Source organism: Oncorhynchus tshawytscha, linkage group LG13, assembly GCF_018296145.1.
Source record: "Oncorhynchus tshawytscha isolate Ot180627B linkage group LG13, Otsh_v2.0, whole genome shotgun sequence".
Taxonomy (NCBI): Eukaryota; Metazoa; Chordata; class Actinopteri; order Salmoniformes; family Salmonidae; genus Oncorhynchus; species Oncorhynchus tshawytscha.
Window position 1 is genome coordinate 32,814,423 of NC_056441.1, and position 66,758 is coordinate 32,881,180.

The following is a 66,758-nucleotide window of genomic DNA, read 5'->3' on the forward strand; positions in this document are numbered from 1 at the left end:
GATTGAAAGAAGACACATCATCACCCACCGCCTACTACATGATGGGACTAACGTGCTGACCACACCACTCGCATCGCGTGCGCGAGCGTTGCAAAATAAATTTAAACGTACATGTTATTCAATTGTTGCACCCGCACTGCTCGCGTGCGCCAACAAGTGTCTACATTGCCAAGCTCTAAAAGAGAAGTCAGTTCTATTTGTGGCGCTGAACGCAGTGCAAGTCCTGCCTCTCCCATCTTCTCATTGGTTTATAGAAGCAGATACCCACGTGCTATCTACTCATTGGTTATACCCACGTGGGTGATTGAAAGATAAACTGAGTTGGGTCTGTCGTTGTGGTAGCTATGAAAGTTGCCAATCACCATATAAAGACCAAAGAAGAAAACCCCAGGAAGGAGGAGAGATGACTAGAAACGATTTAGTTGACCGTTTTATGTATGGATTAATTGGAGGAGTAGAGGACCTTGTGCATTTCAGGTAAAACAACAACTCAATGTTTATATCCCTGGACAAATTAGCTAGCAAGCTAGCTAAATAGGACAAATTAGCTAGCAACTGCAAGCTAGCTAGCTAAATTGCCATAAATGGTTAATGCTATTCGACCTGTCCCCCAAATTAATATAATTTGTTCACAGTTTGTTTTGATATTTCAACCTGTGTGTCGTGATTGCGTTTGGTGTGGGGGGGGGGGACAAAATCAATTTGCGCACGATGGCACACAAAGGCACGCGCTCCAGCAGGTATATTTCACTGGTCACCCCCGAAGCCAATTCCTCCTTTGGCCACCTTTCCTTCCAGTTCTCTGCTGCCAATGACTGGAACGAATTGCAAAAATCACTGAAGCTGGAGACTCATATCTCCCTCACTAGCTTTAAGCACCAGCTGTCAGAGCAGCTCACAGATCACTGCACCTGTACATAGCTCATCTTACCAACAACGACGAGACGGCCTACAGGGAGGAGGTGAGGGCCCTCGGAGTGTGGTGTCAGGAAAATAACCTCACACTCAACGTCAACAAAACTAAGGAGATGATTGTGGACTTCAGGAAACAGCAGAGGGAACACCCCCCCATCCACATCGATGGAACAGTAGTGGAGAGGGTAGCAAGTTTTAAGTTCCTCGGCATACACATCACAGACAAACTGAATTGGTCCACTCACACAGACAGCATCGTGAGGAAGGCGCAGCAGCGCCTCTTCAACCTCAGGAGGCTGAAGAAATTCGGCTTGTCACCAAAAGCACTCACAAACTTCTACAGATGCACAATCGAGAGCATCCTGGCGGGCTGTATCACCGCCTGGTATGGCAACTGCACCGCCCTCAACCGTAAGGCTCTCCAGAGGGTAGTGAGGTCTGCACAACGCATCACCGGGGGCAAACTACCTGCCCTCCAGGACACCTACACCACCCGATGCTACAGGAAGGCCATAAAGATCATCAAGGACATCAACCACCCGAGCCACTGCCTGTTCACCCCGCTGTCATCCAGAAGGCGAGGTCAGTACAGGTGCATCAAAGCTGGGACCGAGAGACTGAAAAACAGCTTCTATCTCAAGGCCATCAGACTGTTAAACAGCCACCACTAACATTGAGTGGCTACTGCCAACACACTGTCAATGACACTGACTCTACTCCAGCCACTTTAATCATGGGAATTGATGGGAAATGATGTAAATATATCACTAGCCACTTTAAACAATGCTACCTTATATAATGTTACTTACCCTACATTGTTCATCTCATATGCATACGTTGATACTGTACTCTATATCATCGACTGCATCCTTATGTAATACATGTATCACTAGCCACTTTAACTATGCCACTTGGTTTACATACTTATCTCATATGTATATACTGTACTCGATATCATCTACTGTATCTTGCCTATGCTGCTCTGTACCATCACTCATTCATATATCCTTATGTACATATTTTTATCCCCTTACACTGTGTATAAGACAGTAGTTTTTTTTGGAATTGTTAGTTAGATTACTTGCTCGTTATTACTGCATTGTCGGAACTAGAAGCACAAGCATTTCGCTACACTCGCATTAACATCTGCTAACCATGTGTATGTGACAAATAAAATTTGATTTGATTTGATTTGTAAATAGCCCATCCAACTCCTCATCTCCATACTGTTATTTATTTATTTTTGCTCCTTTGCACCCCAGTATCTCTACTTGCACATTCTTCTTCTGAACATCTATCACTCCAGTGTTTAATTGCTAAATTGTAATTATTTCATCACTATGGCCTATTTTTTGCCTTACCTCCCTTATCTTACCTCGTTCACACACACTGTACATAGACTTTTTCTATTGTGTCATTGACTGTATGTTTGTTTATTCCATGTGTAACTCTGTGTTGTTGTTTGTGTCGCACTGCTTTGCTTAATCTTGACCAGGTCGCAGTTGTAAATGAGAACTTGTTCTCAACTAGCCTACCTGGTTAAATAAAGGAGAAATAAAAATTTTAAAAATACCATGGTAATTGTCTCTGTAACACACAAATAGAGCTCAGCTGCTTGGATAACAAGCAAGAGATCTCTCCAAAATAAATGTCAATATAATCATCATGAAACCACATGTACTGTAGGCCTAAACTTAGTCAATAGGTAACCCCTGGACGTCAAGTGTTAATCTGTCATTATGCCTACCTTGGCTACCTGGGATCACTAAATTCTTCCCCACACATAGCCCTAACTGGGGCAGGATTTCCACACCACTCTGAGGAGACAGCCTGATCTGGGGTACGTAGCAGCCTGATCTGGGGTACGTAGCTGCCTGATCTGGGGTACGTAGCAGCCTGATCTGGGGTACGTAGCAGCCTGATCTGGGGTACGTAGCTGCCTGATCTGGGGTACGTAGCTGCCTGATCTGGGGTACGTAGCTGCCTGATCTGGGGTACGTAGCAGCCTGATCTGGGGTACGTAGCAGCCTGATCTGGGGTACGTAGCAGCCTGATCTGGGGTACGTAGCTGCCTGATCTGGGGTACGTAGCTGCCTGATCTGGGGTACGTAGCAGCCTGATCTGGGGTACGTAGCAGCCTGATCTGGGGTACGTAGCTGCCTGATCTGGGGTACGTAGCTGCCTGATCTGGGGTACGTAGCTGCCGGATTTTCTCTTATTTAGAAAATAGAAAATACTCAAATGCCAGAGGATGTTTTGGCTGGCATTCAGTCCCCTCCGGGTCTGGCCTCTCAGATGCAGAATGCCCTCCACTTCTCCATAATTGTACATACCATCCTGATCTTGCAACTATCATGCAGTCACATTGTCAGCAGTGCTTGTTTTCTCAGATTCAATACACTCATTTTACTCTGAAGGGAATTAAGGCAGTGAAAACAAGGGATGATAGTATCAATGAAAAGAGAGGGACACAAAACATCAGGGAATCCTGTGGAGCATGTATGCCAGCTTGGCTCGATTGGAAGACTGCCGCTGAGACGACTGAGGTAGTTATTAAGGCGTTCCACTCTCAGCCCTGTCCCCAGAGATCTGGTCGCTGTGGTTACAGGCTTATCGGTGACGTGAATGGTCCCATGGGAGGACATGGTGGCTCAGCGACAGCTTGGTGACAGCTTCAGGTCAAACCTGGCCTGTCCTGAGCCTTATGTAACCCAAATGGCTCATTTGCACAATTACACAAACCGTTATTTCACTCTCACTCTCAGCCAGTCATCTTCCCTGTCACTTAAAGAGGAGGTGCCAATCCGCAAAATGTGTTGCCTGGAAGGCTCCCATTCAGGGCCAGGTTGAGTCAGTCGCATGTTGTAAAACGTGTCGCCATGGATACATTGTCCCTGGCCTGTAGTTTTCCTTTAACAGCTCCGCAGGTCATCTTCGGCTGTCAATCCAATGGGAGAGTGAGCATACACTGTGAGGAAGATCGATAGAGAAAGGGAAATGATAAATGCAGATGAACTGATGGAATGAAACTACCTCCACATAATGTGACATTATACTTGTAAACCTTGCTTGAAGATGGCACACACACACATACAGACACACACAATCCACACACACACGCACGCACGCACACACGCACACACACACACACACACACATACACACACACACACACACACACACATGCACAATTCATACACGTACACCCCTCTCTCTTTGTGTGCCACCCCCAAGCAAGTACATCGACCAGGTACAAGTAGGGGTATGGTTCGCGCAAACCCGAGCGCAGGGGACAAAAAACCCCATTCTTTCCACTGTTGATCTCTGTCGCCACAGCGATTAGATAGCGATGTTTGCCTGGGAAGATAAGAAGCAGCAGGATCCCAGCGCTGGAACACTTTCATTCAGGATCGGTGATAAGAAAGCGGGTCCCCTTGGGAGGAAGTCCAACCACAACATAATGGCGTTGAGTGTGCAGCCACCTGCAGAACAGGTGACTCACATCTGCCCAGTGAGATGGGAGTTCTAGGAAGACGTCATTCAGACATGCAAGACCGTGGATGGTGATTTATATGGTGCACTGAGGGTTGTGCATCAACAGTACGCATCATGTTACCATCTCGCTCGTCTGGGACTGCCGGTGACGTTTTGAAGATCAGATTGCCTGTGAAAGGGTTGAAATTGAAACAGTGCCTGATGAATGGTATTCGCTGTACTCACAGATCTTCCCTCTCCTGTAACGAAGATCTGCATTTATCAAATACATTTGTCCAAGGTAGTCATAATCTATAAAAAAAAAATATTTATATATTTTTTGACACACATTTAACCCGTTTTGTTAGGCACTAAACTACTTCCATATACTGTATATTTGCATACATTTTTTAAACTGGTACCGGGATACCTTTTTGCCGTCCTACATGTACGTGGCTGTGAGAGTCATATTAGTTTGTAGCCCAAACTGCTAAGACGCTACAGACAGAAGTTGGCAAATCGGTGGTACCGACTCCAGACGTGTCCCTTGATGCTTCTGGGGGTCGTAGAGCAAATTGGAGAACACCCTGGTGTTCGTGAGGGTCACATCTTACCATAGAGGGGGCCAATAGTTTGTTGGTCAAACCGTTCGGACGCTACAGACGTTTCCGTGAGAAGACCGATTTTCGGGACGTCTCATGGTCTGACCAACACCGTGTAGAAAGGTGTAGCTCTGCCACCTTTCACTGCAGATGTGGATGACGTAGAAACAACGTTGATTCAACCAATGTGTGCCCCGTGGGAAGGCACTAACCTTGAATAGGAAGAAAGAAAGACTTCCTTTCTGAAACCTGGAAGTACTGTCACCGATCCAAAAAACACCTTTACTTTTCCGGGTCAGTGGTATGGACAGTGCTTCTTGACTACGGTGCACAAGGTTGTGAGTTCACGCCTCGGTCAGGTAGGATTCCCACTCTGTCCGCACACATCTAAACACAGCAACTGGACAATAATGTGCTAATGTAAGAAGAAAACAAACGTCGGCTTACAGTGTACTGACCTCAATCAGAAGAGGCACTGTACTAATTCGTCCTTTGCTAGTGCTTGGTTGTATAAAACAGGTCTTAATTACACTAACTGCTAAATAGAGGGACAGCGACTAGGGAGGTTTGAGTCTGAAGATAGGAGAAGTAGAATACTTTATTGTCCATTATGTCCTTGCAGAGAACAGAAATGTGAGATCGTGTAGCCTCTATGTAAGTGTACTAGAGCCACTGCTAAGACATCTGGTTCTTTATGGCTCAGGATGTAACTACAAGGATGCTGGTTCAAGCCCTGCATAGCATTGCATTTGGTATGGTACAGGAAAATGACTACCATGGTGCTAATTGGATCCATGGGAAACCTATTGTGGAATATAAACACAGCTTGACTTGGGGACACTTCTAAGGAATGGAAACCATTTACATTTTTTTGGTGAACTGTCGTTGTCCTCGTGCCACATGTCTGATTGTCGCTGAGATTCAATTCATTTCAGCTAAAAGCGTCCCATTGAGAAATAAGTCAATTAGGCCCTGAAACACTTACAGCAGTGGGGAAGGGATGCTGCTTGAATGAGAGGAAAAACAAACCTGCTTATTTTGAATGAACGGAATTGAATTGAAATCCATAACAAAGACACTGGCAGGTGGCATGAGGATATGGGCTTACGCATACAGTACCAGTCAAACCTACTCATTCAAGGGTTTTTCTTTATTTGTACAATTTTCTACATTGTAGAATACTAGTGAAGACATCAACACTATGAAAAAACACATATGGAATCATGTAGTAACCAAAAAAGTATTAAACAAATCAAAATACATGTTATATTTTATATTCTTCAAAGTAGCCACCTTTGCCTTGATGACACCTTTGCACACTATTGGCATTCTCTCAACCAGCTTCATGAGGTAGTCACATGGAATGCATTTCAGTTAACAGGTGTGCCTTGTTAAAAGTTAAATAGGGGAATTTCTTTCCTTCTTAATGCATTTGAGCCAAATAGTTGTGTTGTGACAAGGTAGGGTTGGTATACAGAAGATCACCCTATTTGGTAAAAGACCAAGTCCATATTATGGCATGAATAGTTCAAATAATCAAAGAGAAATGACAGTCCATCATTACTTTAAGACATGAAGGTCAGTCAATATGGAAAATGTAAGTTCAGTCGTAATAACCATCAAGCGCTATGATGAAACTGGCTCTCATGAGGACCGCCACAGATAATCAAGACCTAGAGTTACCTCTGCTGCAGGGATACGTTCATTAGAGTTAACTGCACCTCAGAAATTGCAGCCCAAATAAATGCTTCACAGAGTTCAAGTAACAGACATCTCAACATCAACTGTTCAGAGACTACGTGAATCAAGCCTTAATGGTAAAATTGCTGCAAAGAAACCAGTACTAAAGGACACCAATAAGAAGAAGAGACTTGCTTGGGCCAAGAAAGACGAGCAATGGACATTAGACCGGTGGAAATCTGTCCTTTGGTCTGATGAGTACAAATTTGAGATTTTTGGTTCCAACCGTGTGTGTCTTTGTGAGACACAGAGTAGGTGAACGGATGATCTCTGCATGTGTGGTTCCCACCATGAAGCATGGAGGAGGAGTGATGGTGTGGGGGTGCTTTGCTGGTGACACTGTCTGTAATTTATTTAGAATTCAAGGCACACTTAACCAGCTGGGCTACCACAGCATTCTGCAGCGATATCCCATCCCATCTGGTTTGCGCTTAGTGGGACTATCATTTGTTTTTCAACAGGACAATGACCCAACACACCCCCAGGCTGTGTAAGGGCTATTTGACCAAGAAAGAGAGTGATGGAGTGCTGCATCAGATGACATGGCCTCCACAATCACCCGACCTCAAACCAATTGAGATGATTTGGGATGAGTTGGACCGCAGAGTATAGGAAAAGCAGCCAACAAGTGCTGAGCATATGTGGGAACTCCTTCAAGACTGTTGGAAAAGTATTCAAGGTGAAGCTGGTTGACAGATTGCCACGAGCGTGCAAAGCTGTCATCGAGGCAAAGGGTGGCTACTATGAAGAATCTAAAATATATTTGGATTTGTTTACCACTATTTTGGTTACTACATGAGTCCATATGTGTTATTTCATAGTTTTGATGTCTTCACTATTATTCTACAATGTAGAAAATAGTAAAAAAATAAAGCAAACCCTTGAATGAGTAGGTGTTTACAAACTTTTGACTGGTACAGTATTTACACACACACAAATATACAAGTGAAATGTGTGTTTGGACACAATAAACACAGAGAGAGAGAGAGAGAGAGCGAGAGAGAGAGAGAAGCGTGGGAGGAAAGAAGGTCAAAAGAAAATGTTTTCCGGCAGCATACTTGTTGAGTCTGTTCTTAATGGCATAGTACCCCCTCCGTTCTGTCGTCATGCACTCTACGTGAGTGTAACATACGCACCAGTAATAGAGAGGGGGCGAGAGGAGGCGGGAGGAGGCGAGAGGAAGAACCTGAGAGAAAGAGAGTGAAAAATATGAATGAGCGTAGGAGCAATCAACAGCTGCTGATTCAGACTGATATAAACAAGTAAGAGAGCAGAAGGGGGAATGACACACACACACACACACACACAGCAGCAGCAGCTCCTTATTCATACAAGCGCAAACACTCAAACACAGCCAGTCAAACTGTATGCAACCATGAGAGTAAATGGGCACTTCATAGAAACAGTAAGGATCTCCATCTATATCACCTATACTACAGTGGAGGCTGGTGAGGGGAGGATGGTTCGTATTAATGGCTGGAACAGAGTGAATGGAATGGCATCAAACACATGGAAACCATTTGATACCATTCCACTGATTCCGCTCCAGGCACTACTACGAGCCATCCTCCCCAATGGTGCCACCAACCTCCTGTGCTATACTATAATTCACAGAATTTCCCACTCTCATGCATGGCCACATGCAAAACTCAACAGATGCTAGTTGATAGCTACACAAAGATGCTTGTCACGCACATGCATACAAATACACAAATAGACATGACCCCCCCCACACACACACACACACACACACACACACACACACAATGCACAGAACCACAGACACAGGCATAGGGACAAAAACACAAAAAGGCAAACACAAAACCTTTTAGCCAGCCATCAACTGTCCTTACAGTGCCTTGCGAAAGTATTCGGCCTCCTTGAACTTTGCGACCTTTTGCCACATTTCAGGATTCAAACATAAAGATATAAAACTGTATTTTTTTGTGAAGAATCAACAACAAGTGGGACACAATCATGAAGTGGAACGACATTTATTGGATATTTTAAACTTTTTTAACAAATCAAAAACTGAAAAATTGGGCGTGCAAAATTATTCATCCCCCTTAAGTTAATACTTTGTAGCGCCACCTTTTGCTGCGATTACAGCTGTAAGTCGCTTGGGGTATGTCTCTATCAGTTTTGCACATCGAGAGACTGACATTTTTTCCCATTCCTCCTTGCAAAACAGCTCGAGCTCAGTGAGGTTGGATGGAGAGCATTTGTGAACAGCAGTTTTCAGTTCTTTCCACAGATTCTCGATTGGATTCAGGTCTGGACTTTGACTTGGCCATTCTAACACCTGGATATGTTTATTTGTGAACCATTCCATTGTAGATTTTGCTTTATGTTTTGGATCATTGTCTTGTTGGAAGACAAATCTCCGTCCCAGTCTCAGGTCTTTTGCAGACTCCATCAGGTTTTCTTCCAGAATGATCCTGTATTTGGCTCCATCCATCTTCCCATCAATTTTAACCATCTTCCCTGTCCCTGCTGAAGAAAAGCAGGCCCAAACCATGATGCTGCCACCACCATGTTTGACAGTGGGGATGGTGTGTTCAGGGTGATGGGCTGTGTTGCTTTTACATCAAACATAACGTTTTACATTGTTGAAAAAAAGTTCAATTTTGGTTTCATCTGACCAGAGCACCTTCTTCCACATGTTTGGTGTGTCTCCCAGGTGGCTCGTGGCAAACTTTAAAAGACACTTTGGATATCTTTAAGAAATGGCTTTCTTCTTGCCACTCTTCCATAAAGGCCAGATTTGTGCAATATACGACTGATTGTTGTCCTATGGACAGAGTCTCCCACCTCAGCTGTAGATCTCTGCAGTTCATCCAGAGTGATCATGGGCCTCTTGGCTGCATCTCTGATCAGTCTTCTCCTTGTATGAGCTGAAAGTTTAGAGGGACGGCCAGGTCTTGGTAGATTTGCAGTGGTCTGATACTCCTTACATTTCAATATTATCGCTTGCACAGTGCTCCGTGGGATGTTTAAAGCTTGGAAAATCTTTTTGTATCCAAATCCGGCTTTAAACTTCTTCACAACAGTATCTCGGACCTGCCTGGTGTGTTCCTTGTTCTTCATGATGCTCTCTGCGATTTTAACAGACCTCTGAGATTATCACAGTGCAGGTGCATTTATACGGAGACTTGATTACACACAGGTGGATTGTATTTATCATCATTAGTCATTTAGGTCAACATTGGATCATTCAGAGATCCTCACTGAACTTCTGGAGAGAGTTTGCTGCACTGAAAGTAAAGGGGCTGAATAATTTTGCACGCCCAATTTTTCAGTTTTTGATTTGTTAAAAAAGTTTGAAATATCCAATAAATGTCGTTCCACTTCATGATTGTGTCCCACTTGTTGTTGATTCTTCACAAAAAAATACAGTTTTATATCTTTATGTTTGAAGCCTGAAATGTGGCAAAAGGTCGCAAAGTTCAAGGGGGCCGAATACTTTCGCAAGGCACTGTTTGTTGCTCAAGGTCCCCCAGAACATCACATATTGTACCCATACAAAAACATGAACTACTCTCATGGTTGCAGTGTGTTGTCCTGCAGTGTGTTGTTTGGTCTTCCTCCAAACACATTGAACAGGAATTTATACAGTACATCAATGCTCTGCTAACATGTGACCAAAGACATAAAGAATTGTCCGCTATTTGGTTCCTTCAAGTTGTCAAGGCATTCAGTTCTAGCATCACAAAAGTTCATGCAAACTGTACACACTTGACAAAACACGCACAAATGCATGCACGCACACACACACGCATGCACGCACACACACACAGTAAAGTATACTGACAGTGATTTCACAAAAAGATCTTCAGCCCTATTTCTGGCACACAGATACACTTACATAACTAACGGCTAAGTTCCTGTCTGTTACCTTTAACCTGTTATCTACAGACATCCTTGACTTCCTGACTGCTGGGCGGGTTAGGGTTAAGAGGTTAAATACAGTTCAATGCAGTGCTTATCACCGTCTATTGACAGCTACCTTTCACCTATTGATACCTTTCACCTATTCCTGGGCGGAACTCACGCACACACGTCCACATGCATGCGCGCACACACGCGCCGTGCACGCTTGCTTTGATATGTTATTCTTTAAATCCGACACTTCTCGTCGTCAAGCATTGCTTGGACTATGACCGAACCACTATTTGACTATGACCGCATACTATTCTGATGAGTTGGAAGTCACGCCATTCTTGACATTCCTTATCTGATTCTCATAAATGTCAAATAACAGTAGATATGCAACCGTGTACAATAACCAATTGTATAATTTGTTCTTCATGCATTAACTGAACAGGGGCGTCCTCTTGTGTTGATAAGAGGGACTGCATGAAGTAGACAAATGTTTTCAGTAGAGTATACACTACAGTTAAAAAGTTTGGGGTCCCTTGTTTTTTAAAGAAAAGCTTCTTTTTTTGTCCATTAAATAACATCAAATTGATCAGAAATACAGTGTAGACATTGTTAATGTTGTAAATAACTATTGTAGCTGGAAACAGATGATTTTTAATGGAATATCTACATAGGTGTACAGAGGCCCATTATCAGCAACCATCACTCCTGTGTTGTATTAGCTAATCCAAGTTGATCATTTTAAAAGGGTAATTGATCTTTAGAAAACCCCTTTGCAATTATGTTAGCACAGCTGAAAACTGTTGTCCTGATTAAAGAAGCAATACAACTGGCCTTCTTTAGACTAGCTGAGTATCTGGAGCATCAGCATTTGTGGGTTTGAGTACAGGCTCAAAATGGGCAGAAACAGAGAACTATCTTCTGAAACTCGTCAGTCTAGTCTTGTTCTGAGAAATGATGGCTATTCCATGCGAGAAATTGCCAAGAAACTGAAGATCTCGTACAACGCTGTGTACTACTCCCTTCACAGAACAGCGGAAACTGTCTCTAACCAGAATAGAAAGAGGACAAGAACATTAGAGTGTCTAGTTTGAGAAACAGACACCTCACAAATCCTCAACTGGCAGCTTCATTAAATAGTACCCGCAAAACACCAACATCAACATTGAAGAGGTGACTCCAGGATGCTGGGCTTCTAGACAGAGTTGCTTAGGAAACAAATCTCGGACTGGCCAATAAAAAGAAAATATTAAGATGGGCAAAAGAACAGACACTGGACAGAAGAAGATTGGGAAAAAAGTGTTATAGACAGACAAATCTAAGTTTGCGGTGTTCGGATCACAAAGAAGAACATTCGTGAGATGTAGAAAAAAATGAAAAGATGCTGGAGGAGTGCTTCACGTCGTCTGTCAAGCATGGTGGATACAATGTGATGATCTGGGGGTGCTTTGGTGGTGATAAAGTGGGAGATTTGTACAGGGTAAAAGGGATCTTGAAGAAGGAAGGCTATCACTCCATTTTACAACGCCATGCCATACCCTGTGGATGGCACTTAATTGGAGCCAATTTCCTCCTACAACAGGACAATGACCCAAAGCACAGCTCCAATATATGCAAGAACTACTTCAGGAAGAAGCAGTCAGCTGGTATTCTGTTTATAATGGAGTGGCCAGCACAGTCACCGGATCTCAACCCTATTGAGCTGTTGTGGGAGCAGCTTGACCGTATGGTACGTAAGAAGTGCCCACCAAGCCAATCCAACTTGTGGGAGGTGCTTCAGGAAGCATGGGGTGAAATCTCTTCAGATTGTCTCAACAAATTGACAACTAGAATGCCAAAGGTCTGCAAGGCTGTAATTTCTGCAAATGGAGGATTCTTTGACAAAAGCTAAGTTTGAAGGACACAATTATTTCAATTAAAAATCATTATTTATAACCTTGTCAACATCTTGACTATATTTCCTATTCATTTTGTAATTCATTTCATGTATGTTTTCATGGAAAACCAGGACATTTCTAAGTGACCCCAAACTTTTGAACGGTAGTGTACATGTATATTCAGCATCAGTTGAGTGTAAAAAAAATCATTCTCTGCTCGTTATCATACTATTTCCCTGGTTAGTTTGGGCAAATAGCAGAAGCTCGAAGCTTCTTAGCAGAGTTGTGGGTCTATTAAAAATCTCACTTGTCAACAAAAGACTGGAGCACAGGCTATATTTATTGTAGCATGTGTGCCACCAACACATGAATCTCAACTATACAGTGCTGCAGGCCTATTTTTTATTATTTTTTAAAACCTCCCTAGTCCTTGCCGATGACAAGCATACCCATAACATGGTGCAGCCACCACCAAGCTTGAAAATATGAAGAGTGGTATTCAGTGATGTATTGTGTTTGCCCCGAACATAACACTTTGTATTCAGGACATAAAGTTAATTTTTGAGCCACATTTGTTGCAGTTTTACTTTAGTGCCTTATTGAAAATAGGATGCATGTTTTGGAATATTTTTATTCTGTACAGGCTTCTGTCACTCTGTCATGTAGGTTAGTCCTGTATTGTGGAGTAACTACAATGTTGTTGATCCATCCTCAGTTTTCTCCTATCACAGCCATTAAGCTCTGTAACTGTTTTAAAGTCACCATTGGCCTCATGCTTAAATCCCTGAGCGGTTTCCTTCCTCTCCAGCAACTGAGTTAGGAAGAACGCCTGCACTTTTGTAATAACTGGGTTTATTGCTACACCACCCAAAGTGTATTTAATAACTAATTAATAAATAATGCTCAAAGGGCTATTCAATGTCTGTTGTTTTTTTACCCATCTACCAATAGGTGCCCTTCTTTGTGAGGCATTGGAAAACCTCCCTGGTCTTTGTGGTTGAATCTGTGTTTAAAATTCCCTGCTCGACTTGGGGACTTTACAGATAATTGCACGTCTGGGGTACAAAGATGAGGTAGTCATTACAAATTCATGTTAAACACTGTTATTTGCAGTCCATGCAACTTATGCGACTTGTTAAGCACATGTTTACTCCTGAATGTATTTAGGCTTGCCATAGAAAAGGGTTTGAAAACATAGACTTTTTATATTATTGTAAAAATTCCTAAAAACAATTCCACTTTGACATGGTGGGGTATTGTGTGTAGGCCAGTGACACAAAATCTCAATTTAATCCATTTCAAATTCAGGCTGGAACACAACAAAATGTGGATAAAGTCAAGGAGTGTGACTACTTTCTGAAAGCACTGTTTATCACTTGTGGTGCTGAGGGACCAGTCACAACATGTTCCGTTCAAGGCTACAAGGATTAAATGTTCAGTACTGTATTAGATCAGGGCCTCTCATTTACACACAAAGAATGGCCTTCCCACACACCTCCACCACCGGGGGCAGGTTAATATTAAAATGCCGTGCTTTCATCATCTCTTTTTCTTAATCTGCAGACTGCACTGATTTGAAATTATTTGGACAGGTGATCTGTGAATCATTGCTTAACATCCACGATGTTGCTCTTGTTTCATCTTCTAATCAAAGATCAGTCAAATGAAGGATGATCTCACTACTGGTGTCCCTCAGGGCACAGTAAAGTCCTCACTGATTATAAATGACTCTGGATAATAGCGTCTGTTCAATTTCTAAAGCCTGAAATGTAAAAATGCTTGAGTCACAGCAGTCAACGGCATTAGAATAACCCTCAACACTTACACAATAGAGCCGACAGAGTTTAAATTAAAAGGCATTTATTTTGGGAAAACATTTTCTCCACACAGCGGCCAAGCCTCAGCACTTGTGGTACATTAATATAAAGACAAGATTTCAAACATCCTCACTCACTGAGGAAAATAGTTGTAACAACCCGCTCCAATTCTCATCAAAACTGTTCAAATGTTATTTACAAAACCATACATCATTATACAGTCTGCCATTTGAGCATGAATCATCGACAGTCACACCTCTACAGTTTGATTCAGGGCTCTCAAAGTAGTGTAAAATGAGATTAAACCAGAAATCATGTCCACAATTAGTGTGTCAAGGAGAATGAGTACGACAAGACCAAACAGCACACTGACTAATTCTCTGGTTGCCCTGTAACAGAAAGTTCACACACCCCTGGACATTTTTTCCACTTTGTTGTGTTGCAGCCTTTGATCAAATTGAGATTTTTTTCTGTCACTACAAATTCATAAAAAAGAAAAAGCTGAAATGTCTTGAGTCAATAAGTATTCAACCCCTTTTTTATGGCAAGCCTAAAGTTCAGGAGTAAAAATGTGCACATAAGTTGCATGGACTCACTTTGTGTGGAATATTAGTGTTTAACATGAATTTTGAATGACTATATCTCTGTACCCCACACATACAATTATCTGTAAGGTCCCTCAGTCGAGCAATGATTTACAAACACAGATTCAAACACAAAGACCTGGGAGGTTTTCAATGCCTTGCAAAGAAGGGCACCTTTGGTTGATGGGTGTAAAAAAAAAAGATGACATTGAATATCCCTTTAAGAATGAAGTTATTAATTACCCTTTAGATGGTATATCAACACAACCAGTCACTACAAAGATACAGGCGTCCTTCCTAGCGCAGTTGCCGGAGTGGAAGGAAACCTGGTTCAGTCTGCCTTCCACCAGCACAACAGTAACCTAAAACACAAGACAAATCTACACTGGAGTTGCTTTACCAAGAAGACAGTGAATGTTCCTGAGTGACCGAGTTACAGTTTTGACTTAAATCTACTTGAAAATCAATGCAAGGCCTGAAAATGTTTGTCTAGAAATGAAAACAACCAATTTGACAGAGCTTGAAGAAGTTAGAAAAAAAACAATGAACAAATGTTGCATAACCCAGGTGTGGAAAGCTCTTAGAGACTTACCCAGAAAGACTCACAGCTGTAATCGCTGCCAAAGATGCTTCTACAAAGTATTGACTCAGGGGTGTGAATATGTAAATGAAATATTTCAATAATTTAGCAAAACATTTGGAAAAACATGTTTTCACTTTGTCATTATGGGGTATTGCGTGTAGATGGGTGAGACAGGGGGTATGAATACTTTCTTAAGGCACTGTAAATAAAGGAGAAAGTCAAAGGTTTAAAAAAAAAGAGCTGTTTGAAAGTTAGACTGGCTTTATGCCACTGCTGTGTCAACAGCTGAGTACACTTACATATCTATTATAGTTCCATTCGCATCTGGTTGAATTAGCTTCAAATGGCTTGGCCTTAATATATACTATTGATGTAATTGAGTTATACAAATGGATTTTTAAGAAGACAAACAAATTTACTTTCAAGTAGACTAAATAATTAGCTGTCGGGTGAATTCAACGAGTTAAACGGACAGAATCATTAGATGCCTGAGTTGACCGAATCATTTGCTTTAATTTTTCTGGCTCTATAAACATACTAATTCACATCACGCATGCATAAATGTTGGCAATGTACGTGGACATACAGTATTACCACTATCAGCACAAAAATACAGCTGACTGGCAGCCCATAAATGTCCCCTTTTACCGTTTAGAAAAAGGATCCTTCACTTCAAAAGTCATTATTATTACATATTCACACACAGTATGATCAAATATTTCACTGCACCTTTTCATTGACAAGGCTTTAATGTGTGATGGTTTTAACTAGGTAAACGTTTCCACTTATCTAGCTGTACAGCGTTCCACGGGGATGACATTGGCGCATTTCCAAAACCAAAACTGTACAGATAATCTTTTCCAATTACATAATTTAACGCTAACAGGACAGAAACACTATATGGACATGGAATTGTCTCCTGACTAGAGATCAGGATCCATTTAAAACGCTGATTTAAGGTGATAAAAATGTGCTCCCCGCAGCTTGTGTTCAGACACACACAATTGAATGACGATCTGGTATTCTTTGTGCTAGGTATCACTTCACAAAGCCCATCAGTTGTGATGTACGGTGCTTTAAGGTGGTTAAACGTCTACCGGTCTGACTCAACAATTTTCCATGCGCCGGTTCTATACACTCGCATGGGGAAGGTCCTTTTCAACAACTCAACCAAATGGCTTTTGGGGAACATTGTGTTTGAACACATCTGAGCACGAGCTGAAATACATAAGACAGATTTCAAATACAGCGCTCATTTGCAAATTCTCTCTCTTTGATTCGAAATGCCACTGTTTCAGTCCACCAACCTTCGTCCGAGCGTGATCTGCCCAAAAAGCTGGCATTCCAAATAAAAAAAGGCAAAACTTTCCAAGCAAGCAGTGTACAGGACCCCTGCTCTTGTGTCATGCTGCATTCCTCGACACAACAGCACTTCTTCACTTCTAGGGGACCTAAAAAGTTTGGCCAAAATGTCTCCTTCAAGGCTTGAAGAATGTTCGACTCGAGCTCGAACGTTCAACCAAATATTCTGGCTTCTTCAAGGTTTGAGCTTGAGCCAGGGGTGGACGATGGTGAGGATGGAGAGGACCGAAGAGGCCAGGCCACAGGCCCCCACGAAGCCCTGGCCGGTGGGGTAGATGCCCAGCCGGTCCAGGGGGATGAACACGTCGCACGCGTTCTTCAGCAGGTCCAGCAGCAGCGGTGGGTTGCTGCGCAGCACTGTCACCAGCAGGTGGCACTGTCTGCGGAGGCGTACAGGTAATATGGCTCCGGGAAGGGAAGAGGGGTCGGAGAGGTCGACGTTCTCGGGAGTGAGCGAAGAGGGGTGTGGAGAGGGAGGAGAAGAGGTCCAGGTAGCCTTTGACCCCACATGGGAGGAGCGGGCCTCACGCTCCATAAGCAGGCGGATCTCGTAGGCGTCCCGGGTTAGGTTGAGGATGAGGGCAAAGAGGTAGTACCTGTAGAGAACGAGAGAGAAAGATGTGAGAGATTAAGCATGTGAGGCAGAGAGAGATTCATGTCAAATCTGAGAGAAAGTAAAGATAGTGAGAGACCAGAAAAGAGAGGATGTAGGAGACATTGAACAAAAGAAAAAGTAGCAAAGAGGGGGAGTTAAGAGGTAGAATTAGATAACGAAAGCAATAGAAAATAGCTCTAGGGAGAGAGAATGTAGTTAACAACTGCCAATAGTAGTAAAGTTCATTACAGGACTCCTGATGACCTTGGCCACTTCAAATATACTGATTCCTAATGTGGTGAAATTTAAGGCTTAAATTTCCCAATCCTTCAGTCACCTGAAGGATCTCTGGCTCCACTTGACCTGGTCCAGTTGGGGCAGGAGGCCAGCCTTGCCGGCCCAAAGCACGTTGTCACAGGCGAAGTACATGGCCTTGTTGAGGTGGGCCACGGTCAGACAGAGACGCAACACGCTGTCCGAGAGGTGCACAGCACGTTTCGCTGCCTCCACAGCCTCTGCCGAGTTCCCTAGACGCATCACTGGAGAGAGAGGGAGAGAGAGAGTGACGTGAAACCCAGAGTTGATGTACAGAGAGTAAGCCTGAGGCACAGAGGTGTAGCATTGACTTGCAGACAGTGACTTACACTTCCTTGTTAGGCTCACATGAGCTTCCAGTTGTTTCACTGTCTTCAGGAGCTCAACACCTGCCCCACCCTTCTGGAGAGTGTAACCTAGCAACGTACAGGTGTACTGTGCAGCCCTGTGTGAACACCGAAAAGGAATCAAATGTTTCAAAATCTGATTATAGCTGTGTTACTTTAGTTCAGTAAATTTTTTGCATCTTGCGATTAATAACTTGGGCACAACTTCGTCTACTTTCTCCAGTTTTCATGTCAAGGGCAATTGGTACTTACTTTCATGCAGCTACAGTAACTATCAGTATAATACCAAATGCAGTTGGGACAATGGCCACTTGATAGGGAAAGGCTGAAAATTGCGATTGTCATTTAATTTATCCAGGTTTGGGAGAGCCCGAGACAAAACACTGCATGAAACCCTATCCCGAACCACTTCAATTCGAACCCAAAATCAGCTGTCCCGCAATACCCAATGACACCGGGAGGTAGGCAGTGTCCGGCAGGAGCAACCAGACAAAAACCTACAAAAAGTCGAGAACTGAACGGGTACAAAAGGTCACCAACATCGCTGGACTTTTTATAAAGTTATTTGTACTTTTCCGTCCTCTTATATCTACACATTTTGTATACTCATGGATTTCAGTTTGTATTGACTGCTAGTGATAGTTAATAAATGTAACTTTTTTTTTTTTGCTGTCTTGAGAAATCTCAACTGCAATACATTTTAGCCACTCCACCTGAAAACTCGTTCCTTGGCTTGGCTCTGCGCACTAAATCGAATCCAAGAGTCCATGCTGGCGACAGGCAACACTTGCTTTCCTTTGCAACTGTGGATTGATTGGGCCTGTGTCCGTGTCTGCTAGCAATCTATCTACAACGTTTATATACCGTCTTCTCGCAAGAGCTGCCCAATACTATCTGCACAGTTCAATATGTCACCATGTGCCCCAAACGTCCGCCAACAGGATTTGTTTATTTTATTTGGCTAGAGAGTTAGCGTCACAACACGAACAACTTCACATCTCCTTTACCCATGGACGGAATCTGTGGAGGGACAACAAAGCGAAAGTCCTCTTACACAGTAATCATTAGCTACGTTACTTGTAGGAGGTTCGTCCACAATACATGGATTGTATTGCACATGGCATTAGTCGTTTCAGTGGAGCACGCTATTGAATAATATGTGATAACAGACATGAAAATTAACACTTGTAGTTATTCAAAAACAATAGTCAAGGCAAGTCATTGCTGTGGATTATATTTACTGCGAAACCTTATACTGCCACAGGGGGGCGACTCACACACACACAATAAGAGGCCAGACAACCAACCAGCAAATGGAAAAAAATGGCAGGCCATTTTATTATAGCGTGTTAATAGAAAATAAATTAAGAAAACAATCATGATCAAGAGGAATAAAACAAACAAAACATATACCATATGTGGCACTACCAGATCCACAGAGGGCTGAAATAAGAGCACAACCGGTGCACTACAGGTCAGGGAGTAATAAAGGAGTGAGTGTGTATCACTCTAGAGAGGTATTGTACTTGGCATCATCTCTAGTCGCTGAAACACTATATGAAGACAATTAAACCCTGTTGTAGGCAGAGAAAAATCAAAATGCCAGCTACGCCCATCAAATTCCATTCTAAAAATGTTTTTAAATCCAGTGATTTATCTCATTTGGATGTGATCGACATGTTGCCCAAGCCAAATATCAGCCCGTTCGGGTCAAGTATAGATCAGTGGACCATATTAGGCAATGCTGCATAGTAATGCCTTGTCAACATCACCTGTGTATTAAATATCCTCTGCAACTCAGTTCACACTCAAAATATACCCACTCCTACTGAAACATGGTACCAACCGTGTGTACAGGCCGGTCAGCTTACAAACTCTAAGCAATAATCGATTGATGGCTTTACAATTGAAAAGGAGGAACCTAAATGCACAGTGAATGCTATCAGAATGTCTTTGTTATCATCATCTTCTATATTAAAATCTTTTAATTATGTTCATCCTTCTCTTTCATTTTCTGGCAGGATAAACCACATCCATTGGGACCCTCCCTTTAATCTTCAAACTCACGTCTCATACCCCTTTGTACTTCCCAACCAACCACCTTTAAAATCAAACTTTGGAGTTCACTCCTCAGCACCTATGCCACTTTACCTACTGTGTGACCGTCTGAATATTCTGCATAGCCTAGTCTTTGCTCCCTTCCCCTCTCCAATTCCCCATAATCTCTACCTCTCTTCAGGCCCCCTCCTATACCTCCCTGTGAGGTACAGTTTCACCTAAACGTCTCCTCACTAGCTCTCCATCAAAGAAATGTTGTAACTTCAGGCCAACTCCACAGTGTCTCAGCATTTAAAATATACAACACTACAGTCAATTGGTTTCATTGGATACTAAAATGCTAAGGTCGGCTGTCGTTAAAAACCAGACCCAATTTTCAGCACAATGAGCATACGGTACATCAGCACAGTTCCTGCATTCTCTGAAGCGCACAGAAGACTCATATCTTCAGTAATGATTGTTAGTTTAATTGCCCATTGCAAACACTCAATCTAACTCGGATAAGAGTCATTGGAACTAGGAATTGGGGCTGTAAGGGTACCACTGGAGGACTGTCATGTCTCACAGCGTGTATCTCTCAGTGCTCAGAGTGCTGTTTCTTGTTGAAGGTGGAGCGCATGCGGCTCCAGAACGACTGGCTCCTCCTGGTTTTCCTCTCGCTGCCGCGGACAGAGTCTGCCTCGCGCTGGCGAATCTGGCGGACCAGGGCGGCAAATACCTCGTCGATGTAGTAGCGAAATGCCGCTGAGGTCTCGAAGAAGGGGCACTGGAACTCCCGGGCCAGTTCTTTCCCCTCCTCTACTGACACCTAGTGCAGCGGAGGGAAGCAGCATGTTCAAAGCCAAAATACAGATAAAAACCAAGAGACAGACGATAATTGGTTTATACCAGTGGCGGCTGGTGGGAGGAGCTATAGGAGGATGGGCTCTTTGTAATGGCTGGAATGGAATAAATGGAACGTATCAAACATATGTGAACCACATGGTTGACTTCGTTCCACCTATTCATTCCAGCCATTACAATGAGCCCATCCTCCTTTAGCTCCTCCCACCAGCCTCCTCTGGTATATACAGTATATGGTACCAAATAGTCATGATATACAGTCCCTTCAGAAAGTATTCAGACCCGTAGAATTTTTCCACATTTTGTTGTGTTACAGCCTGAATTTAAATTGGATGAAATTGAGATGTTTTTTTCCCCCACTGGCCTACACACAATGCACCATAATGTCAAAGTGGAATTATGTTTTTCAAAATGTTTACAAATTAATAAAAAATGACAACCCATTTATTATGGCTGCTTTGCGTGATGTATTGTCATCTTCTACCTTCTTGCCCTTTGTGCTGTTGTCTGTGGCCAATAATGTTTGTACCATGTTTTGTGCTGCTACCATGTTGTTGTCATGTTGCTACCATGCTGTGTTGTCATGTGTTGCTATGTTGTTGTCTTAGGTCTCTCTCTATGTACTGTTGTGTTGTCTCTTGTCTTGATGTGTGTTTTGTCCTATATTTATGTGTTATTTAAAAATAAATGAATCCCAGCCCCGGTCCCCACAGGAGGTCTTTAAACTTTTGGTAGGCCATCATTGTAAATAAGAGTTTGTTCTTAACTGACTTGCCTAGTTAAATAAAAGGTTAAATAAATAAAATTAAAATAAAATAGCAAGCCTAAATAAGTTCAGGAGTACAAATTCTAATAACAAGTCACATAAGTTTCATGTGTGCAATAATAGTATTTAATGTGAATTTTGAATAACTACCTCATCTCTGTACCCCACACAACTACAGTGGGGCAAAAAAGTATTTAGTCAGCCACCAATTGTGCAAGTTCTCCCACTTAAAAAGATGAGGCCTGTCATTTTTTACACCCAGTCACTACAAAGACAGGCGTCCTTTCTAACTCAGTTGCCGGAGAGGAAGGAAACCTCTGGGATTTCACCATAAGGCCAATGGTGACTTTAAAACAGTTACAAAATTGAAAGGCTGTGATAGGAGAAAACTGAGGATGGATCAACAACATTGTAGTTACTCCACAATACTAACCTAATTGACAGAGTGAAAAGAAGGAAACCTGTACAGAACACAAAATATATATTTTTTAAATGCAACAAGGCACTAAAGTAATACTGCAAAAAATGTGGCAAAGCAATTCACTTTCTGTCCTAAATACAAATTGTTATGTTTGCGGCAAATCCAATCCAATACATTACTGAGTACCACTCTCCACATTTTCAAGCATAGCGGTGGCTGCATCATGTTATGGGTATGCCTGGAGTAAAACCTGGTTCAGCCTGCTTTCCACCAGGCACTGGAAGATGAATTCCCCTTTTAAAAGAATAATGGGCAAATGCTGTACAATCCAGGTGTGGAAAACTCTTGGAAACTTACCCAGAAAGACTCACAGTTGTAATTGATGCCAAATGTGCTTCTACAAAGTATTGACTCAGGAGTGTGACTACTTATGTAAATTAGATACAGTATTTCTAAAAACATTTTCACTTTGTCATTATGCGGTATTATGTGTAGACGGGTGAGAGAAAAAAAGATATACAAGGGGATTAAATATTCAGGCTGTAACAACAAAATGTGGAATAAAGCAAGGAGTTTAAATACTTTCTGAAGGCACTGTATATGTTACGGTAAATGTTTGAATCTACAGATTCCCTGTCTCCTTGGGAAATCTACTATACTATACCAGTCAGACAGGCAATCTGTAGATCTTCCAGTAAATATATAAAGACAGGCATTTTGAACAGCGGTAGGAATTTAATGCAGCCAGATAGCGGGCAAAACATGCTGTAGTGCCAAGACTACCAATGGCCGTCCCTTTCCCCCCTCCCTCCTTTCCCTGAATTCTCACCTGTCGTAGATGAGTCAGGTCAGACTTGTTGCCCACCAGTACCACGGGGGTGTTGGCGGTGCGGCGCACACGGTCAATGAGCTGCTTGAACTGGCGCGCCTCCTGTAAGCTCCGCCTATCTGTGATGGAGTAGGAGATGATGAAGCCCTCGCCCGCCCGCATGTACTGGTCCCGCATGGCTGTGAACTCCGCCTGGAAAGGGTCATGTGTGAATGTATGCGAGGGAGGGAGGAGGGGGGGGTAGAGAGAGTGGTTAAGGACTGATACAGAAAGCATCACAGCAAAATACTTAAATAACATTATATATCCCGGTGCCACACACACACACTTTGTGTTATTCTATCCTCACGGGGACCTAAAATGTATTTCCATTCAAAATCCTATTTTCCCTAACCTAAACCTAACTCCTAACCCTAATTGTAACCCTAAACCTAACCCCTAAGCTTAAAATAGCCTTTACCCTCATGGGGACGTGGTAAATATCCTTATGAGGGAGAATTTTGCTTGTTGTTGGGGGATTTTAGGTCCCCACAAGGATAGAAGACACCACCCCCACACACATACTGGTATGTGTGTGTATGCCTGAGAGCATCAAGAAAATCAATCACCATTGGTCTGTCTTTCCTACAAGCTACTGGAGGAACAACATGGAGACCCACAGAAAGAAAAAAAGATTAGAATTTGGATGACTCAGAATTTAAGGGTCACTTGAGACAGTGGACTGTGTGGACAGTGGACTGCAATTCTCTGTGTGGACACTTCCCTGACTTTGGTATGGTACAAACAAACCCAGTCACAGGCATATATTAAAGAACATGTACATATATGGAAAATGACTAATATAATAAGTGAACCATACGTGTCTATGGATGAGTCAGAGAGACGCCTTTGTGCGGAGCGGGTGAGAGACAGAAATTATGTACGTTTGTGTAAAAAGAAAGGGAGTAGATGAGAGTGAGCGACGCTTAAAAGAAAGTTGAGAAGAATAATGGATGCAGATGTTATGACGGTGAAGGGGAGATGCGACAGAGTGAAATTTGTTCCTCTGGGTTTGCTTTGGCAATGTAAGATAATTACTTTTCAATGATAAGTTATCATCCTAATAAGACTGATTGAATGGAATTGAGAGACAGGGCGAGACCGTCGGAAAGGGTTGATTTAAAGGAAAGTGAGCATTGGGAGAGAGGGAGAGGCTTTCCTCTCCTCTATTTGAACTGATGCAAAAGAACTAGACCGATGAAAGCAAATTCCCAGTCCTTCCCAGGTGTTTTTTAAATATTGCTTTCACCTATCCTAGGTTTACAGATCAGTTGATGAAGGAGAGGAAGCCATATTAGACTATTGAGAATGAGACGCAGCCAAAAGAGGTGGAGACGTGACATTTATACTGAAGGCCTTTGTGAGGAAGTGTACCTGTCCTGCTGTGTCCAGTATGTCCAGGTTGGCAGGTTCATCGTCGATGCGGATCTGCGTCTTGTATGCATCCTCTGGGAGAGACATTGAGTGGTATTTTAATGGCTATACAGGATGATTGTGTAGTTACATGTCATAAGCCGTGGTTCATCGACTCTGGCCGATGCTATGCAGCGAGCGGATGCACTTTACCAAGTTACGACAGGTGTTCTGTTGTTTGGGACTTGCGGTTCCTTGTACGAGTTCTGACATTTCAGGCTAGCGAGGCAAGTATTGTTCTTGGAACTGTGGGGGTCTATGGACTTGGGCTGTCGTGGCAACATGTCAGTGCGCATAGCCAAGTTGCAGTAGGTTCTGTTTCCCTATATGGGGCACTGACAGTTCAGGCATCTCAGGTAAGTTTTAGTGAAAAAGGTGGCTTCTGTAAGCCCATTTTGAAGCCGGTGGAACCTGTGTGTGCTTTGGCTGCCGTTTGGTACCCTCTGACCCGGGTTGGGGTGTGATTGTACCCATAGTATGTTATGCAGAGTGACCGACTGAAAGGTAAAGTACAGTTATGAATATAACTGCAGGTACACCCGTCTAGTACCAGGTCGGATCCCCCTTTGCCCCCGGAACAGCCTGAATTCTTCGGGGCATGGATTTTACAAGTCAGATAAATTCCACAGGGATGTTGGTCTATGCTGGCGCGATGGCATCATGCAGTTACTGCAGATTGGACGGCGGTACAGCACCGCCACCAGCCTGTACCGTTGACACCAGGCAGGATGGGTCCATGGACTTGTGCTGCTTATGCCAAATCCTGACTATGCCATCAGGAACTGGGACGCAACAGGAACTGGGATTTGTCGGACCAGGTGATGTTTTTCCACTCCTCAATTGTCCAGTGTTGGCGATCGTGTGACCACTTCTTCTTATTTTTAGCTGATATGAGTGGAACTCTGTGTGCTCGTCTGCTACAACAGCCCAGCCCATCCGTGATAAGGATGAACGAGTTGTGCGCTCCAAGATGCCGTTCTGCAAACTACTGTTGTACTCTGGCGTTATTTGTCCGTTTGTGGCCCGCCTGTTAGCTTGCACGATTCTTGCCATTCTTCTTCGACCTCTCTCATGAACGAGCTGTTTTCGCCCACAGGAACTGCCGCTGACTGGAGGTTTGTTTGTTTGTCTCACAATTCTGGGGAAACACTAGACACCGTCGTGTGTGAAAAGCCCAGGAGGGTGGCAGTTTCTGAGACACTGGATCCAGAGTGCCTGCCCGTGATGTACATACCTCTCAAAGTGTCTTAGGTCACTCGTTTTGCCCATTCTAATGTTCAATAGAACAGCCTCGATCCCTGTTTAATATAGCAAGCCACTGCCAGGTGACTCACTCTCCATAGGAGCAATCCATTTTCATGAATGGGGAGGTTAAAGCAGGCCAAATTTGACCAAATATGAGTGGCGTTAGTTTGATCAGATACCAAGCACTCTCTCACCTATGGTGGGGTCATGGTCTTCAGGGAACCTGTGGCTGATAAACTGCATTATAATAGCTGAGGAGAAAGAGAGAGAGTTTTAAGTTTTTACAAGCTATTTGGGGGGGGGGCAATTACATTGTCACAAAGCTGCACAGGCACTGCATCAATAAACCAAAGAGGATAAATCAGAAACAAACTACAGCAGATCAGAAGACAGAGCCGAAGAGAGATGGAGAGATAGGGATTACGAAGTCAATGCGGGAGAATTTATTACATAACGCAGGTTGTATCACACACACACACACACTTCTCCATCTCTCCTTTGTCTCATTTTTCTCCCTCCAGGCGGGTAGTGGTTCACACGCATAGATAAACACACCCTGCAGCTTACACAGAAACACACAGTATCTCCGCCTCTGCAGCATCAGTGTACGCCCACTCTAGTTTCCATGGCGAAAGCAGGCACAGATGTTGTTTTTAATGACCCATCTCTCCCGCTATCCCTCCAAATCCTCCCTCTCGCCGATGTTTTTACTACTTTTCTGTGTACCTATACCAGGTGAACTCTGCCAGTCTCCATGGCAACAGTAGCCAAGAAAAGGGGGGTTGTTAGGCACTGACGCGTCTTCCTGACGACAGGCACCCAAACGGCACCCCAGACTGCCGTAGAAGGCGGCCAACGCCCATGCTTACGAGAAGAGAACCCTGACTATCTGACTGCACTTGGAGGGTGTGTCAGAGAAACACAGAAAAGACAAGGCGGCATTAGGAGAAGTAATGAGGTGGAGAAGAATAGCCAGTCAGACATAATATGTACAAACAAACAGACCGCAAGACAGAAGAAAAGACATGCACTAAGTAAGAGTGAGGTGGAGTGCAGTTAAGTATAATTATGAGTGTGTGTACTCACCGCTCTTCCCCACTCCCCCCTCTCCCAACATCACCAGTTTGTACTCGCGGGAGAGGCCCCCGGAGCCTCGCAATGACTCCATTTACACTATGAACAGAGAGATAAGAGGCTGTGAGTAATACACATATACCCTTTAAAACAGACACACGTAATAATAATTTTTGGTCCCAGTTTATTAAGCCCAGGACTAACAAATAGAACTATGAAAGAGAGTGTACAGAGTTGAAAGTGACTAACACACAAACATGAATCCACACATGCTAATGTGCAATCTTGCTGTCATGTGTCAAGCGCTAAAGCTAATGACAAGAGATTAGAAAGAGAGAATGAGATACACCACACACAGGCAAACTTCAACATCAATATCCATTCACTGTCGAAAGTCGGGTCAGTCAACCACACAGTAGATCTAAAGAATAGCGACGAGACAGAGGTGAAAGAGATAGTGGTTTCAGGGACAGAAGTAGAGCTATATAGCCAACATTCTAGTCTACTTTGCCACCCTTGAAAAACAAACAAAAAAACTATTCAACTCATATGAATAGGCCACTATTGTTATGCCTCGGACCCATTTGGAGTGTGTGTAGATTGACTTATAAAAGAGTCAGATGGCACTCCAGTTTATTAGATTGGTGTATGCAGCAGCTAGTAGAACTCATGCGGAAAGAGGAACCAACTATCGACTTGACAGCAATCATGTGATTTCTAAGTGCAGGGCGAATGTGTGACATTGACCACCACAAACCCAGGCAATGTCATCACAACTATTATTGTTATCACCTAGCCTTCCCGTTCTCTAACCCAAAATAGCATGATTTAAATAACATTTTTTACAACACCAGACTATATTAAAAACGTTTATTTAATTGTCAGAATAAATGATAATGAATTATATATTTATCCTTGACAAAGAGGCCTACATAAGCAGACAGTTACTTATCATTAGGGCCTAGGCTACTAATGGTAGTCATTATGAAGTGATCACATTCTCTCAATGATGGAATGCAGAGACACGATGTTTGACAAAGCCGGTTCATTGTTGTGAGGACAGAGGCAGATAGAACAGACATAACTTGGGTGGTTAAAAATAGATGTTCATATCCGCTTGAGAGTAGCTACGTTTTTTTTGTATTTTTTTTTGCCTGGTTTTATGTAAAATAGGAGGTCTGAACTTCAATAACGCATGACTGACCCCATGTCCCCAAAATTGCATCAAAACATATCTTTGGTAGATCCAAAAACACAAAGGAGTGGATGGTATTGTAGTATATTGCCGAGCCGACACAGGCTGTATGATTCAAGGGAGTCTCCAGGCTTCAGATAGCTCAGGCCTCGGAAGTTTTATTGAAATGCAGATTAAACATATCGACTCTGTGATAGCCTTATTCAACGTCCACAGTTAGGGGGTGTCATTATTATTTGTAGAGGCTACCTAAACTAAGCGCAACAAAAGTAAACGTGTATTGCACAACTGTCACGTTGTTATAGCCTAATGTTACAAACAGTGAGTCCGCTACGTTTCAGCTGACGAAAATATTTTTTAAAAATTCTAAAATCATTGAATCTGACGAAGTCGCAGTGAAAACTGCATCCGTTGTAAACATTCACTGAAATATAACTATTTAATATAATTTATTGGCTACTTTGAAACAGGATAAACAACAACAAAAATATTTTTGAAAGGGCAATAGCGAACCTTCAAAAGACTGGTAAAGTAGCAGAATGAATTGTGTGGCTGTAACGTTAGGTGTCCTAGGATTAGGAAAAACAAATTACTCTACCTTTTTCTAAACTTAAAATGTAAGATTATTTGAAGAACAAAGTGTAGGCTACGAGTCAATCATTGATGAACGTAAAACAAGCTGCATGAATTTGTTAGCCTTTTTGCAGATCAGTGTTCAATCGGACATTGCACACATTGTTTCATGTAATTAAAGGAACGAGTTCAGTGAGAAAGATGTATATTGCCGACTACGACGAAAGCAAATGATTGAACATTTGCAAACATAAAAGAGCCAACTGACTTCATGCATACACGAATAGAAATGAGCGACTCACCTGTGTCACAGAGCTTCTTTCTTCATTATTTCCGAAATGACTTTTATGGCCATTTAGTGCTTGACGTTTGATAAGTCATGCTACAAAATCCTCACTAACTGTAAACAACGCCAGCAGTCTGAAAATTACGTCACAGGATCCCACCTCCCGTCGGGTCAGTGGCTGTGACTTTTCAGTAGAGTTGCAAGTAACCTTGAAAAGTCTGTGAAAGGCTGTGAAATATTTGTAGTTAATCATATCAGTAACGTTAGATCGTCATATCAGCGCTGTAGCTCCGCCCACCTTGAAAGTTGAGCAGAGCATGCTGGGTGATCTCGAGCAGTGATGACAACTAATCAATTTTGTTGCTAGATTTAGCAACTTTTCAGACTACCCTGGTAACTTTTTTTTTTCAAACAGCACCGAGCAACAAATTTAGCTACTTTAAAAAATATATTTGGAAATTTTAGCAACTTTTAAAAAGTGACTCAAACGCTAAAATGCACAAATTTTCCCTCTAAATTACACAAAAATTATTTTCTCTGTCACACTGTCACAACACACGTGCCTGGCTGCAAAAGTGCATTGTGAGTGACGTAAGCAGCAGGCCAGCAAATCATTGTTGGCTGACTGCAGCAGCAGCAGTGATACGGGTTCGGCGAGCCTAACGCAATGAATATAGTTGGTCACGAATGTTTGATCTTGAACAGAACTTACAACATCAATCAACATGCCTCAATCAAAAATGTACAGAAAAAAGTGGGAGTCTGTACCTGAACAAATCATATTTTTTGCCGAGTTGGCCAGTCAATTTGAGTAACGTTATTGTGTGTTTTACGTAATGACGTAATGAGGTTTTTAGAGAAGAAAAAAACCCAGAAAAAAACCCCGAAATACCTTATTTACATAAGTATCCATACCCATTGCTATGAGACTCGAAATTGAGCTCAGGTGCGTCCCCATGTTTCCATTGATCATCCTTGAGATGTTTCTACAATTTGATTGGAGTCAACCTGTGGTAAATTGATTTGGAAAGGTACACACCTGTCTATATAAGGTCCCACAGTTGACATTGCATGTCAGAGCAAAAACCAAGCCATGAGGCTGAAAGAATTGTCCGTAGAGCTCCAAGACAGGATTATGTAGAGGCACAGATCTAGGGAAAAGTACCAAAACATTTCTGCAACATTGAAGGTCCCCAAGAACACAGTGGACTCCATCATTCATAAATGGAAAAAGTTTGGAACCACCAACACTCTTCCTAGAGCAGGCCGTCCGGCCAAACTGAGCAATAGAAGAGCCTTGGACAGGGAGGTAACCAAGAACCCGATGGTCACTCTGACAGAGCTCGAGAGTTCCTCTGTGGAGATGGGAGAACCTTCCAGAAGGACAACCATCTCTGCGGTACTCCACCAATCAGGCCTTTATGGTAGAGTGGCCAGACGGAAGCCACTCCTCAGTAAAAGGCACATGATAGCTCGCTTGGAGTTTGCCAAAAGGCACCGAAAGGACTCTCAGATTCTCTGGTCTGATGAAACCTAGACTGAACTCTTTGGCCTTTTGGCCTGAATGCCAAGCGTCACGTCTGGAGGAAACCTGGCACCATCCCAACGGTGAAACATCGTGGTGGCAGCATCATGCTGTGGGGATGTTTTTCAGCGGCAAGGATTGGGAGACTAGTCAGGATCGAGGGAAAGAAAAATGGAGCAAAGTACAGAGAACTTGTTCCAGAGCACTCAGGACCTCAGACTGGGTTCACCTTCCAACAGGACAACAACCCTAAGCACACAGCCAAGACAACGCAGGAGTGGCTTCGTGACAAGTCTCTGAATGTCCTTGAATGGCCCAGCCAGAGCCCGAAATTAAACCAGATCGAACATCTCTGGAGAGACCTGAAAATAGCTGTGCAGCGATGCTCCCCATCCAACCTGATAGCGCTTGAGAGGATCTGCAGAGAAGAATGGGAGAAACTCCCCAAATACAGGTCTGCCAAGCTTGTAGTATCATACCCAAAAAGGCTCAAGGCTGTAATTGCTGCCAAAGGTGCTTCAACAAAGTACTGAGTAAAGGGTATGAATACTTAAATTAATATCACGTAAATGTGATATTTCTGTTTTTTTTTTAATGCATTTGCAAAAATGTAGAAAACTGTTTTTGCTTTGTCATTTTGGGATATAGTGTTTATATTGAGGGAAACGCTTTAATCAATTTTAGAATAAGGCTGTAACGTAACCAAATGTGTGAAAAGTCAAGGAGTTTGAATACATCGTGAATGTGCTGTTCCATGCCTGTGCATCTTCAGCATTATTAAATCACCTCAACTGGAATCCTACCTGTCTGTCATCTGTACCCTTACCAGCACACTGGAACAAGTAAAACCTAACCTAAAGAATATCCAGTCCACCAAGTCCTCACTTATATAACCAAATAATAGGCCTACTAAGACACAATTGATTATATTTTAAGTTTATTATAATAGAATAAAGATGCACATTGTCAGTCATGGTGCAGAATCCCTGGATGGACACAATTTGGAGTTAACTGTCTTGCTCTTGGGTACACCAGTAGCCCTTCAGGTGCCAGTTCAGTTCCCATGTTTGTAATGTTCCGGCCTGGGTCTTGAGCCAACAACTTTCCCTCTAACATCTAGGCTACCTGCCATGCATAGGTGGTGATGTATACGAGACACGTACAGGTAACTGCCAAAATAATGGAAACACTTGAGTAAATGAGAGGTACAAAGTATATTGAAACCAGGTGATTCCACACAGGTGTGTTTCTGGAGTTAATAGAGTTTCAGAATCTATGTCAAGTTGCATTGAAGCAGTTCTGGCTCGTGGTGGCCCAACAGCCTATTAAAATACTTTATGTTGCTGTTTACTTTTATTTTGGCAGTCCCTATTTGCTGTGTGCTCCCTGTGACTTTGTTTGATCTTTTTAATTAGCTAGACCATACAATTTATAGGCTACTGGATATTCTCATGCTGTAACTGCACAGAAGACCAAATCTTGTCATGTGAGTTTGTGTTTGAGAGGGGGGGGGGTATGCATTCACATTTTTGGTCATTTAGCAGCCACTGTTATCCAGAGAGAAATCAGTGAGCTAGTCGTGTGTCTGCCCAAGTGTGACTTAGCAAAAAGGACAAGCAAAAAAGACTCGAAAATAGTGTATCAGTTTATTTATTTGCACGTTCATTGTGTTAACAAATTCAACAAGTCAGCATTAGTGTAATATATTTAGCATAGACTACATAGCATTATGCAGTTTAAACACATTTCAGAGTACTGGTCTTGTTTTGCATTTCCCCCACACACACAACATACAACTCTGACCTTCAATTATGACTGAGGCGGTGAATCAATGACAGCCAATGGGATACTCACAACCCATTGATTTCTTTGTCTCTTTTTATTCACACCTCAGATTTGTCTGTACAACACACAACAGCAAAAGAGTGGGATGGGTTGTCATGGAAGGAAAAGGAGAGTGGACTAGAGAGAGGGATTCAGTCAGGGCCAAGGGATAGGAAAAGGGAGGGCACCCCAACAATTGAACACATTCACAGCTAGGGGAGAGCCCTTTGCCATTCCTGGGGGAACAATCACATACGCTAACGACAGGCGGCAGTGCATCTGCCTGATAGTGTCTGGGAACAAACTGTCATTTACACAAGGTTATACTGTATTTACATTTTGATATCTACAAAAAAGATGCTTTGATTAAGCTATGGGTTTAGGGGAAGCCAGCAAAACAGAGGGTAACAAAGCCAGAGCATCTAATTTTGGTTTGGATTATTCTGTGATATGGGACATCGTTGCTGATCTTTGCAGAGTGCTTTCTGTGCTATTTACAAAAGGAAATGCTTATAGGAAGAAGAAACTGTTGAATATCGATCACAGGCACCTGTAACATACACAACCCCAGAATCTCAAAGTAAAGTCAGAAAGAAACAGTGAGAACATATAAATAGGAAACTAGAAAATCTGTTAAAGATACAGAAACGGGAGAATGTACACGGTTTGTTTTCTAAAATATGTTAGCTAGCAATTATGATACACCTTGATTTGATCTCCACTAAACCTTCCTGTCATGAAGAGAACTCACAATGTTGCTAGCCAAAGACATCTCGCCTCTCGCAGTAATTATCTGTCATGCACAGACACGTGAGACAAAAAAAAAACGAAACACTTGTGTCCTTATCAACAGACACATTGACAGCCATCCTTTCCCACAGAACAATGCTAAGATGCTGTCATCATTCTCCTTTCACCCTCCAAAAATATTCCACTTTAACACTTTTTAAAACATTGAATGCAACCCTTATTAGCGCAGCTACAGTTAGGAACACCACTCCTTTCTAGATGTACCGTCTAACTCTCCAGCGAGGACAGAGCAATGAATAAAGATGACGTCACACTATTCCTCAGCCACCATGTTAGAATCTCCTGGGCAAAGTTGGCCAAACGGTGGACTACAACCCATTGGCCTTTCCGTGGTGAGACTCTGACAGAGATGCTTTGAGCCTGTGCTCACACTACAAACTTGGGCATTTGTAGCCTACATTCAGGCCATATGTTAAATACAAAAACACATTTCCAGTCTACTGCCCAGCACATCTTTGCCCAAGCCAAGACTAGGTGGGGTTATGGTGTTAGGGCTAATGCAATTTTACCTCACTCCAAAGTGCACTTATATCCATATAATTAAATCATGCCCCAGACTGGAAGCCTCCTACAGAGACAAAGACAAAAGGATAGTCAGAGGACCTTTCTCTGAATTGGAAAGACTACAGTTTGAAAAATGTCTCTAGGTTATCGAAACCTGTGCGGCTGTTGTGATTTTTTTTTTTTAAGTGCTGTGCTAATTATTCAAACATTATGAAACCAAAAGTCTGAAATGGGTTTCCGAGACAGTGCTTCTTAATGAATGACAATTACATTTTGTTTCAACAAGTTGCCTTGATGTATAGTTTCGATGGAAACTGAAGATACTGTGCATGTAATTGAACAAATTTCCAATATCTCATGGCTGTGAGGGAAAACTATAGGACAAAGGACTTGAACTGCCCAGGATATTAGCCTCTTATATTACAATAACTACAAATAGATATTTGTTTTCAAAAGTATCAAAAGAGAGCAAAAAAAAAAGTTTGATCAAATCAACCAGTGATAAAAGCAAAAAAGGTTGCTTTGGGCTTTTCAAAGTGCGATCAGATATACAAAATGTTCAGTGCGCAGCCCAGATGTGCATACCGCCTACTCTCAATTCCATGTGGAATGTGATGACTTTCATAGGAAAGGACACAACACTTACGAGTGCCAAAACCGCTATCAATGGTATCTACATAAAACTGTGATATGCCAAGCATTAACCAAAGAAGCTTGTTGAGTTACAACACCACGCAAATAACATGTAATAACAGACATTTATGGTCATTTATTTGCTAGCTCAAGTTAGCTCAAACCCAAGCTACCATTGCAGCTAGTTTACAAGGACTCAGTTTGAGCACCTCAGAGGCCGGTGAAGCTGAATGTGTACAATATTTACCTGTGTGTGAGGGTAGGGATATGCAACATTCAAGCTAAGTGGTTAGCAGTGTACACCTACAGTGAGATGCAGTGTATAGACACAGCAAAGAGACAGTGTGCAGTGACAGCTTGATCGCTATTGACTATCATAGTTCAAAAAAATCTTCTGACACAATGGGGACCGTGCTGTGGAGCAACAGCGGTGATAAACAGAGAGCAAGAGCTCGGGGAGAAGGGAGGGCACCAGAACCCGAGCTGACACTTTGAAGCCTTTGTTGAATTCAGTGGATGAGACATTGCAGGAGATGAACATTTGCATTCTTACACAAACTCACCCCACACAAAATGTATTTCAAAAAGACAGTGAGCTCAAACAAGGATCGACTGAGCCGTTACCAATGATGTGACTATAAATTCTACTAAATGGTGTATTCTAATAAATTGACAGGAGTAAAGCACTGACATGCAAGTGTATACAGGGCCAAATGGCCCCCGTGGAACAGCATATGAACGACAAAGCTCTCTCTGGTAAAATTGGTGATAGACAGACACAAAGTTACAGATCATTTTATGGCCTTCGGCTCATGTGGTCACCATGACAACGGGTGTACTGTAACAACGGCTTTCGGGTACATTGAGATCCGTCCAATTATAGCCTCCCGTGCCACATGGCTACAGCCTCGCCTCGACCAATCACGTCAGGTCTAAAAAAATAAATGCACCAATGAAATGGTAGGGAGAGCAACAGGAGTCACAAAGTAAAACCAGAAATCATCAATTTACTCTAACGGGGTAGACCCAATCCACTGAGGTTGTGTGCTACTGAGGGAGGGTTCAGTGTAGCAGAGTGATTTTCTATCCACAATGCACTTATTGTGCTTCTACACCTGCATTGCTTGCTGTTTGGGGTTTTAGGCTGGGTTTCTGTACAGCACTTTGTGACATCAGCTGATGTAAGAAGGGCCTTATAAATACATTTGATTGATTGAATGATTGACTTATCATAGACACATTGTTATATACTGAACGCAGGTTTTCCAACATGTACGTGAACGGCAGGTGAATAATATCCGATTGTTATGCCAGAGTTGGTATGAATCTGCCCCACAAAATGAAATTCCCCATTTTGTCTCTGCCTCGCTAATATAGGATAGGAAAGGTGGCTTGAACTCATTTGAACTCATTTTACACTGTGCATGAAAAAGCTCTGACTCACGCAGTTTGACTATTGAGTTTCATGGGCATTGTTGCTACATGTGAGCTTACTGATGAAACATATATGGTCCACATTGAAATAAAGAAACATAAACGTGGTGGTAGATAAGATCAATACATCCCTCTAGCCTTACCTGCCCATAACGTAAAACACTTAGCGATATCAGTATTATCCCGTGAACATTGTAATATAGTACTCTATCCTGCCCAATAAATTGACCACATGTCTAATATTACCACTGCTGTTTAAAAATAAAAAAACGCCCCTACTTTAAAAAAAACAGCCCCGTCACAATATAAATTAACCACACCCTCTAATTAACATAAACCCTCCCAGTTTTGTGCAGTACCAGGAGATACTTCCTGGTTTAAAGAGGAATTGGTACACTAGGTTAAGAGAAAGTCTTGCATACTGTATTCTGTGGCCACATTCCTTCCCAGGTGTGTTTTATATTTAACTTGTAATTATATTTAACAAGTAATTGAATGTTTATACCTATGGGTGACAGGGGCTGGAGAACGAGGGTGGGAGGTTGTGACGCTCTCTGAACTCTGATTGGATTAACCACATCCCCTTTACACCCCCACCCAACCGGTAGGACCACATGGATATCACTGACAGTCTTGAATGTGTAGGCTATATATTTGTGTATACATTTGAATATGTCTTCCTATATTCAGATCTAGATTTTGAAATACTCAATCAAGTCTTTTGTCGTCAGTGATTCCTAAAAGTCTGGTCAGATTTTTTTTCAGCCACGGTGGTCGCCTCAATGGTTGCGGTAATTTTTCATAGAAGAGAGTGGTCCTACCTTACAAGTCCATGCTGGGTGGGGTTATGGTGGTCTGGTTGGGTCTCTTTATTTCAGACAGGAAGGGTTCTTTTTCATTCTTTTATTTATTTTTCTAAGAGAATAGGATTGAAATAGTAGTGGTAGTGGTGGTTTTTTGACAGAATACCCACTCTGAGAAATTGCACGATTTTCCAAATTTTGGGGAGATTTTTCTGAGCTGTCCTAATACTCGCCCAGGGTGTGCCACTTGGCTATCTGCCGGCGGGGGTTGTCGCAGACCTCTCTCCAGTGGGTGACCCCAGTGGGCATGAGGCTCTGGCCACCCAGCACCAGGCGGCCCACCACCTCGTTCTTGGTGGTACGGTCGAAGTCGACCACCAGGAACTCCACGGAGACGTCGGCCAGCAGCTCGGCGGGCACGTCGTAGATGAATGACTCGTTGAAAACGGGGTTGAGTGTGCACTTCTTCACGTGTGTCTTCTTCTTGGCGATGCGCTTGTGGCTGTAGAACACGTTCACCTTCACGTAGGGGTCTGTGAGGGATGGATAGAGGGGAAAGGGGGTGAGGTGTGTGTGTGTGTGTGTGTGTGTGTGTGTGTGTGTGTGTGTGGTACTTACTGCCTGACAGGCCAGTGATGTCCATCCTGGGCAGGTGTTTGGCCTTCAGCACCACCACATTGAGCCTGTGAGTGACAGGCTGGTAGGACAAAGACACCAGCAGCTCCCCACGGCTCACACACTGCAGAGAGAACGCAGGGTTAGAATGTAGATACACACACACTGCAAAGAGAACGCAGATACACACACACTGCAGAGAGAACGCAGGGTTAGAATGTAGATACACACACACTGCAGAGAGAACGCAGGGTTAGAATGTAGATACACACACACTGCAAAGAGAACGCAGATACACACACACTGCAGAGAGAACGCAGGGTTAGAATGTAGATACACACACACTGCAAAGAGAACGCAGATACACACACACTGCAGAGAGAACGCAGGGTTAGAATGTAGATACACACACACTGCAGAGAGAACGCAGGGTTAGAATGTAGATACACACACACTGCAGGGAGAACACCTAGTTAGAACACACACATGCACACACAAAGTACGCATACAGTACACTCATACACACAAAACCTGCCTTGCACACAAATAGGGCAGACATTATACGTCAATAACCCACTACCCACTTCCACACAATTTATACACCATAGATAATTTCCGTAAAAGTAATATACAGTATGTAGACCTGCAGCTTCCCCTGTCTTTCTGTTCATCTCGCTCTCCGTTTTACTCTTGGCCTCACTCTCTTTCTCGTGAATTCGTATACTACACCTAGGTGTCACTATGGCAACGCACTGTGGGAGGCGGCCCAAGGCTGAGCTTGAACTTAAAAAAGGAGAACTAGAGAATTACCCGGGCCGGGACGTACGCGCGTGTGTGTCTTGCCATGCGTGCGTGTGCAAATCCGCTACCATCTGCACTGGGATCTGCATGCAAAGTATGACGTAAATAGATAGCCTCCTAATTTTCTCTAGTCCAGTGCATCTGTAGCTTTTTCATTAACGAGCAGGACTTAACGCCACATCTCATTTAGAATCCCCACTAGGGGAATTCTGCTCTAAGAAAGTCTAGTCTTTAAAAATAGTCTGAAACCACTGCAGTCGCTACACAACAATACTTCAGTTCCCTAACACTGTACTCCTTTTGACTACATTCTGAAGTACTCATCTAGTAAATGGTACATTTCACACTTAAAAGCACCTTTTGAGTATATAAATGAACATGCCATAGACTCACTGCGGAGTGAAATGCAGAAAATGACCCACCATTTTTAGTGTTGCTTAGTTCCCTGACAATTTAATCTTTCAAAAAATATTTCTCTAAAGTACAACGCAAATGGTACATTTGTCATACTTTCAAGCATTTCTTTTTATTATATGAATGGACATACCATGAACTCAGTTTGCGCTTGGTTTATTTCTTTAAGTCTCCTATGGCCTCATTAGTCAAGACGGGCTGAGAGAGAAGTCCTAACAGCGCTAGGAGCTAGTGCTGCCATATAAACCAATGTGACATTTTAGACGCCTTGGGCTGAACGGGAGTTTTGATGCGTTTTAGTGCTCCTGTAGAATGGTGGAGAATCACAATGCTCAAAATATACCTTTTTATGTTCTAAACGGGTAATGGCTTCTTTTTTTTTTGAACAACTTCTAAGTGTGTGAGCTACCGCTGTCGTAATGAGTGTGACGTCTTTACTGCTCCCCACTTCAATAATTTAAGCTTCCCCCCTCCACTTAAGTCACTTAAAAGGTTCATGGACGTCTCCTCTGGACTTATGGTCCAGCCACACTCCTTTTTATCGCAGCGCCATCTCGCTTTCTCTCCGTCCAATGATGCCCTTCTCTCTCTAATTCGTCCCCTACTACTGTATCATCCATCTCTCTCTTTCTCATGTACTGTTGTCTTTTTCCCCCTCTTCATTTGTTCAGTGGCATCGCACTCCTTCTCCTCTTCATCAGCAGATACCCAAGTCTCTCTTTTTCATTTACTCAGACTAATCTTTCTCTCCCTCTATTTATGTCTTGTTCCTTCTCTCTCCCCACTGGAAGATCGATTCCCTCCCGTCTCTAAACCGCTTCAGGCTGCAGTGAAATGGGAGGGAATTCAATTTAAGGCCCTCTTCTGAACGAAGGAGTAAAGAGATGAGGAGAGAGAGAGAGAGATGGAAGGAGGGGAAGAAAGGGAGAGAGGGGGTAGAAAGAGACAGATAGAGAGGAAGATGAGAGACAGGGAGAGAAAGGGAAAGAGAGGGAGAGAAAAAGAAAGAGAGAGGAAATGGTAGAACTATGTACTGATAAATCTCTATAGGAGTCAGAGAGAGAGAGAGGGGTGTGAAATAGTGTGACTGCATGGAGATGAAATTGAGAATGTTGGTGTGGGTGTATGTGTATATGGAGGAAGATATTATGCATGTGTGTATACATATCTGTACTGCCTCGCTTGACAGGCTTACATTGGCACTGGGAATGATACTTATGCATGTAATGTGTTTACACGTGTCGTGTGGGCATGACTGTGCATGTGTGTGTGTCTGCTGCTGTCTTCGAAGAGTGGAAAAGAAACAGGTTGTGTGTGCTGAATGAGCCTCTCTCTCTGTGTTTGTGTGTGTGTGTGTGTGTGTGTGGTATGCATTTAGGTTTCTCTGTAATCTTTTTCTCAATGCAGATTGTGTTGTGCGGAGGTCTCTCTCTCTCGGTCTCTCCCTCTCTGTGCTATGTGTGGGGCTCTTTCTTGTCAATGGTAGTAGCCTAACCCCTCAATTTCTCTTTCTCTCTCCATTACCCTCTCTTCTCTCCATTGCCCTCCCTCTCGTCTCCATCTTTCTGCTCTGTCTATACCACCCCTCTCTCTCCATCCCCTCTCTCTCTCCATCCTCTCTCTCTCTCCATCCCCTCTCTCTCCATACCCTCTTTCTCCCCATCCCCTCTCTCTCCCCATCCCCTCTCTCTCTCCATCCCCTCTCTCTCCACATCCCCTCTCTCTCCCCTGCCCTCTCTCCCCATCCCCTCTCTCTCTCTCTCTCTCCCCATCTCCTCTCTCTCCCATCCCCTCTCTCTCTCCATCTCCTCTCTCTCCCATCCCCTCTCTCTCCCCTGCCCTCTCTCCCATCCCCTCTCTCTCCCCCTCTCCCCCCATCCCCTCTCTCCCCCATCCCCTCTCTCTCCATCCCCTCTCCTCCCCATTCCTCTCTCTCTCCATCCACTCTCTCTCCCTCCCTCCCCTCTCTCTCTCCCTACCCTCTCTCTCCCCTACCCTTTCTCTCTCCCTATTCTCTCTCTCTCTCTCCCTCCCTCCCTCCCTTATTTTGCAAATGTATCGCCTTTCTGCCAACCTTTCTCTCTTTCTTCCCCGTCTCTCTCATTATCCCTCCCCCTCTTCATCTCTAGTGTTGCTGGCCATAAAAGCCCATCAACTGTTCCACTTCTCCATCCTCTCTCTCTATCCTTCTCTCCCTCCTTACCACTCCAACTCCTCCCTCTATCCTCAAATTCTGTCTACTCATCTCTCTATGAATTGCCCTCTTTTACCACACCCCATTCCCTCCCTCCCTTTCATCCTCTTTCCCCTTTTTGTCTCCCTTCTTTTCATTCCGGCCCTCATTCTAGAGTCTTTTTCATCATCTATCCTCCATCCCTCGATTCCTCACCTGTATTCCTCTCAATAAAAGAAAATGCCTTTCTCACTTTCATCCGGTTTCTCTTCTCTCTCCCTCCTCCTCCTTCTCTCCATTCCTAATTCCCATTCTCTAACCAGGATGTGTCTTTTGTCATTATTGTAAAAGAGAATGTTCTCAATAACATGTTTAAATAAAAGGTAATAAATACAAGTAATTCCTTGTCTCCTCCCTCCATCCTTCCCTTTCCCTTTCCTCACCTGGATGTGTCTCTTGCTGATCTGTTGGGTGATGTGAACTCGTCCTGTGCTGGGGTCCAGCCCGGCCAGAGGCACTGCCGCCTCCCCGATGACATCATCACGGGCGAAGCGGTCAAAGCTGAGCACCAGGAAGTGCAGTGTGAGGTCGGGCAGTGTGCTGTAGGCCACGCCGTAGAACGTAAACGTCTCGTCAAACACTGGCTCCAAGGTCTTCCTCAGGACGCGGGTCTGAAGAGCAATTGGTCATATTTCAGTCTGGTTGCTATTGTGACAATAGCACTTAAACAGTCACACTTACAGTAACAGTTAAACAGTCACACTTACAGTAACACTTAAACCGTTACACTTACAGTAACATTTAAACCGTTACACTTACAGTAACACTTAAACCGTTACACGTACAGTAACACTTAAACCGTTACACGTACAGTAACATTTACATGTACAGTAACAGTTAAACAGTTACACTTACAGTAACAGTTAAACAGTTACACTTACAGTAACACTTAAACCGTTACACTTACAGTAACACTTAAACCGTTACACGTACAGTAACACTTAAACCGTTACACGTACAGTAACACTTAAACCGTTACACTTACAGTAACAGTTACACGTACAGTAACAGTTAAACAGTTACACTTACAGTAACAGTTACACGTACAGTAACAGTTAAACAGTTACACGTACAGTAACAGTTAAACAATTACACGTACAGTAACAGTTAAACAGTCACACTTACAGTAACAGTTAAACAGTTACACTTACAGTAACAGTTAAACAGTTACACTTACAGTAACAGTTACTGTACGTGTAACAGTTAAACAGTCACACTTACAGTAACAGTTAAACAGTTACATGTACAGTAACAGTTAAACAGTTACACGTACAGTAACAGTTAAACAGTTACACGTACAGTAACAGTTAAACAGTTACACGTACAGTAACACTTAAACCGTTACACGTACAGTAACACTTAAACCGTTACACGTACAGTAACACTTAAACCGTTACACGTACAGTAACACTTAAACCGTTACACTTACAGTAACAGTTACACGTACAGTAACAGTTAAACAGTTACACTTACAGTAACAGTTACACGTACAGTAACAGTTAAACAGTTACACGTACAGTAACAGTTAAACAATTACACGTACAGTAACAGTTAAACAGTCACACTTACAGTAACAGTTAAACAGTTACACTTACAGTAACAGTTACTGTACGTGTAACAGTTAAACAGTCACACTTACAGTAACAGTTAAACAGTTACATGTACAGTAACAGTTAAACAGTTACACGTACAGTAACAGTTAAACAGTTACACGTACAGTAACAGTTAAACAGTTACACGTACAGTAACAGTTAAACAGTTACACGTACAGTAACAGTTAAACAGTTACACGTACAGTAACAGTTAAACAGTTACATGTACAGTAACAGTTAAACAGTTACATGTACAGTAACAGTTAAACAGTTACACGTACAGTAACAGTTAAACAGTTACACTTACAGTAACAGTTACTGTACGTATAACAGTTAAACAGTTACACTTACAGTAACAGTTAAACAGTTACATGTACAGTAACAGTTAAACAGTTACACGTACAGTAACAGTTAAACAGTTACACGTACAGTAACAGTTAAACAGTTACACGTACAGTAACAGTTAAACAGTTACACGTACAGTAACAGTTAAACAGTTACACTTACAGTAACAGTTACTGTACGTATAACAGTTAAACAGTTACACTTACAGTAACAGTTAAACAGTTACATGTACAGTAACAGTTAAACAGTTACACGTACAGTAACAGTTAAACAGTTACACGTACAGTAACAGTTAAACAGTTACACGTACAGTAACAGTTAAACAGTTACAGTGACACAACTCTTTTACAATACAAAATGAGAGGGATAATGCAGGGGTCTTCAAACTTTTCTTGCCCAGGGCCCCAATCATGTTTGTATACTTAAAAGATGTTTTAAAAAATGTTCTTATTTTGATCTAATCCTGTAATAATGAAAATTCAAATAATTAAATAATAAAAGTATTAAGCTAATTGGGACCGCAACCCCAAATACCTAAACCCTAAAAACACAACAAAGCAAATCAAGGATTAACCCTGTAGGTAGGAAGAAACCTCCAGAGGAACCAGACTCACCTTGACCCGATGCTTCTTTTCTGGCAGTATGGTCATCTTCACGTAGGGGTCCGAGCTACCCGCCTGCTCGTCCACGGCCGGCAGACCCTGGGCGCCAACAATGGTCACCACCAGCGCCTTCTTGGGGAAGTTGTAGTCCACGGACAGGCTGAGGGTGCCTAGGGCAGCGTGCGGCGTGGTGGTGCCCTCCCCCTGGCACGGAGTAAAGGGCGAAGCTGTCTTGCTGGCATCACAGCTACTGCTACTGCTGTTACCTCCGGAGCTGCTCTCCAGGCAGCAGTAGTCGGCTCGGATGGGCAGCGCCCGCTCTAGCCTGGGCTGTCCAGCAGGAGGCAGCAGGTGGCTCATCTGCAGGTGGGTGGAGCCGTTGAGCAGGCCCGTTTCTGGGTCAGCGTCCACCAGCATCACCCTTCCTCCCCCTCCACCTCTTCCTCGCTCGCCATTACGACCCCACTCTACGCCGGATCCGCCGCCATTTCGCGAGGAGCCCGGGCGTCGACCCACGCGGACGATCTTCTTGTTACTGAGTGTCTCCGGGTAGATGCTGATTCCCTTGAGCATGTGGATGAACTTGTAGGGCGGGTCGACGGCCGGGTCACAGGGCCCCGATTGGAGCTTGTAGCTGCCCGTCATCTGGCGGTAGCGACGCTGGCAGCAGGTCCAGAGGAAGACGGCCACCGTGACCGAGACCACCAGGACCCCGGCGCCCAGGAAGCCCGCCAGCACCGGGGACACCTCTGAGAGGGGCGAGGAGGGGAATGAGGGACAGGGAGAGAGCAGGGAAATCTTATTCATTTTATGATTTCCTTTCCACCGTTATTCACTTCATTCCTTCAATACTGATGGGTTGAAAGCCTTACTAACAGGTAGATTAGGCCTTCTAAAAAACTGCCTTCAACAAACAAAGGAAGAACAAGTGCGGAATGAAAACACATAATGAAACAGAAGGTTGTATTCCATCAAAAAGCATAATTCCCTGCCTAAAGTGAGAAGATGAAAGGCTGTCAAAAATATGTGTCCCGAAAAGCAGGAAAACTGGTTAAACCTTGTAAAATGGATGGACTTGATCAGAGTATTTCAAATTTTTCCCCCCTGTTCACGTTTCGTGGGGCCTTGCCCCATACAGTCAGTCAGATGAGGAAGTTGAAGTTAGTATAAGCCGTTGCAGAAGGATTACAGTATGTTCTACACCATGTTCTACCCGGAGCGTTTAGGAAAACACACAACACCACTGACCTACATTTGGACTAAGCATGTGACCCAGTTTAAAAAGTGACTGACAGCTGTGGCACCAGCCTGGATCCAAGCTTCGGCTGGCACCTTATTTGACAGTACACGTTTAACTGGTATTCAAAATCAAATCAAATTTTATTTGGCACATGCGCCGAATATAACAGGTAGACCTTACCATGAAATGCTTACCTACAAGCCCTTAACCAACAATGCAATTTTAAGAAAAATAAGACTTAAGAAAATATTTACTAAATAAAACAAATAAACAAATAAAAGAGCAACAATAAAATAACAATAACGAGGCTATATACAGGGGGTACCGGTACCAAGTGAATGTGTGGGGGTACTGGTTAGTCAAGGTAATTGACGTAATATGTACATGTAGGTAGAGGTAGTGACTATGCAAATAGTCCGGGTAGCCATTTGATTAGCTGTCCAGAAGACTTATGGCTTGGGGGTAGAAGCTGTTATTCTTAGCAAGAAGCCTTTTGGACCTAGACTTGGAGCTCCGTACCACTTGCCGTGCTGTAGCAGAGAGAACAGTCAATGACTAGGGTGGCTGGAGTCTTTGGCCATTTTTAGGACCTTCCTCTGACACCGCCTGGTGTAGAGGTCCTGGATGGCAGGAAGCTTGGTCCCAGTGATGTACTGGGCCGTAACGCATTACCCTCTGTAGCGCCTTGAGGTCAGAGGCCGAGCAGTTGCCGTACCTTAAATAGTGGTGCGAAATAAAGTGCTGCCTAGTTCTGAGGTGTGGCTATGGATGTGAGGAGAAAGGTGAGGCTAAGGACACAGGGAGAGGGAGACTTTTTCTGAAAATATCATTTTTAAGAGATGGATAAATAATATCAACAAACACGTGTGATGGAATATTTGGTATTCTGAATAAAGGAAAACTATTCTATGGCATTTCTATGTTAACCGTAGTAGATTAACATAAGCGGTGCATTATGTTTTGCTAGTTATCAACACAATCAGTGAATTTAAAAGGGTCAAATTATTAAATGAACAGTGCATAGCATTGTGTATTGTGAGTCACTGGAAATGTGTAACAGAAATATAGTTGGATTGATGTTGATATAAACACTGAAAGCAGTCAGGGAACGCTTCACTGTGTCGACTATTAAGCACTACATGGTATTATAATAGGAACAAATCTGAATAAAGTATTCCATTACTGTGGCCATGTTCAGTATAATTTAATATAAAAAAGTAATTCTGCACTTGGCTTGCTGCTACCAGTCATTTTACATTGCCTCTGTTGGGAAAATGACATTGTTGTATAAAACTATATCAGCTGTTTCGTTTGTTTGTGTAGCCTAATAAAAATAAAATCATTGCATGGAGAGAAAAATAGTATGCTGATCTCTAGGATGTACAGTACAGAGCACTCTTTACTGTTCAATATTGGTGTTTGTAGACTAGGTGACAAACTTGAAAACACTCATTGTCGTAGAAGTACAGCGCATTCGAAAAGTGTTCAGACCTCTTCACCGTTTCCACATTTTGTTACGTTACAGCCTGATACGAAAATGGATTAAATCATTGTTTCTCCTCATCAATCGACACACAATACCCCATAATGACAAAGCACAAACAGGTTTTTAGAATTGTTTGCTATTTTATTAAAAATAAAAAACTGAAATGTGACATTTACATAAGCATTCAGACCCTTTACTCAGTACTTTGTTGAAGCACCTTTGGCAGCGATTAGCTGTGACGCTACAAGTTTGGCAGACAGGTATTTACAGGTACAGGTGCATCAACGCCTGGGACCGAGGTGACTGAAAAACATCTATCTCAAGACCATCAGACTGATAAACAGCTATCATTAACTCAGAGAGGCTGCTGCCTACATTGAGACCCAATAACTGGCCCCTAAATGGGTCACTAGTCACTTTCTACAACGGCACTAAATAATGCCACTTTATTCATGTTTACATATCTTGCATTACTCATATCACATGTATATACTGTATTTGATTTATAATGTTTACATATCTTACATTACTCATATCACATGTACAGTGGGTCAAAAAAGTATTTAGTCAGCCACCAATTGTGCAAGTTCTCCCACTTAAAAAGATGACAGAGGCCTGTAATTTTCATCATAGGTACACTTCAACTATGACAGACAAAATGAGAAAAAAAATCCAGAAAATCACATTGTAGGATTTTTAATGAATTTTTTTGCAAATTATGGTGGAAAATAAGTATTTGGTCACCTACAAACAAGCAAGATTTCTGGCTCTCACAGACCTGTAACTTATTCTTTAAGAGGCTCCTCTGTTCTCCACTCGTTACCTGTATTAATGGCACCTGTTTGAACTTATCAGTATAAAAGACACCTGTCCACAACCTCAAACAGTCACACTCCAAACTCCACTATGGCCAAGACCAAAAAGCTGTCAAAGGACACTGTATTTTATGTATCTATTGTACCTTGCCTATGCCGCTCGACCATCACTCATCCATATACTTACATGTACATATTCTCATTCACCCCTTTAGATGTGTGTATTAGGTAGTTGTTGGAGATTTTTAGATTACTTGTTAGATATTACTGCACTGTCGGAACTAGAAGCACAAGCACTTCGCTACACTGGCAATTAACATCTGCTAACCAGGTGTATGTGACAAATAAAATTTGATTTACTTGGGGAGTTTCTCCCGTTCTTCTCTGTAGATCCTCTCAAGCTCTGTCACGTTGGATGGAGAGCATTGCTGCACAGCTGTTTTCAGGTCTCTCAAGAGGTTCAAGTCCGGGCTCTGGCTGGGCCCCTCAAGGACATTCAGAGATTTGTACCGAAGCCACTCCTGCGTTATCTTGGCTGTGTGCTTAGGGTTGTTGTCCTGTTGGAAGGGGAACCATCACCCCATTCTGAGGTCCTGAGCACTCTGGAGCAGGTTTTCATCAAAGATCTCTCTGTACTTTGCCTAGTTCATCTTTCCCTTGATCCAGACTAGTCTCCCAGTCCATGCCACTGAAAAACATCCCCACAGCATGATGCTGCCACCATGCTTCACCGTAGGGATGGTGCCAGGTTTCCTCCAGACGTGATGCTTGGCATTCAGGCCAAAGAGTTCAGTCTTCATTTCATCAGACCAGAGAATCTTGTTTCTCGTGGTCCGAGTGTTCTTTCGGTGCCTTTTGGCAAACTCCAAGCAGGCTGCCATGCTACTTTTACAGAGGAGTGGCTTCCATCTGGCCACTCTACCACAAAGGCCTGATTAGCAGAGTGCTGCAGAGATTGTTGTCCTTCTGGAAGGTTCTCCCATCTCCACAGAGGAACTCTGGAGCTCTATCAGAGCGACCTCCTTGACCAAGGCCCTTCTCCCCCCTGATTGCTCAGTTTGGTCAGGCAGCCAGCTCTAGGGAGAGTCTTGGTGGTTCCAAACTTCTTCCATTTAAGGAGGCCACTGTGTTCTTGGGAACCTTCAATGCTGCAGAATGTTGTTGGCACCCTTCCCCAGATCTGTGCCTCGACACAATCCTGTCTCGGAGCTCTACGGACAATTCCTTCGACCTCATGGCTTGGATTTTTTCTGATATGCACTGTTAACTGTGGAACCTTATATAGACAGGTGTGTGCCTTTCCAAATCATGTCCAATCAATTGAATTTACCACAGGTGGACTCCAATCAGGTTGTAGAAATATTTCAAGGATGATCAATGGAAACAGGATGCATCAGAGCTAAATTCAGAGTCTCATAGCAAAGGGTCTGAATACATATGTAAATAAGGTATTACTGTTTTGAACTTTAAAAAATAATCTAAAAACCTGTTTTCTCTTTGTCATTATGGACTATTGTGTGTAGATTTTCTCACCAATGTGTTTATTGAATCCATTTAAGAATAAGGCAGTAACGTAACAAAATGTGGAAAAAGTCAAGGGTCAAATGTCAAAATTTTCCTGAATGTACTGTAGGTACTTCATCAACTCAAGACCCTCTGAACCCTGTTGTTTTGACAGCCATTTTGACGTTACAAAACACGACTGTATTGGTCACAACATCTATGGCGGCATTTCTTTCAAAACCTCTTTGTAAGTCTTCTATTAGAATGGGGCAATAATTAGTGTCGCTCTGGCTCAGGCAAGTCTTGCTTACGTTCTTACTTACAATCTCTTCAGTACTGACTCAATCTCTGAGTAACCTGAGAGAGACCGCCTCTTCACCAACCCTGTAGTCACAAACATGTACACACACTGTAGTCAGTGTTGTAACGAGTCCAAAGACTAACCTGAGTGAGAGCAATACCTTCTTGGTCCCGTGTGGTTCAGTTGGTAGAGCATAGTGCTTGCAATGCCAAGGTTGTGGGAACGATTCCCATGGGGGACCAGTACCAAACAAAAACGTCTGAAAACGTTTCCACTCGCTACTGTAACAGTTTCATGGTCACATTTTCTAAGGGACCGATTGACAGAGGCACATTGCCTTTCTTTGAGTAAGTAGTGGGTTTTCGGTCTTGTTGCCAATGTTTAAACTACAGTGGGAATAAAAAAAGTATGTGAAGCCTTTAGAATTACCTGGATTTCTGCATAAATTGGTCATGGTCATAACATTTGATCTGATCTTCATCTAAGTCACAACAACGGACCAATAGTCTGCTTAAACTAATAACACACAAACAATTAGAATTTGTCATGTCTTTATTGAACACACGGTGTAAACATTCACAGTGCAAGGTGAAAAAAGTACAGTTGAAGTCAGAAGTTCACATACACTTAGGTTGGAGTCATTAAAACTCGTTTTTCAACCACTCCACAAATGTCTTGTTAACAAAGTCTTGTTGACTGTGCCTTTGAACAGCTTGGAAAAGTACAGAAAATGATTTCATGGCTTTAGAAGCTTCTGATAGGCTAATTGACATCATTTGAGTTAATTGGAGGTGTACCTGTGGCCGTATTTGAAGGCCTACCTTCAAACTCAGTGCCTCTTTGCTTGACATCATGGGAAAAGAAAAAAAATCAGCCAAGACCTCCACAAGTCTGGTTCATCCTTGGGAGCAATTTCCAAACGCCTGAAGGTACCACATTCATCTGTACAAACAATAATATGCAAGTATAAACACCATGGGACCACGCAGCTGTCATAACACTCAGGAAGGAGACACCTTCTGTCTCCTAGAGATGAACGTACTTTGGTGCGAAAAGTGCAAATCAGTCCCAGAACAACATCAAAGGACCTTGTGAAGATGCTGGAGAAAACAGGTACAAAAGTATCTATATCCACAGTAAAACGAGTCCTATATCGACATAACCTGAGGGGCCGCTCAGCAAAGAAGACGCCATTGCTCCAAAACCGCCATAAAAAAAGCCAGACTACGGTTTGCAACTGCACATGGGGACAAAGATCGTACTTTTTGGAGAAATGTCCTCTGGTCTGATGAAACAAAAATAGAACTGTTTGGCCATAATGACCATCGTTATGTTCGGAGGAAAAATGGGGAGGCTTGCAAGCCAAAGAACACAATCCCAACCGTGAAGCACGGGGGTGGCAGCATCATGTGGTGGGGGTGCTTTGCTGCAGGAGGGACTGGTGCACTTCACAAAATATATGGCATCATGAGGGAGGAGAATTAGGTGGATATATTGAAGCAACATCTCAAGACACCAGTCAAGAAGTTAAAGCTTGGTTGCAAATGGCTCATCCAAATGGACAATGACCCCAAGCATAATTCCAAAGTTGTGGCAAAACGGCTTAAGGACAACAAAGTCAAGGTATTGGAGCGGCCATCACAAAGTCCTGACCTCAATCCTACATAAACAATTGTGGGCAGAACTGAAAAAGCATGCGCGAGCAAGGAGTCCTACAAACCTGACTCAGTTACACCAGCTCTGTCAGGGGGAATGGGCCAAAATTCACCCAACTTATTGTGGGAAGCTTGTGGAAGGCTACAATTTAAAGGCAATGCTACCAAATACTAATTGAGTGTATGTAAACTTCTGACCCACTGGGAATGTGAAGAAAGAAATAAAAGCTGATATAAATCACTCCACCATTATTCTGACATTTCACATTCTTAAAATAAATTGTGATAAACTGACCTAAGACATGGAATTGTTACTAGGATTAAATGTCAGGATTTGTGAAAAACGGAGTTTAAATGTATTTGGCTAAGGTGTATGTAAACTTCCGACTTCAACTGATGTGAACCCTTGGATTTAATAACAGGTTGACCCTCTTTTGGCAGCAATAATATCAACCAAATATTTTCTGTAGTTGTGGATCAGACCTGCCCAATGGTCAGGAGGAATTTTGGACTACTCCTCTTTACAAAACTGTTTCAGTTCCACAATATTCTTGGGATGCCACAGCATCTCATTCGGGTTGAGGTCAGGACTGACTGGGCCACTCCATTTTCTTCTGTTCAAGAAATTCTGTTGTTCTGTCTTTTAGGTTGTTGTCCTGTTGCATCACCTTCTGTTGAGCTTCAATTGGTGGACAGATAGCCTTACATTCTTCTGGAAAATGTCTTGATAAACTTGGGAATTCATTTTTCCGTTGATGAAAGCAAGCTGTCCAGGCCCTGAGGCAGCAAAGCAGCCCCAAACCATGATGCTCCCTCCACCATAGTTTACAGTTGGGATGAGGTGTTGATGTTCGTGTGCTGTGCCTTTTTTTCTCACATAAAGTGTTGTGTGTTCCATCCAAACAACCGAACTTCAGTTTCATCTGTCCACAGAATATTTTGCCAGTAGCGCTGTGGAACATCCAGGTGCTCTTTTACAAACTTTAGACGTGCAGCAATGTTTTTTTTGGACAGCAGTGGCTTCTTCCGTGGTGTCCTCCCATGAATACCATTCTTGTTTAGAGTTATGTATCGTAGGTAGGATTCTTCTTAACCTCATTGAGCATTCTGCGCTGTGCTCTTGCAGTCATCTTTGCAGGAAAGCCACTCTTAGGGAGAGTTTAATTTATTTTACGTTTATTTAACTAGGCATGTCCGTTTTAAGAACAAATTCTTATTTACAATTACGGCCTATGGACAGTAGGTTAACTGCCCCGTAGTAACAGTGCTGAAATGTCTCAATTTATAGACAATTTGTCTTACCGGACTGACTTTTAGAGATACTTTTGTTACCCTTTCCAGCTTTATGCAAGGCAACAATTCTTCATCTTAGGTCTTCTGAGATCTCTTTTGTTCAAGGCATGGTTCACATCAGGCAATGCTTCTTGTGAATAGCAAACTCACATTTTGTGAGTGTTTTATATGGGGCAGGGCAGCTCTAACTAAAATCTCCAATCTCGTCTCATTGATTGGACTCCAGGTTAGCTGACTCCAGTTAGCTTTTGCAGAAGTCATTAGCCTACAGTAGGAGTTCATATACTTTCCCCAACCTACACTGTGAATGTTTAAATGATGTACTCAATATAGACAAGAGAAATACAATAATTTATGTGCTATTAGTTTAAGCACACTGAGTTTGTCTATTGTTGTCAAATTTATGCAGAAATCCAGGTAATTCCAAAGGGTTCACATACTTTTTCTTGCCACTGTATGTCTGTATTGTTACTTTTGTGTTGTATGTTTACTACCATGGAAACTTGGTTTTTATTTAGTATTTGCTGCACTCTCGTCTCTCTCTTGCATAACACTCATCTCCATTTCCCTCACTTCTATCCATATCTTTTCTCTCTCTCTCTCTCTCTCTCTCTCTCGCTCTCTCTCTCTCTCTCTGTGGCCCGTGTCATGGGTCGCCCTGGCAACCGCGGGGCCCCTCTCCCATCGAGCTGGTCAGATGGAGCTGATTGGAATTCAGAGTTTGCCCAGGAACCCCAGAGCGGATGAGAACAGGATGTGTGTTCCACCATCTCCACACAAGCAGCCCTTAACCAGACGCCAGCAACCACCAGAGGGGGGATGCCTATTCTGAGAAAGTTTCTGTGTAAAGAGAGAGGCTGAGAGATGTTTTTGGCAGACATGCCGGCAGAAGTGGGTGTATGCGTATCTGTGTCTGTGCGTGTGCGTGCATGCATGTGGTTGACAGACACTGCTGTACAGCTGCACTGATCACAGCTATAATGAGGCCTCAAGAGCTTTGGAGAGTTTCTCCTTGTCTCCTGTGAGTTCTATGTAAAACTCCACAGCATCATGGATAATAAGTATAGGAACTACACCATAAACACTTAGCATACTGAGTGTTCATGCATTTACAAACATTTCTAAAAACACACCCACATACAGCATTCACAAAAAGCCACTGATGCAGATGCATAAAAAACTAAATAAATAAATACCCTGAATTATGCATGCCGTTGTCATGGGAAATTTCATAGAAGTTACTTGTCGTTTTTAGTGTAAACCAGGGATCATCAACTAGATTCAGCCGCTGGCCGATTTTATTTCTGGAGTGGCTGTTCGGGGGGCCGGAACATAATTACAAATCATTTATAGACTGCAAATTGACCACAAGAAGCCCAAATAGATAAAATATTTGACTTAAACATAATCAGATTCACATCTGCATTCTGATAAGCCACCTTCTACAGTTAAAATCTGTGACTGAAGCCCAAACCAACCTCAGTGGTCAGGAATAACTATGCGTAGTCACATTTGCTTAAGGTTACCTACCTCTGTTATAAAACAAAGATGACAGAGGCCCCAGCTATCGACTACAATAATTCTGCACAAGATTTTCTCTTGGAGGAAAATGGAAGTACAATTATAAGTCATCTTGCTTTCTATATATATAAAAAACAGGTTTCGGCAATAGCTGCCTTCATTAACCTTCATGCACCTTGGCGGGAACTAGTAGCCTGGTAAAACCAGACTGAACACAGCCTTCACGATTGGAAGCAACAGTGAGTGCAACATTAAGCCTGGTTTGACCAGGCCAGTTCTTGACTGGATGACCCCAGATGCTTGAGCCTGCAGCCAGCCACACCCTGGGCCACCAGTAAGCTGCATGTGCAGGGATTTAGCTGTGTGTTAGCAGTCAATATTCATATCCAGCAGTGAAGTCAGTTGGAGGGGCTTAGCAACAGTGCAGGAGGCCAAAATTGGGTCAGCAGGCACTTGTCCAGTTGTGTGACAGACAGGAGGCTTTTAAGAGCTTTTGGAAAAACCAAAATGGCCAGAAAAGGAAAGTTGCAAACATGGTTACTTGAGGACAGGAAGTGTGTTAGAAATCAAAGGTAGGGGCCTCCCGAGTGGTGCAGTGGTCTAAGACACTGCATCACAGTGCTAGTTGTGCCACTAGAAATCCTGGGTTCGAGTCCAGACTCTGTCGCAGCTGTTTCCTCCGACACATTGGTGCGGCTGGCTTCCGGCTTAAGTGGGCATTGTGTCAAGAAGCAGTGCGGCTTGGTTGGGTTGTGTTTCGGAGGACGCACGACTCTTGACCTTCACCTCTCCTGAGTCCGTACGGGAGTTGCAGCAATGAGACAAGACTGTAACTACCAACCGGATACCACGATATTGGGGAAGAGAAAAAAAGGGGTTAAAGAGTAAATAAATCAAAAAGGTAGCAGGAAGACGAGAGAGAGAGAGATGGATTGTCAGCAGAGAAAGAGGAGAGGAAATGGTGAAAGGAAGAGAGAGAGTGAGGAAATGGGGTACGAATGAGTGGTGACATTAGCTGCTAACAGAGAGACAAACAGTGAGACAAAGGATCTATAGCTAGGTCCCAGACTGAGAGTCGAGAGCAAGCGTGCCAGACAAACAGACTGGTTGGGACATTTCTGAAGAGTGACTTCCCTGCGGGCCATGGGAATTCAGAACAGCAGGTGGCTAAACCATTTAGAATATTTTTTGTATTGGCATTCAAAACAGTTACTGGCATCCAATTCTGCTTTCCTTTCTCTCTTTCTCCTGATCCACCAAGGAAATGTTCTCCCTTTTCCTACTCTATTTTGTCATCTCTCTCTTCCTCTCTCATCCACTCACTGTATCTCCATAGTGTCTAGCTATCCACACCCACTATCCCCCTCTAGACAAAGACTCAACCCCCCTCTACTCCATTGATCATTGCGACCTCAGTGGGGCTTGAGAATCAGATGATGCCACTTTTTTGGAGGGTCTTTAAAGCCCAGCTGAGCAGCTCTTGTTGCCTAGAGGCATTCCCCCAGCGAGAGACTGACATTACCCATAAGGTCAAGGTCTAAATTAAATAAACCGTTCAAACCTCAATAGCAATACTGAAGAAAAGGTTGAAATCCAGGACTTACTAATAAAACCAACAGTATCAAAAGGAGCACAATGCTTGAAAGAACAAGCGTGTGTGTGTGTGTGTGTGTGTGTGTGTGTGTGTGTGTGTGTGTGTGTGTGTGTGTGAGAGAGAGAATGTGTGTGTGCTCGTGTCTATGCACACGTGTCTGTGCACAAGCAGGGGGCATCCATGATTAATAGACTGCAGTAAATTGTTAATCACGAGCAATGATTCTAATTGTCTGATTCATACGCGAGGAGGAGAATGGGGAAGTGTGGGACCGTGGAGGAATACAGGAACACAGAGGAGTGTGACGGTAGGGCAGGAAGAGGAGGACGAGGTTATGATGGAGAGAGGAGCGTTGTGCAGTTACCGAAGAGAGGAGGAAAGGAGGAAATGAGGAGTGTGTTATTAAGGATAAAGTGTGACGTCTGGGCTTAGACTACCAGAAGAGTAGTAAATATAACCAGCACTCCATACTCTGAATTCACTCATTCTAACCACTAAATGGATGGGCAGGTAGCAACAACGTAACCACATGTAACATTGGGATTTTGCATTAGTATATGCATCAAAAGTCCCAATGCAAAGTGACCTCCCTTTTCTATTGTTGGCGTTATTACATAAAACCGATTAGAATTCCGAATTCCTATCGGTGAAGTCCAGTCGGGAAAAGGTTTTCCATGGTGTGATGTAATATAGAGGAACAGGTAAGCCAGCCTGATCCCTATAATGTAAACTCCAACAGAAATTACGTCAAATCTATAACTTCAAATTAATCCAAATCGCCATGACTACTGGTTTCAACAACATTTTCAGCCAACTTACAAGCAAATACTTTTTGAATTTATTGTTACAACAACTTGCAAAATTGCTAGCCAACTAGTCTGCTCATGTTAGCCATACTACCCTGCTTACGTTAGCACTGAATGAGTCAGCCAGTTGCTATCAACAGCTAGCTTACAGCTGGGGAAGTGTGGGACCGTGGACATTAAAGTAAACCAACGTTTAGGAAATACACAACGCCATAATATTAGCTACTGTATATGCAGTTGTTTTAGCCAGCAAGCTAGCCAGCCAGCGTTAGCTATTTAGCCAACTAGCTATTAGCTTAGCCAGCCTAGCCAACCACCACAGTTATAGTCAGTAAGCTAGAATCCAACTTCTGGAGACCAGCTAGAAAAAAACGAATACAACACAACTAAAAAATAACTGCAGATTAAAAGCAAAGAGAGAGCAGAGACTTACAGATTGAAGGTTGGGGCCCATCCGATGGTAAAACGTTTAAAAGAGTGCAGGCTGAGTTAGCTACCAAAGCGAGGGGGAGGCAAGTGCTTCACCGGGCAGAAATCCAAAATAGATAGATTCTAGATGTCTGTCAACTAGCGTGCTAGCACTAAGCCAAGGTGGAAAAAGTTACAAAACTCATGTAGCCTATTTCATAGCGAACATGGCAAAAGTTGACAAAACAAAAAGGAGAACAGATGTGGTACTACACAATTAAAGCAAGTAGGTATGATATTCTTTCATTTTAAGCCCATGGCAAGCACTAGAGCCTGCCGTGCCAACAGGTTCTCACTAGATAACACAACCACAAAGTCTGTGAGAAGCATGATGTGTGGTCTACATTTGCCAGCTCGAGCTACCTACAGAGCTAGCATACAAACTCGGTTGCAGAGTAGATCCTCCATATGAGAAATAGTGCATTGTGAGAAATAGTGCATTGTGGATAGTTTAGAAGTTATCTGGAAATAATAAACTAACTATGTTAGAACTTATAGGTAACCAGATCATGACTGCAACTAAGTTACTAAGTCTTTGACCACACTGTGTTGTTACATTGGTGAGTAAAAACTCATGCTTCCTACACTTTCGGTGCCAAACCAACCAGGATTGACCACTAACTTCAGGAAAGGTGATGTCAAGGTGCGAGGAAATAATACCTTCCTAAGTAACTCCACTCCAAAGAGTTGTGTGTCTCAAGTATTCTTCAAACAACCCCAAAACTCATAGAAATGTTCTCGTAAACACACCCGTTTCCCTCTTACATGTACAACATATGGCACACAGACAAAACCCATTTGTAAATGTCCATCTCCCCTACCGCCATCAACACGCTGGGGTAAACCACTGCTGCTCAGCTTCTCACAGGACTGAGCTAATAGACTAGCTAAACCCCCTTTCACACAACTCTGTGTGTGTTTCTTCATCCTGAAATCTCTGTGAATATGAGTGACACAGACAGACACCGTGTCCCGAGGTGGAGTGTGCTGTATTTCACCACTGGGACAGAAAGAGGCTTGTCACTCTGACACCAGTCACTATGGCATTAAATCACAAGCTCTGTTTGGCACTGCCACTGCGGCTATGCAGGACACACTGCAGAGAGAAGGAACGGAGAGAGCTGGAGGGAGGAATGAGGTAGGACTGTGTGTCGGCTCACCCCTTCATCCAGGCTAGACTGCCACAGTAAGAGATGTAGCCCTGAAGAGATAAAGTCAATAACATAAGGGTACTAAACAAGGAAAACCTTTTAAGTGACTTATACCATCTTCATAAGACATATAAAGGTGTTTTACATTGCTTATGTTATGACTGTGTAATGTCCTCATCAAGTACATACACTACGGGTCAATAGTTTTAGAACACCTATTCATTCAAGGGTTTTTCTTTATTTTTACTATTTTCTACATTGTAGAATAATAGTGAAGACATCAAAACTATGAAATAACACATATGGAATCATGTAGTAACCAAAAAAGTGTTAAACAAATCAAAATATATTTTATATTTGAGATTCTTCAAATAGCCACCCTTTGCCTTGATGACAGCTTTGCAAACTCTAGGCAATATGTACATAGCACATCCAACTACCTCATCCCCATACTGTTATTTATTTATCTTGCTACTTTGCACCCCAGTATCTCTACTTGCACATTCATCATCTGCACATCTGTCACTCCAGTGTTTAATTTGTATATTGTAATTACTTTGCCACCATGGCCTATTTATTGCCTTACCTCCCTTATCTTACCTCATTTGCACACACTGTATATAGACTTTTTTTCTATTGTATTATTGACTGTATGTTTGTTTATTCCATGTGTAACTCTGTGTTGTTGTATGTGTCAAACTGCTTTGCTTTATCTTGGCCAGGTCGCAGTTGTAAATTAGAACTTGTTCTCGAAGAAATCCGGAACAACATCCAGAAGTGTCTATAAGCAACAAAGGTCAATATCGATAGGCTAAAAGCAACAAAGGTCAAAGGTCAATTGATCGGCTAAGAAGGATATGTACAGAAGATTCAAACTACAAAAACGGACACTAAGAACTGTGAAGAGACTAAATACACTAAGAAACCGAGTTGGTCAGTCGTAGACAATCTCGTCTGGTTTAAATCCTAAAAGGACACTCACTTTGATTATTCCAATATTAAGTATGGTGTTCCACAAGGTTCTGTGCTAGCACCTATGCTGTTCTCATCAAATACAACTCTTACACGCAAACCACACCGGACACACTTCGCGCGTGAGCATTGCAAAATCAATTTACACATACATGTTATTCAATCATTTCTAACTTATTTCTCACCATAGCTCTCTGTCTTAGGTGCAGACTATCCCTCACATAGCTCATATTCGGCTACTCCCTGACTCAACAAGTCTTTCTCCCTGCCAGTCCTTCCGGTAACTCCTACGCCATGGTTTTGGATCCAAGATGGCATTGCAGGCTGGGGATCTTAAAATATCTGCCCTCTTTTGCATCAAAGACTGCCAACCCACACACCCACCGTCATCCCAACTATCCCCTCTGTCCACATGCATGCCTTGGATAATAAGTGATGGTGTGTAGTGATGGTTAAGAATAGAGTGGGGTCCAATGGAACACAGTTTCACACTCCAATATCGTTTTCAAACTATATCACGGCGAACCAAACCATACTGTGCTCGCTCGGGTATACACTGATGAAAGTGAACACCCCCACAGCATTGTTTTTCAACTTTTGTATGTTATATATAATATATATGGCCATGTTTTCATGAATTTGATGATATGATCTTGAAACCCATTCAAAACAGTATGGGACTGGATACGGAAGTAAAGCAGAAGGGGTCATCACATTCACATCGTATTTCATTTTCACATTGTCCTTTCCAGAACAGTTACAGCAACAACCAGGCCAGCTCAGTACAGCTTGTTTTGGCTCGGCTCAGCTCAGCAGTGTGAGCCCTCAGGTGGGGTAAACTGCAGCTGTTCCCTCCAGCTTTGGCACTGGCCTCAACTCTGAAGGAAAGTCCTGAATCAAAGCAAAACCATGCACGTTGCTCTGGGCGATAGCTATCTGTTAAGGAGAGGAATTATGGTAATATGAATTTAACAATGCATATAAATTGGTAATGAAGAGATGATAGAACATAGAGTGCTTTTGTTGGTGTAATTAGACTCCCCACGCCCTCTCACCGAGGAGCTGCTCTAACACTCCTGACACAAACAAACACACATTAGGGCCTCACCCATCCACTGCAGACAAAGAACATAATAATCTTCTCAGGAGCTAATTTATTTTTCGGGGACTTTGTGCAGGTCAGAGGAGAGGAAAATTAGACTGTTTCTTACTGCTTTTGTTAATGTGATATGTCCCATTAGTTGTCTACACTGGTTGCTGTATATTGCGTAATTGATTGCTGAGTAATTGTAGGTGTAAACCATATATTTATACAGTAGGCTAAATATATGTGTGTGACTGGGTGTAGCCAGTGTTTTTTCCATTTTTGTCCACTCATTCTCCAGTCATTCTCTAAATAACAACATATTCTGCACAAGGTTAAGCCCCATAGCCGGTGTTTTAACTCTGACAGTGATACGTGATGCACTATTGGCAAAACATCCATCAATGCTTCCGACAGTCCCACGGTTACATAACTAGATTACAATGAGCACTCGAATTGATTGCCCAGCGACAGCGAGTGAGGTTTTTGGGGAGATGTGAGACCACCCACCCCGCCCAAATGTTCTGTTAGGCTATGGACAACGGGTCCAGTTCAGGAATTCGGGTAGATGTTCATTGAAACAATAGAAGAGCGAGCAGTCGGGCATGATTGATGCCAAGCCTCAAGAATAGACATAACGTCATCATCCTCTCTAACCCACATGCGCAGTCAACGCCATTAGAGAAGGCTGGAGAAAGCATGAGCGCAGTAGGAGCAGGCCAAACAGGTCTCACCCATAACAATAAATACGTACCGCACAATAAATATGTACTAGAAATCAACTTTATTTGTTTTTACATAATGTCAAAAGGCACATTTTTATTCAGTCCATTTCCCTGCCAATATTCCCCCTTCAAGCCAAAATCTGACGAAGCAGTATTGGTGACTGCCGGGAACTAATGCACGCATGACCACACATTTTCATATACATGCCTATTTCTAATCCCAACAAATTAAACAAATTAAACATTAGCCCTATTCTCCGTTTTAAAATTATTAGAATTTGTTGACGCAGAGTCAAGGCCTTCGCTGGCCTGTGTTCTCCACAACTTTATATATATATATTTTAAATGTATTCCAGTTGTTGGCTCAAAGCTTTCTAATCATCAGAATAACATCCATTCTAGGAGATAAACCGTGTTTTATGAAATATTAAATAGACGTGTGCCATTTAATTTCAAACATCAAATTAATTGAATATACAAAAAAACTAGGCTTTGGGGGAGATAATTAAAGTACATGTGTAGAGAATAAACAACACATTTAGCACCTGGCGTCTTTCAGCCTTTCTAGGCCAACATGACACCATTTAGAATCTGAGGAGAACCTGAGAAACACTCATTTTTCTTCGGCTAGCCTAAAACAGTTGGCTGGCATCCAATAAGTAGCCTAAATACAGCTGTTTTTCGTTAATTATTATGAGGAAAAATATGTCTTACCATATGCTGGTCTTAAATTGGTTATCTCTGTCATTTTGGGGTTGAAATGGCTGTGTTGTTGTCAGAAAAAATAGATTAAAAGAAAACCATTAAAACTCGCAGGTTTCTATTTTATTTCCATGAATGTTCTTGTCCCTCCGCTTTTTCTTAAGGTCAGATGAGACGATGTTTGACCGTGGTATTTTTCTCAGTCCGAAATTATTGTTTTGATCCTGTCGCTTCTCAATGATGCGCTCGGGATGGCATTTGCGCTTGCTTCTTCCCACTCCAGTTTCGAGCTCGGGTGCGGCTGCTGAGCGCGACTACTACAACCAGAGTTGGTCCCCCCTGATAACGGGGAGTCTAGGGGAGAATCTCAATTGATTCACTTGATTCCTCGCGTCAATCTCTTCTCGCCTCTTTCTCAAAACACATTGGATGAGGAGGTCAGAGGTCCAGCCCCTCCAAACCTTCTCATCCAATCATATCGCCGCCAAGAACTGCCAAGACGCTACCAAGAATTGGCGAATGAGAACAAAGCAGTGGAATTGGTCACAAAGATGATAGGGACCCAGAAGACGATAATCTTTTTTTTGTTGCACTAGTTAAGTACAACTGTTTTTCACAGTATAGCAACCAACTTGAAAATAAAATATGGATGTTGATGTACTCTTATTTTTTACCCCTACAGATGTCAGATCTGAACTTGATCACTCTTTTGTCTGCTTTTGCATCAGGAAATTCAAACGCAGTTGTCGTTCTCTCCAGGCTGGGGCAGTAGAGTCATTGGGATCAGGTCTGCTATCAAAACAATATTCTCTCTCGCTCTTTCAAACATTAGGCCTAGATCCTATTACTGCAACATTCAAATGTACAAAAATGGATCTGCCATGTAGCCATACACGTCAACAACCATAATTTTACATAGCTAATTATAAACCTATTGTGTCAGCGTGGGTTTGATTCCCACTAATGATGTATACCCTGGATTGCTGATGCTACAGTGCTGTCAGAAAGTATTCACTCCCTTTGATTTACTCCACATTCTTTTGTGTTACAAAAAAGTGGGATTAAAATGTATTTAATTGTCTTTTTTTGTCAATGATCTACACAAAATACTAGAAGTGTAAGAACAATTCTAACATTTGTAAAAATGTATATATATATATGAAAAATGAAACACTAATATACAGTGGGGCAAAAAAGTATTTAGTCAGCCACCAATTGTGCAAGTTCTCCCACTTAAAAAGATGAGAGAGGCCTGTAATTTTCATCATAGGCACACTTCAACTATGACAGACAAAATGAGAAAAGAAATCCAGAAAATCACATTGTAGGATTTTTAATGAATTTATTTGCAAATTATGGTGGAATATAAGCAATCACATTGTCTTGTAATGCCAACAGGTCTCCCCTTTACTAATAGTAAGTGCACAACTCCAACAATTTCCCCCAATCTTCCCTACCAGCGAGTCAAGGAAATTTCAACAAAGTTTGAGGAGATTTTCCAATGAAAGTAAAGGACAGTAATGTTATGAGTAAAGTAGAAAGAAAAGGTTTCAATAGACGATAAGATATTAAGATTTCAAGAAAGGAGTGTATATATTTGGCCTTATATTTGACTGAATGAAAGCTGATAATTAGTTTTTTTTTACTCTGCTAGTTTTGGCTGGTCTCGGGAAGAAATGACGAGTCCTCACTGTCCGAGACCAAGTAAAAATGTATCCGACACCAAGACAAGAACGAGAAACTCAATATGTGGTCGAGAGAGAGAGAGAGGACTCGAGTCCTACAACACTTACTGCTAAAAACATAATTCCACTTTGACATTATGGGGTATTGTGTGTAGATCAGTGACACAACATCTCAAAGTATTTGAGATGCAGGCTGTAACACAACAAGATGTGGAAAAAGTCAAGGGGTATGAATACTTTCTGAAGGCACTGCACCTGAGGAACGCTCAACTCCGTTCTCTTATATCATGGCGGGTTGAGTATTGATAACTGGGGAGAAAATGGCGACCGTCCTTGAATCTGAAAGTGCGGCAAGTGAAGTGTGTGACAACGAGTGAATTAGAGAAATCAAAAGTATAGAACAAAACGAGCCAAAGTTATCGTAGAAGACCCGTTCAATTATGAATTTCTTACTGGCCTGTGTTTTGTGGACAAGGAGATTCATTTGGGAAATCCATTTGTATATTTTTATTTGTATCGAGGACTGTGAAGAAGCAGTGGGAAAGGGGGATTCAATCAAGGTGACTAGAAGCGGCCTTGTTATGGTTAATTGTGTCGATGAAGAACAGACGAAGTGTGCACTGGATCTGACTAAATTGTCCATGTCAGAAGTAACATTTATTGACCTTCCGAGCAGGGCGCATGCCAAAGGAGTCATAGCTGGAGTCTCGTGGTACATGTAATGAACAAAAATATAAAATGCAACATGCAACAATTTCAAAGATTCTACTGAGTTACAGTTCATAGAAGGAAGTCAGTCAATTGAAATAAATAAATTGGGCCCTAATCTATGGATTGCACATGACTGGGCAGGGGTGCAGCCAAGGGTGGGCCTGGGGAGCCCACTGGGGAGCCAGGCCCAGCCAATCATAATGAATTTTCCCCCACAAAAGGACATTATTATGGACAAAAATACTCCTCAGCAGTATAGATGACGAGTACCGTAGTCAGAAAATCCCAGGAGGGGTTAGTGTACATCACCTGACCCGTATGGTAAATGGAAGAGAAAAGCCTATCGATATTATTGTTGTTTGAGTAGACTCGACCTGAATATGGGAATTGTAAAGGTTAAGATCACATGTCAAATGCTTGCAGACGAGAGAAGTATATTATTGAAAAATCAAAAAATGTTGCAACTGTGGTGGGGATCATACTCCGGACTTCCTTGAGTGGCCTGTTAGGGTGAAGGAGGTTGAGGGGTCAAGGATCAGAGGCTGTGCAGCGGATCTCCTATGTGGAGGCGGTAAAGAGAGTCGAAGGGGCAAGAGGCAACAGTGTTGATGATATGGCGGTGGATGCATTGCAACCAGTTGCTATTGTTTTAAGGTAATCGAGTGATCTGGATACACTCATTGTGAAGAAGGTGGATTTTGTGGCATTTATAACCACAGTGATTAATTGTACAGCACAAGTGTCTAAAAAGTCCAAGAAGCTGCATATCATTATCTGCAGCCGAGAAGTTTATGGGGCTCCAAGACTTTACAGCAGAAGCACTGCAAGGTCTATTGTCGCTAGGAAATGTCCCGCCCTCACCGGAGTTTTCTGACCCTGTGTAGGGACCTGATTAGAATTTGTGCTTTGTTTTTTTTTACAGAAAAGCAGGTTGATTTTGTTTAGTTAATTTCTTTCTTGATAGTTTGTATGATATTTTATTTATTTTTACCCATGGTTTTTTTCTTCCCTTTTTGGATCCTTATTATCCACCCGCACAGTAGGTGGCGGAATGCACATCCAATTGGTGCGAACGCCATTATACCATAGAAGAAGTAGTATCAATAACTGGTCTTGCGATTTGCTCATTCTGAAAATGCTTACCTGTACCTATGTTTGTCCTGTACAACTGCAGTCCTGGGTTTGTATCCAGATGCGATCAGAGGTAAGTTGCACTTTAATTACCTTCTGCCTTTTTAAAAATATATTATATATTTCTGGAGTAAGCTAAGTATTTGTCAGATATAATTATGTTGTTGAAATTGTGTTTTGGGGGAAAAGTGCAAATCAAATGGCAAAGCAGGGCACTGTGGGTGTTGAAATTCTTACTTTTAATGAAAACGTTTATTGAATACAACCACCCGACCTTTTCCTCCTGTGTTGCTCAACTAGCGGCCTTGACTAGCTTCGTCAGTTGAGATTCAATTTGCACAGCCGCATTCGCATTGAGTAGCAACACAAATTAGGAAAAAGTTGGTGGTTAAAAGTATGAATTTCAGCATCCTGCGGAAGGGCTATAACTGTATAGGACAAAAATACAGTAGGTACAGGTAAGCGTTTTCAGAATTGACATTTTTACAAGTATCGACTGATGGTGATTCAATGTTGTTGCTAGCATATCGCGCGACCAGTTATTAATACTCAACTCGAAAGAAAATAACAGAGTTGAGTGGTCCTCAGCTAACACAGAGTGAGAAAGCAATGGAGTCGGGGGGATGCTTGGCTGGACTGACTGGTTGATTTGGCTAACTTTAACTAACTGCATGGTTTACACTGCAGCTAGCTAGCTTAGCCAGTTTATCTAGTGGCAACCTAATGTAATAGCTAGTTAGCTATTGCCAAACATCTGATGAATCCGTTCACTCTTTATGCCAATGACAAGGTGGCTAGTTAGCCAGCAAGCAGAGATCATATGGGGAGCTAAAAACAGGAGAGTGTTAGAGTTGCGTCAATTCGAATCTGGTATCAGGATAAATATGACAATGAGTCACAGATTGTATACTATGTATTTTTTATTAGCTAAGCAATAAGTGGTAAATGCAATTTGCGTATATACGGCCTCTCTGTCCCACCTCGCAGGGCAAACAGAGAACTGACTTGTTCCTGACAAAGATATTATAATATACCCTGATGACAGTAGTAGTTCCTGCTTCCGAGCCGGCCTGTCAGAGTAGAGACTGGGCGTGGTTTAGACTCACCCAGCCTATTGTTGATTGTTGTCGTACGAGCTGGTACCAGCCACCGGGCACTCCAGTTGATAGATGTAACTTGCTGTGAAGAATATCTATGCGCTCATGCTCGATACCGTTATCTCGCACCTGGCTCCTGTTATCTAACAAAAGACCGTTTGTTCTCGCAACACTACGTTCTGAATGTGCCCCCACAACTCATTCCACAGTTCCTGTCTTCATGTTATTCTGTATTTTTCCATCATGAGAAAGGCCTATGGCCCTGAAACTGTTAACAATGTTTCAAGTCAGCTATGTTGCAAATCACATACATACATCCACACAAGCCAACAGCAGATAATATTCAATCACATATATGGTAACGGGCTATAGTGCATAACACAGAATCCTCATAAGAGTCAACTTTGTCAGATTCTGGGTTCGCCAAAGCTAGTTAGCTACCTAGCCATTTTCAACAGCAAAATTGAATCTGAGAAATGCTTATCTTACTCCAGAAATATGATATTACGAAGGCAGAAGGTTATTAAAGTGCAACTTACCTCTGATTGTGTCTGGCTACGAACCCACAAACAGAAATATCCTCAGGAGTGATGACGTGCACTTCACTTCAAGAACAGTGGTGGAGTTCGACAGAACTTTGAAGCCAATGGACTTAAGAGTTTTGATGACAAGTTATTTTGAATACATTTCATAGGTCAAGGGGTCGTGAAACTTTCATACAGACATAACGGGGAAACAATAGTATCGATTCATGTACAAAAAAAACAACCTCAACTCCAAATTTGGTGTTTTCAAACAATAATGAGGATATAATAATATAAATCTCTGTCGTAACCGGCCGCGACCGGGAGGTCCGTGGGGCGACACACAATTGGCCTAGCGTCGTCCGGGTTAGGGAGGGCTTGGTCGGTAGGGATGTCCTTGTCTTATCGCGCACCAGCGACTCCTGTGGCGGGCCGGGCGCAGTGCGCGCTAACCAAGGTTGCCAGGTGCACGGTGTACCCTCCGACACATTGGTGCAGCTGGCTTCCGGGTTGGATGTGTGCTGTGTTAAGAAGCAGTATGGCTGGTTGGGTTGTGTATCGGAGGACGCATGACTTTCAACCTTCATCTCTCCCGAGCCCGTACGGGAGTTGTAGCGATGAGACAAGATAGTAGCTACTACAACAATTGGATACCACGAAATTGGGGAGAAAAAAGGGGTAAAATAAAATAAAAATAAAAATATATATATATATATATATATATAAAAATCTATGTAACTGAAGTGATTTGGTAAAATGTAACGGAGTGAAAAGTTACTTCCTTCAGAAATGACTTGAGTAAGAGTACAAGTACAGCAAACCACAGAGAGAAACTAGGAAAGTATGTCAGTGGGCCGGATTCAAGCCCATGTTACATGTGCCGGGGTCAGCAGCTGTAACCGTTGTGTCACAGGCACTGAGGGACCAATAAGTTATACGCATGTGAACAACTGGCACAACTCTGATATAAAGTGGGTTTGTCACGTGTCCTACTTATATAGTACACTCCGATACAACCTAAGCATTACAAAACGTATATTTGAAAAAGCCACACGTACCAAATAAACCATTACATTTTTTGTTGACCAAATTCGACACGGTCTTTGACCTTCCTACAAAAACTCCTGGCTTGGTGAGTGAAAAAAAATGAAATGTGCCACCTGCTGGACAAGATGGATTTTGGGCCCAGTTATTCCTCTCGCTTCGCCTCTTCCTCTCTGTGTTCTGTATAGCCTACACACATCGCTTCCAGCTGCCCATGGGTGGTGATTATGAATATTAATTATTAATTCAAATCCTCCTGCTGCAGGATTATTTTCCTCCTGCC

At 42.6% G+C, this 66,758-nt stretch overlaps 3 protein-coding genes across 4 annotated transcripts; all 3 read right to left on the minus strand.

The window, feature by feature from the left end:
• Positions 1-15,062: 15,062 nt before the first annotated feature.
• Positions 15,063-19,307, minus strand: LOC112264715 (peroxisomal membrane protein 11B). Its single transcript, XM_024441490.2, has 4 exons — positions 18,804-19,307; positions 18,073-18,188; positions 17,766-17,967; positions 15,063-17,429 (listed from the first exon to the last, which is right to left on the minus strand). Exons 1-4 carry the CDS (start codon positions 18,857-18,859, stop codon positions 17,009-17,011), a joined length of 795 nt encoding a protein of 264 aa, XP_024297258.1. The 5' UTR covers positions 18,860-19,307; the 3' UTR covers positions 15,063-17,008.
• A 93-nt stretch (positions 19,308-19,400) lies between these two features.
• LOC112264716 (GTP-binding protein Rit1-like) lies at positions 19,401-29,149 on the minus strand. The gene is made up of 6 exons (XM_024441491.2): positions 28,849-29,149; positions 26,791-26,877; positions 25,899-25,955; positions 24,421-24,494; positions 23,008-23,199; positions 19,401-20,956 (listed from the first exon to the last, which is right to left on the minus strand). Exons 2-6 carry the CDS (start codon positions 26,870-26,872, stop codon positions 20,726-20,728), a joined length of 636 nt encoding a protein of 211 aa, XP_024297259.1. The 5' UTR covers positions 26,873-26,877; positions 28,849-29,149; the 3' UTR covers positions 19,401-20,725.
• A 2,840-nt stretch (positions 29,150-31,989) lies between these two features.
• On the minus strand, positions 31,990-60,617 carry LOC112264717 (synaptotagmin-11). Of its 2 annotated transcripts, none has more exons than XM_042295538.1 (5): positions 60,296-60,617; positions 42,980-43,716; positions 40,812-41,039; positions 36,984-37,104; positions 31,990-36,898 (listed from the first exon to the last, which is right to left on the minus strand). In XM_042295538.1, the coding sequence occupies exons 1-5, from the start codon at positions 60,327-60,329 to the stop codon at positions 36,588-36,590; spliced, it is 1,431 nt and encodes a 476-aa protein (XP_042151472.1). In that variant the 5' UTR covers positions 60,330-60,617; the 3' UTR covers positions 31,990-36,587. The 2 variants fall into 2 exon arrangements, with proteins under 2 accessions (XP_042151472.1, XP_042151473.1); XM_042295539.1 differs by lacking the exon at positions 60,296-60,617 and adding an exon at positions 55,615-55,719.
• Positions 60,618-66,758: the final 6,141 nt, after the last annotated feature.

Excerpts from the sequence above, each read along its gene's own strand:
- LOC112264717 (XM_042295538.1), bottom strand. The coding sequence starts at position 60,329 with ATGACAGAGATAACCAATTTAAGACCAGCATATG. Across the intron at positions 37,105-40,811 it reads TCAGCAAGAGACACATCCAG|TGTGTGAGCCGTGGGGAGCT; the intron begins GTGAGGAAAGGG and ends TTCTCTCTGCAG. Across the intron at positions 36,899-36,983 it reads CATCACTGGCCTGTCAGGCA|ACCCCTACGTGAAGGTGAAC; the intron begins GTAAGTACCACA and ends CATCCCTCACAG.
- LOC112264716 (XM_024441491.2), bottom strand. The coding sequence starts at position 26,872 with ATGGAGTCATTGCGAGGCTCCGGGGGCCTCTCCCGCGAGTACAAACTG. Across the intron at positions 24,495-25,898 it reads AGACCATGACCCCACCATAG|AGGATGCATACAAGACGCAG; the intron begins GTGAGAGAGTGC and ends TGTCTCTCCCAG. Across the intron at positions 20,957-23,007 it reads ACCTGACTCATCTACGACAG|GTGTCAGTAGAGGAGGGGAA; the intron begins GTGAGAATTCAG and ends CCGCTGCACTAG.
- LOC112264715 (XM_024441490.2), bottom strand. The coding sequence starts at position 18,859 with ATGGACTCTTGGATTCGATTTAGTGCGCAGAGCCAAGCCAAGGAACGA. Across the intron at positions 18,189-18,803 it reads GCCAAGGAACGAGTTTTCAG|GGCTGCACAGTACACCTGTA; the intron begins GTGGAGTGGCTA and ends GTGTTCACACAG. Across the intron at positions 17,430-17,765 it reads TGGAGCCAGAGATCCTTCAG|GTACTACCTCTTTGCCCTCA; the intron begins GTGACTGAAGGA and ends CGTTCTCTACAG.